The 72,089-nt window shown below is 39.8% G+C and overlaps 1 protein-coding gene across 1 annotated transcript; it reads left to right on the top strand.

Moving 5' to 3' along the window:
- The first annotated feature begins 20,797 nt into the window (after positions 1–20,797).
- Positions 20,798–60,795, top strand: LOC126266602 (39S ribosomal protein L9, mitochondrial). Its single transcript, XM_049970928.1, has 5 exons — positions 20,798–21,034; positions 33,510–33,669; positions 42,260–42,423; positions 43,214–43,414; positions 60,592–60,795. Exons 1-5 carry the CDS (start codon positions 20,960–20,962, stop codon positions 60,718–60,720), a joined length of 729 nt encoding a protein of 242 aa, XP_049826885.1. The 5' UTR covers positions 20,798–20,959; the 3' UTR covers positions 60,721–60,795.
- The last annotated feature ends 11,294 nt before the right edge of the window (positions 60,796–72,089 follow it).

The following is a 72,089-nucleotide window of genomic DNA, read 5'->3' as shown; positions in this document are numbered from 1 at the left end:
CAGAAGCCTGGGCAAATATAGCTCTCAAGGTGAATTCACGAAGCCACTTTGCGACTAATGTGCTCTACATTATCAGCCATTTTCCCCTCAAAGATAATGAAAACTTGCTTCTTCAATACCAGAGGCAATTTTGAGGGAGTGCAACATTTCATTGCACAGCAACGTCTGCATTTAATGGCGGGATATCGCGGATCATTAACGACCTTGAGGAGCTCCTTCTCCATGACATGAATGCACACTCTTAGAAACCCACCATTGTCGCCAATCCCTCCTGCCAGATACTTGATCCTTGTGAACGAGATTCACTCCTCAAAGGCGTCCGCAATCACTGAGTGTTATAACTGCAGTATGGTGTCACTGATCTGATGTCCCTCACTAAATTGATTGGAGTGGGAACTACCGCTAGCCACAGGTTCTTTGTCATTAATGCTGTAATGAATACTATGTCTAGTTCCTTCGACGACCTATTGTAAAGTAACACGCCTTTTTGGCGAGCTATCAACAGGTAGAGTCTGTGAACATGTGGTGTGATGACTAGGGGCAGTCCTAACGGGTGTCTTGGCGGGCCAAATGAAAATTTCTTCAGCACTATTTGGTTTCTGACCATAAACTAACAGATGGTCACCAAAAATAGAACATTGAACAATAGTGCCTCTCTTCCCAATAAATTTTCCTTATACCTGGCACTGAAAGATCTTCCAGCTTGTCCTATATAATAAACAAGGCATGTATCACAAATGATTTTATAAGATCTGAAGGTGTGTATAGAGACAACAGTGGACTTGAGATTGTGAATAACATTTTTCTGTAAGTTCTTGTTAGTAGAGAAGGCAACATTGCATTCACGTTTTTTTAACTAGAACACAACGAATTCTACGAGGGTCGGTCAAAAAGTAATGCCTCCCATTTTTATTCTACTTAAAAAAATTAAGTTAAGTGAAAAATTTGAATTTGGCGCCATTCCTCAAACCTTCTTCTGCAATCCACTGCAGTAGTAACTTTCTGTGTCAACAGGTGGCAGCACAGCAGAAGTTTGTAAGATGGCCGACATCGATGTTCGTTTGAGACAGCGTTGTGTGATTGAATTCTTGAATGCAGAAGGTGAAACGCCCATACGCATTCATGAAAGACTGAAGAAGGTGTATGGTGTTGTGACAGTGGATGTCAGCACTGTTAGACGATGGGTTCGTCGTTGTAAGGAAGCTGAAGGGCAAACACCGTTGACTGACGAAAAGCGGAGCGGCAGGCCGGTGAGTGCAGTGACTCCACACAACATTCAGCAAGTTGATGACATCATTCGTGGTGACCGTCGGGTGACTGCAGATGAAGTGTGTCGCATTATTTCTCTTAGTAAAGGCAGTGTGATCACGATTATTAAACAATTGGGGTACTCAAAAGTTTGTGCATGGTGGGTTCCAAGAATGTTAACCGATCAGAATAAAGAGGCAAGGAAAACAATAGCCTCCCAACACTTGCAGCGCTTCCGTTTGGAGGGAGATGAGTTTCTGAAAAAAATTGTGACCGGGGACGAAACATGGGTGCATTTTTTTGAACCCGAATCAAAGAGGCAGTCAATGGAGTGGCGTCACACAAGCTCGCCGAGGAAGAAAAAATTCAAAACTGTGCGATCGGCAGGGAAAGTTATGGCAACAGTTTTCTGGGATACAGAGGGTGTGATTCTGGTTGATTTTTTGGAGCAGGGATGCACAATAAATTCTGTTCAATACGTCACAACCCTAAAAAAACTTAAAGCACGTCTTCAGCGAGTTCGCTCAACAAAATCAATGGCAGATGTTCTTCTTTTGCATGACAATGCAAGACCACACACCAGTCGTCACACCTCTGACGAGATTGTCAAAATTGGATGGGAAGTTTTGCCTCATCCCCCATACAGCCCTGACCTGGCACCATCAGACTTCCATCTATTCGGGCCACTAAAAGAAGCTCATCGTGGGATTCATTTTGAAGATGAGGAGGCCGTCAAAACATCCGTGCGTCAATGGCTTAGGAAGCAGAGCTGTGATTTTTACCGTGCTGGGATACATGCCCTTGTTCAAAGATGGACCAAAACTGTAGAGATGGGCGGAGATTACATTGAAAAATGACAAAATGATCCTCAATGTTGTGGTTTTCAACCTATGTAATTGCATTTAAATTTCCTGACAATTAAACGTAGAAAGAAAATAGGAGGCATTACTTTTTGACTGACCCTCGTATAAGAAATATGGCCTAAAAGTGGAATGGAAAAACTTTTTTATACTCGTTACTGTTACAAACAGCACTGATGACCAAAACAGTCACTTTAGTGTCAGTTTTAACTTTGAAGATGTTTTCAACTAATGAGGGAATCGTTATTAACTGTAATAAATTCATGTCATCATTAATTTTTCTGGTCACAAAAGGACAGAAACTGTAAGATGATTAGCTGAATGCAAAAATGCTTCTCTATAGCTTTGAGGATCCACTGAACTAGCGGACGCAAACTGATCTGTGTTAGCAGCTTTCGAAAAATACCGAAGGAAAACCTGTCATTGTCTATGGCAATGCTAATGTCCAAGTAATGCAGCTGACGATCATTACTTTCTAATTCATAAGTAAAATTGTTTTTTTTTGTTGAAGACTATTAAAAATCCCAAACAAATTCTCAGTATCTTCCTGTGAATCACTGTATATGGTCAAAGTGTCGTCTATGTATCGAGAATATAACAAAATACCCAGATCAGTAGCTGAAAAATTATTGAATTTTCTTCCAGCGAATTAATGAAAATATGAGCCAAGATGCCTGCCAGTGGATTACCCATTGTCACACTGTCAGGTTGATCATATAGTGTTCAACTCAAAACAAAATATTTGTATTCTAATAATATTCTTAGCAAACAAATGAGGTAAGTGATTTGCTCATCAGAACTATCCTATTTTTAAAGTGAGTAGGTTTTTTCTTCGCTGTCAATAATTGTTTGAACAAGTACATTAGTATATAGATTTATTATATCTAGTGAAAACAATTTAATATGCCAATCAAACAGCAAATCTTTCTTTTATTCACTAGGTTTTGACTATTGACAACAGAATAGTTATTTTGAAAAAGATAGGAACTTATTATCAGGAAGAAACTATGCTAACTCATGATATACCCTGATCGTACTGTTCACAATCTGACATACTGAATGGTGAATTTTATCTGCCGTAAATTGAGAATGCGATTTTGGGGCCTGTGGATTTATATCAATAAGTTGTTTCTTATGATGCAGCTTTCAGCAAATGTGTAGCACTATTAATAGCGAGTCTAATTTCTTTTGTATTGCGAGGTTTGGATTCTCATCTTATGTCCAGACATTTCACTTTAAAAAAATTGTAACGTTTTAGCCACATACTTGTTTTCAGTAGCAACGATTACAGCACACACTTCATCTGATTTCCTTATAAGGGCATTGCTTCCTTTTACCTTGACATTAATATTTTAATCAATTTTTTAACACAATCTTGTTGATAGGATTTTTAACTACATAGCTCTCAAAAATATTACATACATCATGGGCTACACTCATTTGTAGAGATGTGTTAATTTTGACACTACCAAGGCCTATTTTTAGATCTACGATCTTACTTTCTACAACATTTTTGTCCGATAGGTTAGGCATTATATTGTATTTAAGCCCTTTTTCCAACATGTCTATTTCTTTTGTTAAATTATTGATGCTCAGATCTATGAAAATTACTAACAACAGGATTTTATACATGTAAAAAGCTCTTACGTTTAGCCAGTTTCTTCTCATGTCTTTTAGCGGTATAGTTCTTATAGCTGCCCATCTCCTCATTAATAAAATCCCAAAATTCACCAATTTGAAAATTAAAATGCATGTGAAAAAAAATTAGTAATCTTAAGATACTAAACATAGATTTCTTCATTTAATCTGTCCTTTATCTTGTATAAAGTACTAATTTCGTCGGAAATAGTTGTTTGAACTAGGCCAGAAACATGTTTGGATCCTTAATGCACTGTCTGATGTTGAGATTGGATTAAATTTAATTTGGCGAAAGTTTTTATTTTTCGCAACGATTATTAAAATTAATAGCCATGCCTATATTTAACGGTTTTCTTGCCATGTCTTTATATTTTGATACTGCTGAAGAGATTGGGGCCAGTAGAAATCTTATATTTTGAACATGTCTGTCTTTCAGCAACTGTATGTAAGTGTCAATGGAGAAATAACACAGCCAACCAGCTGCAAATAATTGTTTAGTTCACTGACATTGGTTTTGACACCTCTAGGGATGTCTTTAATTTTTAAAAATCATGTAAAATAATACACAGAAAAATAAGTTTGACAGAAACATTGACCAAGATGAAAAAGTCATAACACAGGAAGGTTACTTATGTAAAGTTACATTGCGAGAAGGCAATAATCATAGCTAGGAGCAGACATGCTCAAGTCAAAATCAAAAAGAATCCAGCCTTCAGTACATATATCTCGCAAGGAAAATCAGACTGATCAGCCTGGTGGATTACATTGTTGCTACAAAACATGACAGAAATTGCGCCACTTATCAGGAGCAGGCAGTGAAATTTGCCCATCTGAGACATTATAACAGAAATAATCGAAATGAACAACAGTTAACTATAAAAATCAAAATTCAAAAGATGAGTGCTTAATGAATTTTTGAAAATACGAAATAGTCAAACGAAGTACAATTGAGCGCCATATATTTGACTTTACAGAAATGTGCATTACATAAAGTTTAGAGTATTTTAAAATATTTACACTAACAGTTCAAGAGTAAAAAAAAACATCTGGAAGGAAACTTTAATAGTAAACATCTATATGAGACCTGAAGAAAAACATGTTCCGGACCTATAGGCAGGAAGAACCTAGTAAAAGTTAAAGGAACCGAAATTCCTTGAGTAGTAGATTAAAGCCACTGCAAAAAGTTACATAATTGCATAATTACTAATTGCATTGAGGATGAGGCCATTGTTCTTAGAAATATGCCTGAAAATCTCCAGCTCATCGAGTATACCGACCCTGTGATTTTTCTTTTCACTATATAATATGGAAATTTCTTCAGTACTTATAGGTTTGTGACTGGAAATTAAGAGGATATCAGAAAAAATGGTACTATGTGTATTAGTGCCTCTTTTTCCCAATAAACGTTCCTTATGCCTAACACTGAAAGATCTTCCAGTTCTCCTATAACGATAAAAAGGGCATGCACCACAAATCATTTTATAAGCTCCTGATCTGTGTGTAGGAGCAACTGTGGGCTTGAAATTGTGAATAAGATTTTTCTGCAAGTTCTTGTTAGTAGAGAAAGCAACTTTGCATCCATACTTTTTAACTAGAAGACGACGAATCCTCTTAGATTGTTCGCAGATGATGCTGTAATTTACCGTCTAGTAAGGTCATCCGAAGACCAGTATCAGTTGCAAAGCGATTTAGAAAAGATTGCTGTATGGTGTGTCAGGTGGCAGTTGACGCTAAATAACGAAAAGTGTGAGATGATCCACATGAGTTCCAAAAGAAATCCGTTGGAATTCGATTACTCGATAAATAGTACAATTCTCAAGACTCTCAATTCAACTAAGTACCTGGGTGTTAAAATTACAAACAACTTCAGTTGGAAGGACCACATAGATAATATTGTCGGGAAGGCGAGCCAAAGGTTGCGTTTCATTGGCAGGACACTTAGAAGATGCAACAAGTCCACTAAAGAGACAGCTTACACTACACTCGTTCGTCCTCTGTTAGAATATTGCTGCACAGTGTGGGATCCTTACCAGGTGGTATTGACGGAGGACATCAAAAGGGTGCAAAAAAGGGCAGCTCGTTTTGTATTATCACGTTATAGGGGAGAGAGTGTGGCAGATATGGTACATGAGTTGGGATGGAAGTCATTACAGCATAGACGTTTTTCGTCGCGGCGAGACCTTTTTACGAAATTTCAGTCACCAACTTTCTCTTCCGAATGCGAAAATATTTTGTTGAGCCCAACCTACATAGGTAGGAATGATCATCAAAATAAAATAAGAGAAATCAGAGCTCGAACAGAAAGGTTTAGGTGTTCGTTTTTCCCGCTCGCTGTTCGGGAGTGGAATAGTAGAGAGATAGTATGATTGTGTTTCGATGAACCCTCTGCCAAGCACTTAAATGTGAATTTCAGAGTAGTCATGTAGATTTAGATGTAGATGTAGATAAAAAATACTGCCTAAAATTTTTTTATATTCATTACCGTCAGAAACAGAGTTGATGCCCTTAGGCATCACAGGTGACTTGAACTGCAAACATGCTCATTCTATTCTGAGCCATCGAAGAAGTAACTTGTGCGTGAAGGAAAGCCTTATTTAGCTTATTCGAAGTTGTAAAGTGATAGAACTTGTGTGCAGGTGCCCACACAGTATCGTAGGAAAGAGGAAATTTTATTAAAAGTCAATGAACGCGCGGTTGGGCGATGGAATCTGGGGCAGCTGGCAGAGTGTTGAAACAGTCGACAGCTAGTAGGCCGGGGAATGCAAACAGGGCACTCACGAGCGCGGTGCTGCGATGGCACTGTTGCGCACACAAATCGCTTTGTGTAAAGCAACAATGAGGCAGCAAACTGCAGCGTTGCTTGAAGTTATTGCAATATGAGGCGAGGAACTAGGCCAGAGCTAAGTCGAGACTTGTAGATGGCTGACGTTTGGGAATTTATCTCTGCCATAGTTTCTGTCTCTCTCTGACACTACGCAGAGGAGAGGGGAAAAGCAGTTTAAATAGTGAGGTACTTTTACCTTGGGACAAGGTGTGCTAGGCCAGTCAAGTGGCGGGACAGACCTGTGCTGGTCCACACTTATAGGTAACAACCTGGCAGCAATGTTGTAAATATTCTATGGAAATCTTACTTTATTTCTATGTACTTGTTTGGGATATATTTCACCTCTGGGGACGCAACACCGAGGCGCAACAGAATGGCAGCCGGTTACTTGGAGATCACATGGTCAGCCTGAAAGAAGGCAGTGGAAGCAGTCTGCAGCATTCAGCAGGACAGCCACATTCACTTCCCACATGGTGTACCGGGGCCTGCGTGAGGCGTATGCTATGGGAGGTGTGGCAGGGCTGGAGCAGTGCCAGAGACAGCAGCGGGGGTTGCCGTCTGGCAAGCACCACTAGTGGCAAGCTGCAGCACAGGAGGGTGCAGATTCGAGTCCGGTCCTGTACTGGGAGCAGCAGGAGCCGAGGGCGACGGGTGATCAGTACATCCTCCTTCGTCCCATGGTCGGATAGAGCAGGCCAAACGGGGCGGAGGGCGGCGAGGACCAGGGACTGTAGCAGTACAGACAGCAGCGCGGCGCCAGCCTCTACGCCGCGGCAGGTAAGGATGAGCAGGCTAGCGCAGCTGAGTTCCAGCTGAGCAGCTTTGCAGATGGCAGCAGCGGTATCTGCATACCAGGAGTTGCTGAGCCAGTTGGACTTGCGACACAGTGCGTGGGCGGCCGCCAACACTATGCTGCACTCATCGAAGCACTGTAAATTATGAGAACAAAGTAATGCCATCAAATACCGCTGTATAACTCTGCACTGCCCCTTGATTCTCTTGATCTTGCTCAACCTCCTGACGAAAGACAGTTGTGGGTCCAGGCTTCAGCGCAGCCCTCTGGAGTCCCGAGTTCCACCATCCCGACACCCTGCAAATATATGATTAGTCTTCATTGTACTAAAATTGATTCATCAGAGAAAGAAAACAACAAATTTACGACGTGCTGAGACTTTAGTCAGTGGTGCGCTGAAAACACTGTTCAGATCAGGAATGCAAAAGATTGTGACTGTAAGTGCAGGTAACAGCTCTATTTTTAAACTTTACATCCATGTGTGCAAGATAGTAATGCTTTCTCATAAATTGACTATGTGAGTTTCATAGTCGTTACAATGTTGTGGCCAAAATAAAACAAATGAGTCTGTGAGATACATGAATGTGATGCTCTGTAACTTAAAAGGCACTAAAATAATATTGTTAACACTCGACAGTGAAATGACATGCTTGAAGTCTCTATTGTTCAATTTGGAGTGTGTCAAAAAAATGAAAGGTTTAAAGCAATCTGTAATAAATTTCACACTGTGTCTCTGATAAATGTCGGCGATCTAGGAAGAGACCTGCATATAACTCAAGGCATGCACATGAATAAAAGAAATCAAAAGATTGGAAGCAAATTTTTGAGAAATTTAAGAAAAATTTTCCACAAAATGGTATAAATAAATGCATTGCCATGGAATGGTCAACGTACACAAAGAAGATCAGCAACAGAAACAGCCACTGCTGATAAGCCAGGGTACCTTGAAAACTTGCGTGCCATCTTAGTACCCCTAAATACTCCTGTATGGTCGAACAGACGAAATTCAGACTTAAAATCATACAACAGCATTTATGTACATTGGTTGACAGACCAGATATATTAGTTTAACTGAACATTGATACACTGAAGAAGTGATTAGTATTGATGAACCACTCTCCATGAAAGTTTGCTCAACTGTTAGCAGAAAAGACTGATGGACGTGTAGCCATCTTCATGGAAAAGAACGTAATTTCAATATTTTAACGATGGCATTACTTCCTGCTTAGGAGTATCCCAATTTGCTCCAATAAATCTAAATGCAGAGAATTAAACAGCAATTTTTGTGCCTGTAGGCCTCCTGTGGCAAATATGGATATTGCATAACAAGAATGGTTGACCTTAACTTAAAAAAAAGACTGAGTAATCAAGTGGTGACCTAATCTCAATCTTCTTCTGCTGCTTATCCATTGATATATGTTAGTGGGAGAACAATGCAGCTTTATTCTATGACCTGCAGTATGTAATAGATGAGCTGCACTTTGTAATCTTGTCCACTGCTTTATTTTATTTAACTAAGATATTATTCTTCTACCTTTTCGTCATTGTCTCTCAGTCTTCCTCTGTAGTATCAACTGTAGAAGCATATATTTGTTGATCTGTAATATGTGTCTAAGGTGTACAGTTTTTCTTCTTTTAAACATTGTTAAGATTTCTCGCTGTCATACTTTAGTGTTAGTTGCTCTCGCTGTCCATGGGATTTTAAGTATTCTCCAGTAAATCCTAATTTCAAAGGCCCCTATCTTCATTACTGTTGTCATATTTAGTGCACATCCTTCAGAATAATATAGAAGTACAAACCAGGTGCAATATCTTATTTAAGAAGCTTCTTACATTTTATGACAGATTTATGGGCATTCTCTGTGGGACATTTTATTTCCATGTCTGTGCTGCAGTTTCACAGAGCCACCTTCAGAGGTATTTAAACATGTCTACTCTTTGTATTAAGGAGTCAGTGAATTGTATATTTGCATTTGTAAAGGAGTCGCACTGCCGTATGACAATCACAAAATTTGTCTTTTTGCTGATAACATTGAGACATAGATTACTACTGTTATTTCCTACTATGCTGACAAGTTGTTGAAGATAACCTAAAATATCAGCAGTATAGTGAATGCTGTGATGAAGACTTCATTAACCTCTATGCCTTTTGCTATACCACCAAGTACGTCCTGAAAAATACTCTCAAAGTAAAAATTGAATTAGAAGAGTGACAGAATGCATCCTTGCTGGACTCCTCTTCAGATGTTAAATGAGTCGGTGACCTTCTTATTAAAACTTAACCTGTGCTGTGTGATATGAATATAAATTCATTGAATGGCAGATGTCTTTTTGATCTACATCCATTCTTTTGAGAATATCCATAAGTTTATTAAATTGTACAGTATCAAAGGTCTTTTCACAATCAGTAAAACAAAGGCTTACATTTTTATTCGTATCATAAAATTTTTGCGCTACAATATGCTAGTACAACTATTGCTTCTCTTGTACCTAAACCCAAACTGTGTCTCACCAATGAATTTATCAAATTTTTCATATAGTCTTTGATGGATGACTTTTAGAAGTATTTTCAGGGAATGACTCATGAGACTATTTGAGTTTATGAACTTCACATATTCTTGCATTCTTCTTTTTTGCTAACGGAATGTAATTTGATGATAGCCAATGTGCAGGGTAAAGACCTGTATAGGAAATTTTGGTGAAGAGTTTGTGTAAGACTCTGGTACCTTCTTCACCAGAAAGCTTAATTATTTCCACTGGAATTTAGTCAGGTCACATTAATTTATTAGTTTTCATATCTTATATGGCTTTCTCGATTCCGAGATGAAAAGAATTAAACTAAATTTACTGTACAACTCAAAACAAATAAAGCTGTAGTCATATACTTGCCATGTACCTTCACTTCTGTTCAAAAAACATATCGAGAAAAATAGAGAAACGTCTCTGATATTAACTATAGCTCCCACAATTACTTAGTACCAATTCTGCTTCATAATATGTATCCATGGACCCAGAATTGTATTGATCTAGTTGAAATACATTGACATACTCAAGACACACAACTCATGTAATACTGTAAACAAACCAGCCCTGAACATATGTGCATCAGCCATCAGTTCAAATATCACAAGGGCTGCAGTTCTTGAACAGTCAGAATGAAGCTCTTTTATGGTGGGTGTGTACACATGCCACATAGTGGCTCACGTCAGAGAAATATTTATCTACTACATGAGAAATCGGAATTTGCCGAACATGGTTAATGTAATGAATGACTCGAATCATAAATAAATTTAACTTATTGTGTATAAATAGGAGGAAAGATCCATTATTGATGGATTACGCGATTGCATAACAATCACTAGGAACATCCACACTTGTAAGACATGTAGGAGTAGGCATATGGAGCAATTTTAAGTAGAACTACCACATGAAACTAATTGCGGGTAATAATGCAGTTGTTAGGCTGAGATTCATTGGAAGAATGCTCAGGAAATGTAGTCTACCCACAAAGGACGTATCTGAGAAAACCCTCATTCAACAGTACTTGAATATTGCTCATCAGCCCGGGATCCATATCAGACATGTTTGATAGATAAAATAGAGAACATCTAAATAAGACCAACAGGTTTTGTTAAAGCTTCATGTAGTAATTGTGGAAGCACCACTGAGGTGCTTCGCCATCTCCAGTGAAAGGCGTTCAAAAGTGGCAGTCTACATCACAAGATGCTATTCTGCTGAAGTTCCAAAAGGCTATGTTACTAGAAAAGTCAGCCAATGTATTGCTTCCACCTACATACATTTGACAAAAAGAGCGTGAAGGTAAAATCAGAGAGATTCGAGCTCACTCAGAGGGTTACCAGCAGTTGTTCTTCCTGTGCATCTTTTGTGCCTGCAATATTGAAAGATAATGACAATGGTACATAATATATCCTCTGCTACACATTGTAAGGTGGCTTGCATAAGATAAATTTAGATGAAGATGTATAAAACGAATGAGAGCATGTGTAAGTACTCCTTTGCAACTAATTAGAAAAACGGAGTGGAGGGATTTCAAGCAAACACTGCATTTACATGTTGGCACTGTCTCAGCGATGACATTGTCATAGAGTAACAAATTATAATATTACGATTGGAACAACGTATTATTTTAAAAAGGAAAGAGGTACTACATTACTTTTATAATCAAGAGGCTAATCTGATGTAGCAATCTTTTCAAAAACTACACTTGGGCTGCACATCAGCTCCTTGCAGGATTCTGAGATAAAATGGTGACGATGACATGAAGTCCTAGTATTTCACGAATATGCATTGAAAATTATGTCCCTGGATTCGTTGTACATTTGCTGAAGGTAACGATACAACTCTTGTACTGTTGCAGCTATCATTGTGGACTTGATGTCATGGCATTGCACATCCAGAGTGAGCTCAATTTGAATTATGTGGCAGTGATGTGTTTATGGAATAAATGTGTCTATAGAATGTCCTTCTCCATGGCACTCACGTAACAGTCTCAGTGAAATGATTGATTTGACACAGTTCAAGGCTAAATCTCATCAAAGCCCAGTCGTCGAAATGTTCAAATCTGATATTGCAAACATTCATAGTTTTACTATGACCTGTCGATTTGCGTCCATTTTTTTGTACAGTTGGAAAAATTCTTAGATCATCAGCAGATAAAAGCAGAGTGTACAAATCACAATTCACATAACATTAATCACCGTGTTTCTGCATTTCATATCGATATGGTGCACACATTAATTTAAATGATTTATTCATGTCTTTATGCATGAAAATCCGGTGCACCACTCACATTAAGCCAAAAATCAATATTCCTATCGTCACTGTCATATCAGTTGATTGTTCACTTTCGATATCTCTTTTGTGACAAATATTGCTTATATGATACAAATACAATGAAATATTTATCTTCAGATAGATATATTATTTGATTATATTGGCATTAACTACCAAATAGCCTGAATAAAACAAATAAATAAAGCAAGAAATATTTATATGAGCTCCCCAGAGCTGTATCTTTGCACTGCCTTTCAAATCAAAAATGAGTTGTTTGTATATGTAAAGAGCATATTTTGTGGGTTAAAGGGGTGTGTAAAAATTGGTATAGCAGAGGATATAAAATTATATTTATTAACAAACGATGGACTCTGGCGGAGCTAGGGGGAAGCAATAGGGTAAACTTAGTGTTTGTCCCTGGCCACTCAGGGATCTGAGGCAATGAACAAAAAAATGGTTCAAATGGTTCTGAGCACTATGGGTCTTAACTTTTGAGGTCATCAGTCCTCTAGAACTTAGAACTACTTAAACCTAACTAACCTAATGAGATCATACACATCCTTCCCGAGGCAGGATCCGACCCTGCGACTGTAGCGGTCGCGCGGTTCCAGACTATAGCGCCTAGAACCGCTCAGCCACCCTGGCCAATGGCAATGAACAAGCCGAGAGATTGGCCAGGGTGGGGACAACGACTCCATTTATTGGAGTGGAATCTGTCCTGACAATCACCAAGGCTATGATCAAACTAGAACTATGGAACTGGCTTAGGAAAAAGCACACAGAATATTAGACCGAGTTCCACAAACAAAAACGTGGTAAGGTAATAATGCCCAAGCCATGTTTAATCCTGGGATTGAACAGGAAAGAGATCAAACACATAACTGGACTGATGACTCGCCATGGGAATTTCAAAAAACACCTACACACAATGGATATAAGGGAAGAAGACCCTAAACGTAGGATTTGTAACCAGGGTGAAGAAACAGCATCACACCTAATCTTTGAATGCATGGCATTGGAGAGCAAAATAAACAGAATCTTCAGGGCAAGTAGACCTGAAGAAAGTGTGTCTAACAAAAAGACTGGCAAAGGGACTCCTTGTGCTATTTAAGGGCATTGGTTGGCTTTAATAGATATACAGGAAGCGATACCACACAGTAAACTAGGTTTCGGTGTGGGCAGTGGCAGGTTAGATCTGAGCTGTTTTAGCTTCCCTTTCAAGATCAAATCAAATCAGTTCAACCAATGATGCCAGCTTCAAAAGCTAAATCTTCTATTAATCGAATTCAGTATGACCTCACTCATTCATGAGCCAATTAGAGAAGATCTGTGTGCAGTGGCATACTAACCAACAGATGGCATGTAAGTGTTATATGCAGCCACGCCACTCTTCCAGAAGTTAAGAATCTTATTGTATTCTTTGACATAGGCAATTGAAATAACTAATTTTTATTTTGACAGCTGCCACATCACACTCAGGAGCTATTTCCTGCATATAATCTACAATTTATACAAAGTTTGGTCTCACGAATCACAAAGTTTATATGACTCACTTTTTTGGTTACTGGTACATTTATTAAGTTTAATTATTTATTGATGCATAAATCTTTTAAGATTGTGGGGTATGTCATTAGTTTTCGAACATTGCCCCTCTCTCTGGGCACTCCCCCTCCCCCCTCACTCTCCCAGACATAAGCACAGCTGCAGAAAATCAAATATAGGCTGCTAGTTCTGTAGTTCCAGAAGCCAGAAGCTGCAAAGTGTACCAGTTGACTGCTGTTTTCAGTTTCTTTATTAATAAAATGTGAACACACTGAAATCGAATGGAGTATACAAGCGATTACTCCACAGTAATTGTGACAGAATGCTTGTGTTTCGAAATACTGCCACCAGGGAGCAGTGGTGGAAGTAAAGTGGCCCAACAAAGTGCAACCAAGATGAACTTTTTGACAAAAGTTGCACCTCTTAAGTTGCGCTACCAAAAACTGGGAGTTCACACATGCAGCTGCACTGTAACTGCAAATTGCCGCTACCATATGTTAACCCAGATGTAGTCTGTGGTTGCAACCTTACACAGAAGACTACCATAAGCTTTGGCTGCCTGCTACCACAAAGTGCTATGAGCTGTAGACCAAGGCCAGCCCAGTGCACCCGGTTGGTACTGTGATGTAACAAAATAAAAGTGATGTTGTTATTCAGTGGAAAAGTTGGAATTTGAGATTTCGCTTACTGTTTTATCAATCACAATTGGCGCAAGAATCATGGATTGACCATTGTCATAAAATATTGCATTATGAAATGTGAACAGTATTTACTTGCAGTTTCGTGTGGCTTGAAGCAGTCACAGCTAGCATTCTATTGATTAAGAAATTGCATTATCGTCTTTCTAATTACTTCATGATCGTAGATACGATCATACCCGATTGTGAAGTTATTCTTATGACAAAACAATTTCCTAAGGGACCAGAAAGTCCTTAAGGGCGCAAAAACAACTGTAACATCACACAAAAGGGAAATACAATATTAAAGCTGATGCAAGAAGACGATAAAACAGTTTTCTTTTTGTCAATGTAAGACGTACGTTGGACTGCTGATCTTGGCGTCTGTAATCTTAGCAAAATGCATAATTAAAATGAAAATAATACTGAGGAGATGATAGGAATGAGCACTGCTAAATGATCCAATATTTCCAGAACAAATATTTATTATAACTAAAACATATATCGTACCTTATGCTTAGTACTACAATGACAGTAGATTTTTATGTCTGTTTCATGTCCATTGAGCGCTCTTTTATATAGCCATTGTCCTTTTGAGTCGTCCGTGCGTCGTCACAATAAATTATAACAGTTCTTCATTTTTTCACTTCACTCAAACTTAGACGGAACACGTTTTTATACATTTAGTGAAAAGTTAGATCAGACCGCCACAAACCTGCGTCCGTCTTACTTAAGAAAAACAGTACAAGTCTTTAGCGCTCAAGGCTTCATTTGTTCTCCAGCGAACAAAATAGTGAAGGATCGCATATCTATCCGTATTTTTCTGTTTATATTGCCGCTGCCTGCTTCATTTACTGCATTTTTATATTTTCTCCTTTCATCAGTTAAATTCAATATTTCTTCTGTTGCCCAAGGATTTCTACCAGCCCTCATCTTTTTACCAAATGAGGCGAATTGGAAAGCTGGAAAACTGACCTGTCTCATTGAGTGAAATTTCATCATTTATCTTAAATACATTTTCTGCATAAGTCTTGTTCAGAACAATTGTTTTCTTTATTTTTATCACAACATTGGCATCTTCACATCTAGGGCGTATATTATTTGTATGTAAGTAAATAAATAAGAAATCAATAGACTGAATGTGGATCATAATCATAGGGAACAAAAGTCTGAAAACATACATGCAGTGTAACCAAAGTACCAAACCGGCTGTTTCGTTGAATTTTACCTTTAGTTTATTGTCTTTAGCATTTGATTAGCAAGTGTATAGTAATGTTACATAAGCTGCCATCTATGTGTGTCGTCCACTTTCCTTGGTGCTGTTAAATGGTCTTGCACTGAAGAGTTCAAATAGATGCTAGGAGCAATGGCGTTATAAATCTAATTTCATTGCACAGTACCTTTAGAAATAGGTTAGCTTGAGAATTTTCGGACGCTTGGAAAACTATATTTTCCTTAAGTTATCGGCATGAAAGTTTTGGATACATAATTTATTTCGTACCGAATCAACGTTTTTGGTTCACAGTTAAGCCAAAGACTACATCACCCATGATTTTCATTGTATATGAACGCAAATAAACTCGTGTTTTTGAGAATTTTCGAAAGCTGTCATTGTCCTTTGCGTAATCTATGAGCTATTTGTAACAAATCGGCGTTTGTGATTTGGTTACTGCAGCAGATTTTCTAATTATCATATTGTGTTACATCAAGTTTTCCCTTAAAGAGGACTAGCCCTATATATTATCTGCATTTACTGTAAATTAGCTTTGTTTTTGGGTTAGCTAACAACCATAGTTTTAAGAAGCTAGCAGTTTTTACTACTGGTTTTTGTGCTGCCTTAATAGAAATCTCAGTTTATGTATCTACTTCAATTTTTATAGGGAATTAGCAACTTCTTACTCCAGCGGATTAAAAGATATCAGCAAGCTTAATTTAAAATTATTTGTTCACTGCCTTGTAATGCATTGCACCAATCAAAATGCAGCTACACTTTGAATACTGTTCTCAAACATGGGATGAGTCCGTTGACGTTTGTAAATAGCAGGAAATCGCCCTGACCGTTGTCAAACGATTGACAGCTGCTGCGAATTTGTGTGTTGGAGGAGCTCTCGAGAGTTGTGTAACTGTGGTACCTGTACCAGAGGTACCTAAAGTACTATTCTCTTCTGTGGACCCTGCCTCCTCTGTAGAAAGTACAGGATCTGTCACTGCCCACCTGCTTGACTGTGAATAACATGTCAGTGGTAGATCTAGGCGTCCTGTACAGCATGGATAGGGATTTGAGAGGACTCAGGTTGTTGTACCAATACGTCTAAACAACAAGTCTAAGGTGCTGTCTTTCACTGAATCTGAAACTGAGCCAGTGGGACTCACTTCACCTTTTTTGGGAAACCTCTTTTATCCGGTGATAGAAGGAGACATACGCAAAAGGATAGGGGTCTATTAATTGCCTGCAGTTCAAAGGTAAGGTGAATGATTATATCTCTTAGGAAAATGGCATCAAGGGGCAGGAAAGGGCACCAGATGCTCTCAGTGTATATGCTTGGGGCCTCATTCAACATGTTGAAGAAGCTATCCCAGCAGCCACTGAGGGAACAGGGTGCAACCAACTGAGATTTTGGTGCACATTAGAACAAATGATGCCTGTCGTCTGGGTCCGAGAAGACCAACCATCCACTTGAACTTTTAACGAAGCTCATAATATGCAGAATTCTCCCCAGAATCGATTGTGGCTCTTTAGTTCTGAATCGAGTGGAAGGACTGAACCAGAGACTTCGAAGGTTCCATGACAAGCTAGGCTGCGACTTCTTGTACTTGCGCCATAGGATTGAGAACTGTAGGGTCCCCCTAGATAGGACAATTAATTCGGAAAATTACAGTTCTGTTAGTGGTGGGTGTGATAAGGCATCCCGTGAAACATTACTAAATGCCTTCTCTGAAAACTATCTAGAATAGGTAGTTAGGAACCCCACTCATTATGGAAATGTATCGGATCTAATGGCAACAAACAGGTATCTGACTGTGGGTGGTGTGCATACAAGAGTTTTTGAAATTAGTCAGCTAATGATCAAATCCAGATAATGATAGTGGTAGGAAACCCAGACGTATCAATGTAAGATGGAAAGAAATGCCTCCCACAGGTGAGGGTCTTAAAATTCTAATGGTAAACCGCAAAGCATTCACAACAAAGAGGCTGAGTTGAAGAGCTCAAGAAAAGCACTGAAGCTCACATAATACTAGGTACAGAAAGCTGGTTGAAACCTGAAACGGATAGCAATGAGATTTTTGGGAAAAATTTAAGTGTATATCGAAAGGATAGGCAAATGGGAAATGGGGATGGTGTATTTGACACAGTAGACAAGAAACGCAAATTCACTGAGATGGAAATTGAAGCTGCATGTGAGATTGTTTGGGCAAGACTCAGTATCAGGGGTGGGCATAAAATGATAATTGGATCCTTCTATGACCCACCAGACTCATCTCCTGATGTAGCCAAAAACTTAAAAAAAAGGTCATAGTTCACTTGTATTTAAGTTACCCAATCATACTGTAATTATGGATGGAGACTTTAATGATCCAGCAATTAATTGTGAGATTTGTAGTTTTATTAGTGGTGGATGTGAGAAGACATCCTGTGAAACTTTACTAAAAGCCTTCTCTGAAAACTACCTAGAACAGATAGTCAGGAACCCCACTCATGGTGGAAATATATTGGATCTAAAGGCAACAAACAGACCTGACCTCTTTGAGGATGTCTACATCGAAACTGGTTTCAGTGAGCACAGCACGGTTGTGACAACAGTGATTACCTAAGTACAAAGGACAACTAAAACAAGCAGAAAGATATATATGTTCAGTACACCAGATACAAAATCAGTAGTGTCATATCTCAATAAGGAACTTGAAACTTTCAGCACAGGACAGGAGCATGTAGACGAACTGTGGCTCAAGTTTAAAAGAATGGTTGATCATACACTGAACAGTGATGTACCCAGTAGAACAGTTCATAATGGGAGGGAACCTCCGTGGTATACAGTCACTGTAAAGAAACTTCTAAGGAAACAGAGATTACTGCATAATAAGTGTAAAACAAAGCATAGGGCTATAGCTAGAGATGTTAAATGAAATGCATTTGGCTGTCAAGATAGCAGTGTGTCAGACCTTCAATGGCTACCATAGCAGAATATTGTCAAGTGATCTTTCACAAAAGCAAAAGAAATATTGTATGTAAAGATTGTTAGTGGAACGAAAGTTAGTGTCCAATTTCTAGCGAATGAGACACGAACTGAAACTGAGGGTAGCAAAGCAAACTCTCAAATACTTAATTACGTTTTGAAATGTTCCTTTAGAAAGGAAAAAACCAGGAGAATAGTCCCAATTTAATCCTCATACCATTGAAAAGGTGAATGAAATAAGTTTTAGTGTCAGTGGTGTTGAGAAACAGCTGAAATCGTTTAAACTGAACAATGCTCCAGGGCCTGATGGAATCCCTGTCAGATTCTACACTGAATTGCGGCTGTCTACAAGAAGGGTAGTTGAAGTTAACCACAAAACTATCGACCAATTTCCTTGACAGGAATTGGTTTTGGGATCTTAGAACATATTCTGAGCTCAAACATAACGAGGTATCTTGAACAGAATGATCTAATCAATGCCACACAACATGGATTTCGAAAACATCGATCAGATGAAACCCAACTTTCCCTTTTCTCATATGACATACTGAAAGCTTTTGGTCAAGGCAACCAAGTAGATGCAGTATTTCTTGATTTCCGAAAAGCATTTGACTCAGTACCACAACTACACTTCTTGCCAGAAGAACGATCATATGGGGTATCAAGTGAATTTTGTGACGGGATTGTGGACTTTTTGGTAGGGAGGACACAGCATGATATATTAGCTTAAGAATCATTGTCGCATGTAGTAGTAGCTTTAGATGTGGCACAGGGAAGTGTGTTATGACCCTTGCTGTCCATGTTGTATATTAATGACGTTGCAGACAATATTAATAGTAAAATCAGGTCTTTATCATATGATGCAGTTATTTGTAATGTTATACTATCTGAAAGAAGCTGGGTAAACATTGTCAGATGTTGATAAGATTCCAATGTGATGTGGAGACTGCCAACTTGCTCTAAAGGTTCAGAAACGCAAAATTTTGCACTTCACAAAACGAAAAAAATGTAGTGAGTCACTGTTGGAATCGGCCAAACCATATAAGTACCTGGGTGTAAAACTTTGTAGGGATATGAAATGGAATGATCACATATTTTCAGTTGTGGGTAGACTACAGTTTATTGGTAGACTACTGGGAAAGTGCAATCAGTCTACAGACGAGACTGCTCACAAATCATTCATGTGACTGGTTCTGGAATATTGATCAAGTGTGAGGAACCCACACCAGATAGAATTAACAGGGGGTGTTGAACATACACAGGAAAGGGCAGTATAAATGGTCACAGGTTTGTTTAATTAGTGGGATTGTGTCACAGAGATACTGAAGGAACTGAATTGGAAGACTCTTGCAGATAGACGTAAACTTTCCCTCGAAATTCTGTTAACAAAGTGTCAAGGACGGGCTTTAAATGCTTACTCTAGGAATGGTACAACCTCCTACATATCGCTCGTTTAGGGATCGTGAGGATAAGATTAGAACAATTATTGCATGCACCGAGGGATTCAAACAAATATTCTTCTTGCGCTTCATACGTGAATTGAACAGGAAGAAGCCCTAATAACTTGTACAATGAGATGTACCCTATGTCATACACCTCACGGTTGTTTGGAAATTGTAGGTTTAGAGGGAGGTAAATGCACTAAATATATACGTCAAAGTATTACCAGAGAACAAAAGCGTGCACTAGCCTACAAAAAAGAGGAAGATAAATCCAAAAAAGCTGGAAAAATCGTCGGAGGTGATGGTAAATAATTAATATGTGGCAAATGCACTGGTTTTCTTAAACTTCAAAGTCATCGGGTTGCTATCAAGTCGTTTTGCTATACTATCACAGCAAAAATTTACTGCTTCAGACTCTGCAAGACTTTGTTAAGTGCCGTGTGATACCTAAAAAATTGCTGTGGCTGACCCAAATCCCGAAAAATGAGTGCATCTGAGCTGTGACACTTTTCATAAATAATGTCTTCAAAGTTTGAGCTTTTTGGTTTCCTTCATTTCTCTTCAAAATGATTTGTTCCGGGTGTCAAATGCAACTTGTTATGATGCTTACGAAACATCTGTGCCAAATCTCTATGAGGAGAATCTGTCTGTACTAGTGATTTAATGACATTCTAAATGTTCAGTGTGCTTTACGAACAAACCTACGGCACAGTCGATAAGGCTTACTGCGTCCCGAGATAACGTGACCAGGCTGACAATGTATGTTGACAGCACAAATTGTGTACTGTGCATTTGAATACTCACTCCAGAGATCTTTCTTTCTCTGCCCTAGACACTAGTTGTTTACAGGGTAGGCAAAGATATGCAGAACAGCAGAAGCATCATATATTGTTTGTTTATGTCGTCGAACTGTTTTGAATAGTAAATGTTTTATTTGAAGTACCGAAAAGAATACAGACACTGGAAATGTTGAAGCATTTTTTGAGTACCTCAAGAATATGTGGGGCAGTTACTGGAGTGCTTACGTCCCAACCAAGCAGAGTATGTTTCCTCTACTGTGGTACATTATTTTGCATTAACAAAGCACCGCAATTGAGTAGGGTGTCTACAAATGCGCAGAAGCGTCTATGCTCATAGGCCTTTTTCAAAATTATTTGATCGAACGATTCTTTTTCCTATGAAGTCAAGAAATAAGTGACAACCACCCCGAAGAACAGATTAGGGCAGATAACAAAAAAGTTTTACCTTTTTTTAAAAATTAACTCAGATGCGTAATAACTGATTTGACATGAAATGGAAGTTTTGTCGTGTACTTTTATGCATTAATAATGTACCTTTTTCTCTACTATATTGAGATTTCTTACATATTTTTGAAGATTGTCGAGTTGAGCTGAATTCTTTGGTTTAGGTGTGTCACCAGTTATGTTGAATTTCATTTATAATGGGATCCGTCTGCCCATGCCTATTTTGTTAATGATTAAGCGTAAGTATTTGCTGTTCAACGTTCAGTCAGGCTCAAGTGCAGCAAGAATATTTCTTTCTGCACACAGAATGACAATGAGTTTCACATAGCCAATGTAAGGGTAATATAAGCGATGCAGTGAGAAATGAGCAAATGACAAACTGTTTTCAGTGCTGAAATTGAAAATTTTTACATGTTTTGGTGGCGTACCATTGCTCTCTGCCATTTCTTGGAATACGTAGTTGTGATTAGCTTTGGGCACAACAGGTTTACTTAAATTGCTGGAACCTGAATGACATTTTTGTACTGTAACTTCAGCATATTGATGGCCACAAGTTTTTGTAAAACATTGTGCATTGTAAGATTTATGATTAGATTAGGATATGAAAGGTTTGGTTACATTGTGACCACCTAGCATTTGGTTGTTTAGTTCTGAGTTACGTACAGTATGCATATGGCTGTAGTTTTGTTCAGGTTTATATGCAAGACATTAATTTTAGTTAATTGGTACAAAGTGTGCCACCTAACAGTTATCCATTCATTGGTTATAAAAGCAGCACACCCCATTGTATTCCCACCACACCACACTTTACTGTACACACTGACGCCATTGATGTGCACAACACATAACACCTTAGCATAATATGCTCAGTTGATCGTCCAATTCAGCAGGTTCATTCCATACACTGATCTGTCCGATGCATGAAATTGGTCAAGAAACTGCGAATTATCAACCACATCGTTTTGTGTGCTGTCTGAAAGGGGGTTAAGCATAATTGGAAATCAATGTTGAAGGTGACAGTATAACCATCTCAGTGTCTGATGCAAAGGCAGTTAGTATCAGAACTCCATCTTTAAGTGAATGTGTTGAAGTCTCCGTTAATTATGTTTATATTCTGCACATCCCTTTGTAGCTTATGACACCAGATTCTTTCCATAGTAGGCTACCATGTAGTGAAATATCTTTTAGATTGCTTTGTTGATGAAACAAGGGAAGAATGGCTAGTTATGTGTTTCTGAGGTAGCTGCTGTCAGTTACTTTTATCTTCTTGGCATTTGCTGGAGTAGTATGTAGAAGACTAAGATTATAGATCCTACCCTAAAACTATTCTGTGAGTTGAGTGTTAAGCTTTTTTTTGTGTGTGTTTGTTAATGCTAAAAGTGTCCACAAAGAGGGGGGTCGGCAAGAGGAGTGGGCGCCTGCTTCCTCCTCCACCCCCTTCTCCAGAATCTAGGTTACGGTAAAATGAAATGATGGTGTGGCGTTGTAGGCTGGGAAGTTCGGTCGCCAGGCGCAAGTCTTACTTCATGACACCACATTGGTGGTGATGAGATGATGAGGGGGACAACACAACACCCAGTCCTATGTGGCTGAGAATCGAACCGAGGCCCGCTGCATGGTAGGCAAGCATGTTACCACTCAACTAAGCAAGCAGACTGGAGTACAGTGTCTTTATACATCACAGAACTGTCATAAACTTTTAGAAGTAATTTCCCTTGATTCCGCTAAACCTCTTATTTAGTCAGTTGTTGCATTACATTAGGCTAAATTAGTTCTTCTGGCCTGACACATCTTGAAAATCAACAGCCAATTTATGAAAAATTTGAGTTTTGACTCCCCCCCCCCTCCTTTCCCAGATAATTTCAATGGACGTCCATGCTGAGTGGCCTATTTGTATACACTTAATGCCATTTTTGGTCCAGCTTGAGATAAATCCCATACACTTGAGTTGCTTTCTAATGTAAAACTGTTTAAGACACTTTCTCGAGCAATCTTGGTATAGGAGTTGCATAGTGCCCCATCCTCCCACCTTGCATATTTTGTTGTAACATTTAGTATATGTGATATGTAATATGCACAAAAATACTTGTCACAAATATGTCCGTAATATAATAATGTACTATAGCTTTTATGATATTATTTTTATGAAATTACTTTTCAGTTTCTATTTCTACAAAGAAAACAGTTAAATAAGACACAAATGTAGACATCTGGCTACACAACAGATCAGCCTGTTATTTCATATTCACATTTATTGGCTTTGTCCTCCCACAACTAATTTGTCACCTTGCAGTCTAATATAGAGTATAGGTTATGCTAGATATCTTTCATTGTAAGATTCAGGAGGGTGGGGCGCTGTCACACTGTAGCTAGAGTAGAGTCGGCAAAAGAAGATCCCATACAGCTTGCATTGCCAGTGTTAGCTTTCATATGAACTGCAAATGGTTGCAGGCAGAAACAGTAGTTGTCTATGGAGCTGGCAGCAGCATTCAGACATTTGTACGCTCTGCTGAGCAGTTATACAATGAGAGAACTTTCTGGATGCATTTTGTTACTGCACCTGAATTGTTATAAGTTTCAGGTTCACCTGTGAAGTGATTGAAGTGCTAGAGCCACTTTTAGAGAGACTGAAAAGGCGTGAAGAAATCTTCAAGGTTGGCATTCCACTGTTCCTGATGTGAAAGAGGTGGACTCTTGCTTCTAGGTATAGTGGTTCAACTTTTTGTGCTCTACACAAAAATGATGAAAACATAGTTCAGAAAGCAATGCATTTGGCATAATCTCAGTTCAAAGTGGGCAACAACTCATGTCACGAGAAATTTGTCCCATAGTTCAATGAGGCATAAGTAGTGGTGAAAGTATGCTATGGACCTGGTCTTTTGCCTGACTACTGTCTGTCTGGGTTTTAGTATAGGCCTATCACAAATTTTGGTCTGTCTTGTGTGTTTAATAACCATGCTACCATCCTGTAAATTTGCTAAAAAACACTAAAGTATCAAAATATACCTGTGTTCAAAGCAATGTATCTCATAATGGACGCCTACCACATTACATTCATTAACACCATTCAACAGAGCACATTTCATTCTATTTCTTTTCTCTACTTAGCACTTGACAATTTGTTTTTAGTGCCTGAAGCATATCAAGCTGTTGCTAGAATTGAAAAACAAGATCAAGTTTATGTATGCAGTCTTGGAAATACTTATTCACCATGTCATTTAACAACATACAGTTCCTTAAAACGTCTAAATGATGTGGAACTTTCTGTAGAACAAGGATTACTTACTAGACCGAGTGATTTACACTCTACTGAAAATGCTCTACTATGCTTCCACCGTGAAGCTTTACTCCTATAAAGACTTGAGTTTTTGCAAAGATCATGCTCCAACCCATTTATTAAGAAAAACCATATACACGAAATAGTTTGCGCTCAGTCAACATAGAAGACGCTGACCCACTAAAAAGGATAACCATGTCTGATATTAAACCAGACCAAAAAATGTGCCCTTCCTGTAGAAAAAATTTGATACTCTGAAATATTCACATATGGAAGTTACATCTCAGTCAGATGAAGATGATGAGACTAATGTTGCTCACAATTTGAGTACAAGCTTAGCAGCTGTTGGAATATCACCATTACAGTTTCAAGGAATTGGTGAAAGGGATACAAAAGGATATGCAAAGTGCAAAATACATCAACTAGACAATCCAATTATTAAGAAAATTACAGAAGTGGGAGGACTTGATCCCAGTGAACTGAAACAACCATTCACAAGCAAGCAATGCTCTGCCAGAAAGTTTCAAAAATAAAATTGTTAGCGAATTTTAGACATTCTTAAGAGAGGTATCATAATGTATGAGAAACCAAGACACAGTGCATGTCTGTAAGAGAGAAATAATTAATGTAAAATATCTTGTAATAGTTCATGTGAAAAAATAAAGTGTGATCCAGACAGCTCTTTCATTGGATAAATCAACAATGATCACTGACTTCTACCAAACAGTCTTCCTTTTATGGTTCAAAAAATAAATGAATAAATAAAAATTAAGTTTTTCTTGCTGTTAGTGACCTCCATACCTGAACTGAAGGAGAAGACTTTTGTATAAGAAGATTTGTTTTTAAAGTACACTTATGGAATTTGACTGCCAGTATCAGTTAATTTTTCAGTCTAAATTCTCAATAATGTTCCTAACAGTAACAATGGCTACAAGTAACTCTGTGTATGCTGTTTGGAATACTTGGACTTGCAGGCCTAAATTTGAATTCACATAATTCTTTCCAGGCACTTATTCTAGCAGTAAACACATTTTTATGAGAGTGCAAATACAAGACACACTTGTGGAGAAAGGCTTACTTGGTCCTTCAAGTAATATACAGGGTGGTCCATTGATTGTGACCGGGCCAAATATCACACGAAATAAGTGTCACATGAAAGAACTACAAAGGACGAAACTCGTCTAGCTTGAAGGGGGAAACCAGATGGCTCTATGGTTGGCCCATTAGATGGCGCTGCCATAGGTCAAACGGAAATCAACTGCATTTTTATTGTTTTTTAAAAAATGGGAACCCCCATTTTTTATTACGTATTCGTGTAGTACATAAAGAAGTATGAATGTTTTAGTTGGACCACTTTTTTCGCTTAGTGATAGATAGCGCTGTAATAGTCACAAACATACGGCTCACAATTTTAGACGAACAGTTGGTAACAGGTAGGTTTTTTAACTTAAAATACAGGACGTAGGTTTGTTTCAACATTTTATTTTGGTTGTTCCAATGTGGTACATGTACCTTTGTGAACTTTTCATTTCTGAGAATGCATGCTGTTACAGATTACCTGTAAATACCACATTAATGCAATGAATGCTCAAAATGATGTCCGTCAACTTCAATGCATTTGGCAATACGTGTATGACAATCCGCTGACGCATGTTGCCAGGCATTGTCGGTGGATCACAATAGCAAATATCCTTCAACTTTCCCCGCAGGAATAAATCCGGGTACGCCAGATCCAGTGAACGTGCGTGCCATGGTATGTTGCTTCGACGACCAATCCACCTGTCATGAAGTATGCTATTCAGTGCCGCTTCAACTGCACACGAACTATGTGCCGGACATCCATCAAGTTGGAAGTACATCGCCATTCTGTCGTGCAGTGAAACATCATGTAGTAACATTGATAGAACATTACGTAGGAAATCAGCGTACATTGTAACGTTTAGATTGCCATAGATAAAATGGGGGCCAATTATCCTGCCTCCCATAATGCCACTCCATACATTAACCCGCCAAGATCACTGATGTTCCATTTGTTGCAGATATCATGGATTTTCTGTTGCCCAATAGTGCATATTATGCCGGTTTATGTTACCGCTGTTGGAGAATGACGCTTCGTCGCTAAATAGAATGCGTGCAAAAAATCTGTCATTGTCCCGTAATTTCTCTTGTGCCCAGTGGCAGAACTGTACACGACGTTCAAAGTTGTTGCCATGCAATTCCTGGTGCATAGAAATATGGTACGGGTGCAATCGATGTTGACGTAGCATTCTCAACACCGACGATTTTGAGATTCTCGATTCTCACACAGTTTGTCTGCTACTGATGTGCGGATTAGCCGCGACAGCAGCTAAAACACTTACTTGGGCATCATCATTTGTTGCAGGTCGTGGCTGATGTTTCACATGTGGCTGACCACTTCCTGTTTCCTTAAATAACGTAACTATCTGGAGAACGGTCCAGACACTTGGATGATGTCGTCCAGGATACCGAGCAGCATACATAGCATACGCCCGTTGGGCATTTTGATCACAATAGCCATGCATCAACACAATAATCAGGCAATTACATTTTTATGTTTTGTTGTTGTTGTTGTTGTGGTCTTCAGTCCTGATACTGGTTTGATACAGCTCTCCATGCTACTCTATCCTGTGCAAGCCTCTTCATCTCCCAGTACCCACTGCAACCTACATCCTTCGGAATCTGCTTAGTGTATTCATATCTTGGTCTCCCTCTACAATTTTTACCCTCCACGCTACGCTGCCCTCCAATACTAAATTGGTGATCCCTTGATGCCTCAGAACATGTCCTACCAACCGATCCCTTCTTCTAGTCAAGTTGAGCCACAGACTTCTCTTCTCCCCAATCCTATTCAACACCTCCTCATTAGTTATGAGATCCTCTAATCGTCAGCATTCTTCTGTAGCACCACATTTCGAAAGCTTCTATTCTCTTCTTGTCTAAACTATTTATCGTCCATGTTTCACTTCCATACATGGCTACACTCCATACAAATACTTTCAGAAACGACTTCCTAACACTTAAATCAATACTCGATGTTAACAAATTTCTCTTCTTCAGAAACACATTCCTTCCCATTGCCAGTCTACATTTTATATCCTCTCTACTTCAACCATCATCAGTTATTTTGCTCCCCAAATAGCAAAACTCCTTTACTGCTTCAAGTGTCTCATTTCCTAATCTTATTCCCTCAGCATCACCCGACTTAATTCGACTACATTCCATTATCCTCATTTTGCTTTTGTTGATGTTCATCTTGTATCCTCCTTTCAAGACACTATCCATTCCGTTCAACTGCTCTTCCAAGTCCTTTGCTGTCTCTGACCGAATTATGATGTTATCGGCGAACCTCAAAGTTTTTATTTCTTCTCCATGGATTTTAATACCTACTCTGAACTTTTCTTTTGTTTCCTTTATTGCTTACTCAATATACACATTGAATAACATCGGGGACAGGCTACAACCCTGTCTCACTCCCTTCCCAACTGCTGCTTCCCTTTCGTGTCCCTCAACTCTTATAACTGCCACCTGGTTTCTGTACAAATTGTAAATAGCCTTTCGCTCCCTGTATTTTACCCCTGCCACCTTCAGAATTTAAAAGAGAGTATTCCAGTCAACATTGTCAAAAGCTTTCTCTAAGTCTACAAATGCTAGAAATGTAGGTTTGCCCTTCCTTAATCTAGCTTCTAAGATAAGTCGTAGGGTCAGTATTGCCTCACGTGTTCCAACATTTCTACGGAATCCAAACTGATCTTCCCCGAGGTCGGCTTCTACTAGTTTTTCCATTCGTCTGTAAAGAATTCGCGTTAGCATTTTGCAGCTGTGACTTATTAAACTGATAGTTTGGTAATTTTCATATCTGTCAACACCTGCTTTCTTTGGGATTGGAATTATTATATTCTTCTTGAAGTCTGAGGGTATTTTGCCTGTCTCATACTTCTTGCTCACCAGATGGTAGAGTTTTGTCAGGACTGGCTCTCCCAAGGCGGTCAGTAGTTCCAATGGAATGTTGTCTACTCCGGGGGGCCTTGTTTCGACTCAGGTCTTTCAGTGCTCTGTCAAACTCTTCACGCAGTATCGTATCTCCCATTTCATCTTCATCTACATCCTCTTCCATTTCCATAATATTGTCCTAAAGTACATCGCCCTTGTATAGACCCTCTATATACTCCTTCCACCTTTCTGCTTTCCCTTCTTCGCTTAGAACTGGGTTTCCATCTGAGCTCTTGACGTTCATACAAGTGGTTCTCTTATCTCCAAAGCTCTCTTTAATTTTCCTGTAGGCAATATCTATCTTACCCCTAGTGAGATAAGCCTCTACATCCTTACATTTGTCCTATAGCCATCCCTGCTTAGCCATTTTCGTCTGTATTCCTTTTTGCCTGCTTCATTTACTGCATTTTTATATTTTCTCCTTTCATCAATTAAATTCAATATTTCTTCTGTTACCCAAGGATTTCTACTAGCCCTCGTCCTTTTACCTACTTGATCCTCTGCTGCCTTCACAACTTCATCCCTCAAAGCTACCCATTCTTCTTCTACCGCATTTCTTGCCCCCATTCATGTCAATTGCTCCCTTATGCTCTCCCTGAAACTCTGTACAACCTCAGGTTCTTTTAGTTTATCCATGTCCCATCTCCTTAAATTCCCACCTTTTTGCAGTTTCTTCAGTTTTAATCTACAGGTCATAACCAATAGATTGTGGTCAGAGTCCACATCTGCCCCTGGAAATGTCTTACAATTTAAAACCTGTTTCCTAAATTACCATTATATAATCTATCTGAAACCTGCCAGTATCTCCAGGCTTCTTCCATGTATACAGCCTTTTATGATTCTTGAACCAAGTGTTACCTATGATTAAGTTGTGCTCTGTGCAAAATTATACCAGGGGGCTTCCTCTTTCATTTCTTTGCCCCAGTCCATATTCACCTATTATGTTTCCTTCTCTCCCTTTTCCTACTACCGAATTCCAGTCACCGATGACTATTAAATTTTCATCTCCCATCACTATCTGAATAATTTCTTTTATTTCATCATACATTTGTTCAATTTCTTCATCATCTGCAGAGCTAGTTGGTGTATAAACTTGTACTACTGTAGTAGGTGTGGGCTTCGTATCTACCTTGGCCACAATAATGCATTCACTATTCTGTTTATAGTAGCTTACCCGCATTCCTATTGTCCTATTCATTATTAAACCTACTCCTGCATTACCCCCATTTGATTTTGTGTTTATAACCCTGTAGTCACCTGACCAGAAGTCTTGTTCCTCCTGCCACCGAACTTCACTAATTCCCACTATATCTAACTTTAACCTATCCATTTCCCTTTTTAAATTTTCTAACCTACCTGCCTGATTAAGGGATCTGACATTCCTCACTCCGATCCGTAGAACGCCAGTTTTGTTTCTCCTGATAACGACATCCTCTTGAGTAGTCCCCACCCGGACATCCGAATGGGGGACTATTTTACCTCCGGAATATTTTACCCAAGAGGACGCCATCATCATTTAATCGTACAGTAAAGCTGCATGCCCTCGGGAAAAATTATGGCCGTAGTTTCCCCTTGCTTTCAGCCGTTCGCAGTACCAGCACGGCAAGGCCGTTTTGGTTATTGTTACAAGGCCAGATCAGTCAATCATCCAGACTGTTGCCCCTGCAACTACTGAGAAGGCTGCTGCCCCCTTTTCAGGAACCACACGTTTGTCTGGCCTCTCAACAGATACCCCTCCGTTGTGGTTGAACCTACGGTACGGCTATCTGTATCGCTGAGGCACTCAAGTCTTCCCACCAACGGCAAGGTCCATGGTTCATGGGGGGGTTTTATGTTTTATTTTTTATGTTTTATTTATCTTTAATTTTTGAAGTAGCTTCAAGTCTGGCCCAACAGTTTTCGTCTGGGATTATCAAGTTGTTCTGTCATGTCCTAACGACAATGTAATCCTTTTACCATGATGAGTATTATGGGATGATGGGTGGCACTACGATGAGATCGTGGAGCGCTTCGAGGACCGGGGGCTGAATTTTGGGACTTTTGTGTCAGTCTTATTTACTATGGTACGTTGATGACACTTTCCTGATATGGCTTCACAGTGAAAATGTACAGAACCATTCTTCTCTCACATGAACAGTCTCCATTTAAATATTAAATTTACTGTCAAGTTGGAATAAGTAAGCTACTAGCCATTTTTTGTTAAACAGCAGACAAGAGACTGGCTTGGTCATTCAGTGCATTGGAAACCAGTGCACACTGATTAGTACTTAAACATCAGTAGTGTTCATAGAGCAAAAATTATTGCTGATGACGACCACATACAGTCTGAAATAGTGTATGAGATGTGTATCCAGGGAGTATGGTTGCAACAAGGGAGACATTGCAAATACTTTCAGGTGTCACCAAGCAAGGATCCTTATGAAACGGCTTATGAAGCCAAGCCAGCTGCATTCCTGCCATATTGTGGGACAATGAGCAGAAATTTAGGACATATGCTGCAAAGACATGGATTGAAACCAGTGTTCTGGCTCTGCTCCCAAGATCCCAGGCATGTTACACCCTGTCAAAGATAATGTAGCTCTTTAAGTGCCCAGTGTGTATGGTGTCCCTTGCGAAACTGGCAGCAACTATGTAGGTCAAACAGTTTTCACATTTGCAGATTCTTGTACTGAGCAGAAGTGGCATTTTAAGTGAAGGGAACTTGAGAAGTCACCTATAGCTGAGCATTGCCTGTAAAATGGGCATAAAATTCAATTTGGAAAGACAAGAGTCTTGGCTCAGGTGTATTGTATTGGGGTTCCATTATAAAGTAGATGGCTGAAATGAGAATAAACAACAACAGTTCTAACAGAGACCAGTGGTGGGGGCAGGGCTTTGGATATTTATTGAAAGCAAAGATGGATGCTTGACACTTGTAGGAAGCAGGCACGGCAGTTGCAAATGTGGTGCCTCTTTTTCACGCCACGTGGTGTCATTGGTCCCACACCAGCCTTGAGGTTTTGTGAAGCATCTTGCCTTCTGCTCAAGCATCACTTCTGTCCCCTCTGATTGGGTCCAGATTCTGCAAATGTGGCCATATGAGTGGAACACCATGCTAGTCATGGTGGTTTTTAACTTCTGGCAACAATGGCAGAGATGGCCATCAAAAGCTCAAGTGTTTTACTCAAAATGGTGTGGCTTATAAACCAAGAAGAGTTTATTCAGAGAATTCATTCACAATATTGGCACACTGTGTCTGCTCTTAAACTCCAATATGTATGTTATGTCATACTGGCTAGGTTCAGTGGAGTGTCCAGAGACTATTGGTCTCCTACTTAACATTAGTTTGTATTTTAGCAGGGGCTGCGTGTGTCATCACTACATGTGGCTTGTTGACCGAGGATGCAGAGTCACTTTCTTCCAAATGATTCTTTGATTTTGAAGAAAGACTTCCTAGTTTCAAAATTAATCATTTCTGTCACCTTTTTCTGTAACAGTTCTTACCAATGAGTTTTGTGCATATGGTGTGGAGTTGTATGTAGTGTGAAGCTATGCAGTGATTTTAGTGCATTGTCAGGTGTTTACTTGAGTTGTATCATCCAGATTGTCCAGTATTTTGGCAAGCTGATGTCTGGTCATCTTCAGGCAGTTCTGATGACTGATTTGTCTTTGGCTGGGCATGTTTTTATATACCCCCTCCCTTTCGATAACAAGCTCAGGTCTGCAGTACTTGGGGGCAGCTCCACTGACATACATATATCCACGGACTTCCCAGCTGTCATGCCCCTTCACGACAAGAAGGCATCCTCATAACACTGTTGCACAGGGCTCCTGAATCATCCGACCATCCGAGTTCATCAATGGAATTACAGCTCCTGCAGACAGTCTTCTAGAAGAATTGTTATAATGACCATATGATCAAGGTGCCATAAAACTGAAGGAGTCTAGGTCGCAGCTTCTAAAGGAAGAAGAGAAACCTCTTGGGATAACATTTACCCCTTTTGTTGGTAATGCAGCTGCAAACAAAAGGGAGAATACCCTGGGAAAGTTTCATCAAGTGTGTATTTCGCCTGCTGCCATGGCAAGAGACATGTTGGTATCATTTAAGGATGACCTAAGACCCTGAAAGCCAGAAGTCTACAGCATCCCATGCCAGTGTGGGAAAGTTTATGTAGGTCAGTTCATCCGTATGATAAAGGAAAGCTGCATGGAGCATAAGTGTCATACAGATAAGGAACAACCAACAAAGTCAGCTGTGGTGGGGTGTTGTCTCCCCATGGACATAGCTTGGATTAGGCCAGCACCAAATTGTTAAAACAGGTCTACATGTTCTGTGATTACATTTTAAAAGAATCTCGAGATCCGGATACATGATGCACTGATATGTAAAGACAACAGTAAGCCTTGGGACCCGGCCTTAAGTATGTTCAAAGCACAGTGGCAGTCTGTGGGTAGGTCCTTGCGCGCCACGCCAACTAAAGAGCTTAAATCACACTACATAGAAGTGCCTCCTCTGCATCAGAAGTACCTCGACCCCCACATTGGTGTCATACATACTAAGGTCCACAACTCCTGGCTGCACACTTCCTGCCTCCACAATGCCAAATTCAAACTTATTGGACCAACGGGGTATAAGATGGCGCCCAGTAGAAGACAAATCAGGACTGCCTGAAGAAATTCAGCTTGCTGAAATACTGCACCATTTGCTCACACTTATACACTGATTGATGACTTCTCTTGTATTCCAGTCATTTTAAAACTTTGAAAATGGCTTGATATATATTCAGAACAAGCACCAATGTCAAAAATATTCATATATAACACTTAACTGTATCTGGTACCCTCCAGGTAATAGAATATTTGTTACCTTTTTGTAATGAGGTATGTGATGTGCTGGGTATGGATTAAACTGCATTGTGCTGCACAAGTTTGTATCGAGTTCATGGAAAATAATGTTAACTATCAAATTTACTGAACTAAATGTTTTTGCATTATTTAATTCTAGACAACAGTGATTCTTAGAAGGAAGTGGCCTCCAGGTCTTTATAAAAAGTCACAGCAACCAAAAAAGTTACGTGGACGACATCACGTTTATGAGTTTGTGGAAAACACAGAGTTCAAGAAACAGCCTGAAATAGAAGTTATTTTGACTGGCTATGTCAAAGGTAAGTCTCATTATTGTTTCCCTTAGGTGGCATTTGCAACAAATCTCTTTGTTGTAGTATACCTCTTTAGTGTATGATGAGCAATTGCTAAGTTATATAATATGCCAAAACTCAGTTATTTTTGTAACAGCAACTGGTCATTTTATTCATGTAGCACATTGTTGTCCATGGTAAGTAATTGAAGTAGCTTTAATTTAGTCATTATTACTTGACGGTAACATTATGGAGGAGTAGCATTTGAAGATGTGCATCAAACCCAAGTTTACATTGAGAAGTGGGATAAAACAGCATAACTAAATTTATTAAGCTTAATGATGTGGTTGAGTGACTGTGATGTATGTATTTTTGTGTATGATGTACCTATATTATACACTTCTGGTCATTAAAATTGCAACATTATTTTACTTTTGTGGATAAATATGGTAGGAAGAACACATGATTAAAATTGTGATTTGAGGGTGTACAGGGTGCAAAATTTTGTAAACGGACCTACCAACCTCTGGCAGCAACAATGGTTTCATCATTCTGTGCTGCTTGATTTCTGTGCCAGAGTTCATCAGTGGTTGTGTCTGGCAAGTTATGGCATGCCAGTCTCTTGGCAGTTGATGACCAGATGTTTTCAGTGAGTGAGGGATTAGGAGAACGTGCTACCCAGGGCAACAGATGAAGACCCTCTGTGTTGAGGTATATCAGAACAATGTGAGCAATATGCTATCTTGTGTTATCTTTTTGAAAGAAAACATCAGAGTGACCTTGAAGATATGGCACAGCCATTGTCTTTAACTTGTCAGAAATGTAATGGCTGCTGTGCAAATTATTGGTTGTGGGAATGAGAGATGATCATGTTATGTTCTTAGAGGCACCACATACCAACATGCCAGGTGCTGAACACTTATGAGAATGATGAGTACAGACTAGCTATAAATTTGTTGTCAGGTATGTTTTGCCATGAGAAAACACATTTTTTTCTTAATTTTACCTAGACGTGTTTTGTGGAAGCTCCAGCAGCATCATCATCTGGTTTTTATTCTCTTTCTATTAAACGACAATTGCTCTTTACTACCTTTACATATAGAAATCTCAATTTTTTTTTTTTTTATGAAAAGTAGTCACAGATTTGATAACAAATATTTTTATGTACGAGGTCTGTTCAAAAAGTTCTGGAACTTTGCCAAAAAAATTTTCTGTGCTTACCTTTTACTTCTCGCGCATGGTCTTCGAAATACTCTCCTCCACAATTGATACACCACTCCTAATGCTGTTTCCACATCTGGAAGCAAGCAGTCTTGGTACGCCTTTTGCCGGATTGCGTGCAAATGTTATTTTATCTTGTCTTTTGTTGCAAATCTTCATCCTTTCTGTGTGGTTTTCAACTTTGGAAATTAAGAAAGAGCCCGCAGGGCCCACATCTGGAGAGTACAGAGAATGAGGCAGCACAGTGATTTTATTTTTTGTGCAACATCACGCACCAGCATGGTGTGTTATCATGATGCAAGAGCCATGAATTCTCACACCACATTTCAGATCGTTGCCTTCTCTTATTATCTCTCTATCATCACAGTATGTCCCAATAGTACCATCGATTAACAGTTTGTCCCTGTGGCATGAATTCATGATGAACTAATCCTTCAAAGTCAAAGAAAACTATCAACATTGCTTTGACATTTGACCTGCCTTAACAACCAACCCATTGTGAGACTGAACCCTGGTCTCTACATCCTAACCGTAAACCCACATCTCATTACCAATTACGATTCTCTTAAGGAACATCTCATTGTCATTTGCATGATCCAATAGCTCTTCACAGATTGCATGGCGAAGGTGTTTCTGGCCTTGACTCATGAGCTGTGGGACGAACTTGGTGGCAACACGATGCATTCCCAGACACTGTTTTAGGATTTCATGAAATGATCCAACTGAAATGTTACATTCTTCTGCAATCTTTCAGAAAGTCACTCTTTGATTGGCACGCATCGCTTCATTGATGTTCCTGACATGAGCATCATTGGCAGACATCGTAGGCATCATTGGTAGACATCGTAGGGTATCATCTGTAACTTCCATCTGACCATTTTTAAACTGTGTGAATCATTTGTAACACTGAATATGGCTTAAACAATCATCAATGTAGGATTCCTGCATCATTTGATGTGTCTCTGTAAAGATTTTCTTGAAATTAACACAAAATTTAATGCAGACAAATTGCTTCTCTAACTCCACCACTTTGAAATGTGCAAACTGTGCAACATGACATTCTACTCAATACAGCACTGAACAATAACTGACAGACAGACAACAAAGAAATGTTACGGAATTTTTTGATAGCAAATGCTGTATTTTTTGTGGTTTTCGGTTGTACCTGGTTTTCTTTCACAGTTTCTAATGTGCAACCATAAAGAACTTAAGGTAAAAAATTATCAAGTTGGTGAATACTGTTCTTAAAAAACTGAAATTGTTATGCATTCAGAGAGTAATGAGCAATTTTCCTGTTATTTAACAGAAAGAAAACAATGCTGTATCTTCAGCTAAACATGTATGAGTAAAACCAAGAAAAAATTGTGTTGACTCAAGATGGATCATATCCAAAAACAAATTTGTTTCAAGCAAAAATGACAGAAAAGCGAGCTTCAACCTCAAGGTAAACAACCTGGCTATGTTCATTCTCCCCAGATACTCAAAACACAATACAGTCATCACGATGCTGTATGCGGGAGACGTGGAGCTATGTTGGCGTACTGCCCTTGTGGACCCTTGGCTTCTGCAAATAAGCCCTTTTCCTCACTCTGGGTAGCCATATGATTTTACATGGCCAAGTGAAGAACATGTCTGTCCTCTTGGCTGCTAGTTGTGTGGGGCCATTAAGAATCTGCATAGCGTTGAGTATGACCTACCCCACTCCATCAGTTCCATATTTGTATAACATTCATGGGATACTGAAAAACATGGGCAGTATTATTGCATAACAATAAACTGCAGTCTCAATGGACCATTATCATTTTGCTGTCAAATTCCAAGACATGCTATTAGATATTTCTCCTTTGTACATGAGGCATAACATCATCTCCCAAACAACGTTCAGATGCAATTTCCATGTGAGAAACATTGTGTGTCATCTTTCCTTTTATACAGAATTTAGATGACTTTACTTTCAAGTTGCTTAGTGCAGTTTTGCTGAAATGTTACTTGCATAGATCCACCTTCATTCCTACCTCACAACCTATTTTTCTTACAAGGGACTGCACTTCCATTTCATAACAGATTTCATTCAAATTTGTGACAAGCAGGGTTTGGCCAGAAAATAAAGTCATGGATGAGGGAGCTCCAGATGGCCAAGTGTTTAGGGAAAATCAGCACTTTTTGCGTGGGTCAGGCTAGGCATGAGCCAGTTAGCATAGTTTCCTGACAGCGTTGGCTCAGTGGGAAGAGTGCAGAATTGTAATCTGAGGATTGTGGAGTAGAGTCCATCTCTTTCTTTTTATCTTCAGTCTTTTGTATCACTTACACTGCAAGTAAACTGAAATAATGCTCAGTATATTATATTTATTATAATTTTCCTAAAGGGCATGAAAAAGAAAGGCAGTGGAAAATTTGAAATTGCAAATAAATTTCCAGGATGGAATTGTAAGGTGTACATGAGAACTTCATGTATAATGTTAGCTACTTCTGTTATTTTGCAGTTGCTGATTTATGCATGCTGGGCTGACATTCATTGTAGAAACAGAGGAAGAGGTAATTACCTGGGTATTTTGCAAGCATTATAAATAATGTATTTTTACACTCACATGGTTTTTTAAAGTTTATGTAGAAAAAAAGACTTCTTTTAAATTCATAGAGATTCTCTGTAGTTGCACAATTTGGCTAAAAATCAACCGCAATGCATTATTTCACCAAATGTTGACAAGAATAGCTGGTGAAGTACAATGGAATGTATTCTGATGCAGTAGCATGACTTATTTTTCTCTCTAGATAATAATTTGCATATTCAAGAATGTTGTAGGTCTGCACTTTATGAGAAATTGATGTTTTTTGCTGTATTCATGATGTTTCAATTTTAATGCCTAGTGGTGTATAAAATGTGGAATATTTAGAAAGGTAGAGCTAAGCCAGTGGAACTGGAAGGGGAGAAGACCACAAATTAAAGTAAGGTTATACATTTTTCTGCAAAGCAACAAGGAAGTTTTGAAATACAAACTAAAAAAAAAAAATTATATTACCCATGCAGGGAAAGAACATGCTAATGTGTCTTGCTACAGGGAATAAATATGCGTTTCCAATGTTTTTTATTAGGTTTTAGATTCCTTGTAGGTTGCCAATGTCGAAGCAAGAAACAGAGAATTTTCCTTTATTGTCCCTTTATTTTGAGACTTTCTGTTTAGTAATGCAGGTTCATTTCCATTTTAAGAGTTTATTATTTATATTGAATGATGAGTATTGCATCTGAGGATGAAAGACAGAGACTTCAGATTCTAATATGTTAGGAAAAGGCAATTATAAGGGTGAATGAGCACAGTCATGAAGAAATTAAAGGTTCACTCACATGATGTAGGAGAAGACTGCAACTATAAGTTAAAGTGTTTTGAGGTGCTAAGTGCTAGCTGGCCAGGGTGGCCATGCGGTTCTAGGTGCTTCAGTCTGGAACCACGTGACGGCTACAGTTGCAGGTTCGAATCCTGCCTCAGGCATGGATGTGTGTGATGTCCTTAGGTTAGTTAGGTTTAAGTAGTTCTAAGTTCTAGGGGCCTGATGACCACAGATGTTAAGTCCCATAGTGCTCAGAGCCATTTTTTGCTAAGTGCTGAAGAAAGATAAAATATTATACAAAAAATTATTGATATGGTAGACTGAAATGAACAACCATTGTATCTGAAAGGCCTCATTACAATACTTCCACATCTCAGAAGGTGACTGAGGAAGAATGAAGATGAAGCACAGTTTCAAGAGTGTAATTTCAGTAACAGATTAAGAGTACAAGGTGATGACATTGTATTACATGAAATTCTTATACAAAGAAAAGCCTTTATGGCAGTACATGAAGTAACAAGGTGATGATTAATGACAGCCCAGAAGTTTCTGAAGCTGGGGTAGTCTCCTCGTGCTGGAGAGGGTAAGCATGAAAGTAGGCCATGGGTAATTAAGGAAGAAGTCGAAATGTCATTTTATGATTACATTCATTTGTTTAGGGGTAGATCAAGTCATTACCACAAAGTCAGGACAAGAATTTAAAAGAGGAACTTTTGGTTGAAAAATTACAGTGACTGATCGGGGAAAATACCCGAATTTTGACATTCCATATGAAAAGCATAGAACAGTATTCAACACCAAATTCAATATAGCTTTGGGTATCCTAGGAATGATATGTACTCAACCTGCAATAGTTACATTGCTTAGATGAAAATGCTGAATGCAATGTAATCTGAAAATTTAGATGATGTCACGAAGGAACAAGTCTTGAAAGAAATTAATAAGATCACCATCAGCCAGAAAATACCCAAACACAAAGCTGAAACATTTTATTCCAAAAAGAGAAATACTTGTTTTAAAAAGCAAGAAGTCTGATGAAACGGAAGCACTCTGGACTTCTAAAAAACTGTACACTTACTAAATTGTAAGTACTAATTACATGTATTACAAAACATGTATTACAAATGTGTGTTTGCTCTTCAGTATTCTGCACTTATTACTGAAGATGTTGGAAGAAAAGGGGCAAAGAAGTTGTAACCTTTTCAGATCACTTTGTGACAGAATAACTACACAAGAAAGTCAAACATCTTGAAGCTTTTGTGATTCGTGCTCGGGCTACAACAAGAATTACACTCTATCAAGGTATCTTAATTATCTTGTGAGTTAACAGAAACCTTTGGAACTTTATCAGAAGACACACTTTTTATGCAGTTTGATAAGAATATGGAACTGATGAACACATAGGCAGTAGGAAAAGTTCCAATGGATTGGTTGTGGATCATGGTTGATGTTCAGTGGAACCTAAGCCTCTTGATGTTGTGGTGATCAATCAGGATATGGTACAAAATTGGGGTCATTTCTGAAGAATGGATGTTTGAGGAAATGTCATTTCCTAACATTGTCCATCAGAAAGGCAGTCATAAAAAGACCGAGAGCGAGGTGGCGCAGTGGTTAGCGCACTGGACTCGCATTCGGGAGGACGATGGTTCACTCCCGTCTCCGGCCATCCCGATTTAGGTTTTCCGTGATTTCCTTAAATCGTTTCAAGCAAATGCCAGGATGGTTACTTTGAAAGGGCACGGCCGATTTCCTTCCCAATCCTTCCCTAACTCGAGCTTGCGCTCCGTCTCTAATGACCTCATTGTCGATGGAACGTTAAACACTAACCACCACCACCGCAGTCATAAAAAACAACAACAACAACAACAACAACAACTTGGGACTATCTGTCTCCTGCACACAGAGGTAAAATATAAACATATAATAATATATTTTTAGAATAATGTTATATAGCGATAATAATAATAATTTGTCTTTATGGGTCCTCTGGCAACATCAAAAGCAAAGTATCAGTATCTTCAGATTTTGAAGGAATATTGCAGATAAGGTTTGTTTGATCCATGGGCGAGCGTCAAAGAGATGATGAAGAAACAGAAATGGGGGAATACTGAAGAGAGGCATAATTATACACACATATCGTTGTTTTAGTCTAGAAAAGTATTACTTCATACGGTGTAATTCACCATGCACCTTTTATGTCACTATGCAGAGTGATACCACCCCAGGATCTTACATAAATATTTTACACTAGGCTGACAAGTGGATTTGAGACAAAGTTGCCACTTTGTCACATGAAATTAAAATAGCAAAGAGAACCTCCTTACTATGAAGTATCTTTATTGTTTCAAACATTCGTTTTCATTACAGAATAATCTGATACACTGTATTGAACAAAAATACAATTTTTCTAACAAGATCTTGAGTGCTGCTTTATTCAAGCGGCACTTTTATCTCTCTTTTAACACATGGCATTCCTTTAAATATTATGCAAATAAAGCCACAATTTAAAATTTTTAGCACTTGGTTTATATTAAATTATACATGGACACAAGCAGACATGTCTGCTTGTGTCTGTATATGTGCGGATGGATATGCGTGTGTGTGTGCGAGTGTATACCTGTCCTTTTGCCTTCTTCATTCTAGCATGTCAAGAACTGAAGTGCACTGCCCATTTGTTGTTTTTTGTGTTGTTCAGTTAGAATTTTGATTACCCAAGGTGAGCAAAGTTTTTGTAATTTCAGATTTTCAGTAACAGTTTCCTTGAATTAGTGATCGTGAGATTTGCGAAACTTCCATAGCAAGGGCACTAAGTGTAAACTTTACAGTTGTGCTTAATCTTCTCTTCAGTTGTGTGAACCAGTTCATCAGTAACCACAGACAGGCGTCTACTTCATTTTCATTGTGCACTTGATCATGCCCGTCATTGAACAGTCTGACCCATCTTCTAATCATTGAATCACTCATAGAATTTTGTCCTTAAACCTCACAGATTTGCTGATGAATTTCACTTGGTTTAACTTTCTTTGCATTTAGAAAATTAATCACAGATCTGATTTCACACGCGGCAGCCTTTTCAATTGTGGCTGACATTATAAAGAAGCACTACAGAGCGCATGTTGGCATCAGTGATCCTAAAATGGCGTACGTGTCTTCCCCTTGAGTCAGAGTAATTGCCGCACATGCTCAGAACTGCAATCATAGTGCTGCCGCAGATAGAAATAGAAACGGAACTTACTTTGTGGACGACCCTCGTAGTATTTCCGTGGAAATAGTTAAAGCTGAAGAAAATTACATAACTTTAGTAATAATCTGTCAGGTCTCTTGAAATGGTTTTTTGGAATGTGGAAAGCAATTAAAAATGTAAATCTTACGTAAATACAATACAATAAATTGACTTAGCCATATGAAAGATTACTGTATTACAGTGTTGGTTGTAAAGTAAGCTGTTACAGATTGAAATAGCAAAATTATGTTAAAACTTCTTTTGAGAAAGACAATTCCCCGAAACTATAACAATACTATGAATGTATTACTTCACAAGAAAAGAGACAAAAAAACTACATACCTCACACACTCCTCTGCATAGTGCACAATATAAACTCTAAAATTATCACCACTCGCATGGCAAAAACTTGGGACTTTAATCAGGACAGGCAACAAGTTTGCTTTGGATTTGGATACAGTTCAATGGACCATTTGCAAGTTATGAACAAAGTTTAGAAATGAAGGATGAGTGTGAATTACTGCTGTGTTTGGGATTCATAGATATTAAGATAGCTTGTCACTCATTTACTAACAAGCTCTTCAAAGAAGGGCCAGTATTCAATATGTCAAAGATGAGACCTGTGCTCTGAAAAGAAAAGCACAGGGCGCATATAGAAAAGAAATACATGTACAATTCCTTTGAATTTATTTCTTCTATTTGGTATCTGTCACATTATTTACTGGTTTTTGTTGCAAGAATGGATTTTTTGTTTTGTTTTATTACATCTTGTCGATAAACGTTTTGTTAATATGTACTGGTTGTAGGAACGTAATTCCAAGAGTAAACAGTAAATTTACCTTGCAGGTCTTGGAGACCGAGGTGACAGGGTGTTTGTGAAGCCAAACTATGCCTACAACGAGCTTCTACTCCCAGGTCTTGCAGTTTATGTTACACCAAACAACATTGAAAGATATTGTACAGATGAAAATAATAGACAACGAACATATAGCTCACCATTTGTTCAGCGAGTAAGTTTAGTACATTTTCTTGAAAGCTATCTTGCACCTAAACATTTGTTGATTTTCTGTATCCTTAAGCCCTCATACATTCTCAGCAGTCCGTTATTTTGCCACATCAATGAAGAGTGTTTAAAGGTTGCCAGAGAATGAGATTATTACTATAATTATGTCATGCACGGTACTGCTCTAAATTTGTACTACATACAGCTTCTGCATATATACAATTGACTTTTGTGAAGTATGTTACTTTTCTCCCAGATGTTTGATAATTGACAGATGATAGAACCTGCTAATTATCTTTGACTGTCATTGAGCATACTTCCTGTTGTATGAATTTATAATCTGAAACTACAAAGGCAGTGTAATTATCCAGTCTCTTACTTGGTACTCTGAGAAATATGAGGATATAATTTTTTAATTTTTTTTCTTTTTTTGAACTGAGGTCTCAAGTTTGTTACCAAAATATTGCAAGGTTTCATACGTTGCTTAATTTTCAGATGAGAAAATGATGTTTTCCAAAACCAGTTAATGTGGAGAATTATTGTGGTAATAACTGAGCAATGTCTTCCTAATCCACCTTAAATGGTTAATTTCACTGATCAATCTTGTCATATATAGTGCTGCCAAAAGTCACCTGTGTAGCACATTGCAAATGGGAAATTTTGAATGGGACTACTTTGACAGAATGTGATGACATTCAAACCAGTGCAACTGAAAACATTTTGGACTAATGATGAGACATTGTTCGTTGTAGTAATAAAAGAAAATATGTGTACTTTCTTTCGCATTTTTTTTTCAGACACTGGGATTCTTGTCAAACATGAATCTACCAATAATTATGAATAAGGAAGTTCCATGGACAGTGGAGCCATGGCATGTACGAGCATCGTTACGCAAACGTGGAGTGTATGTACCTGAAGCAGCTATCAAAATACCTGATAAACCAATAACTGGCCCAGACTTGGACAAGGAGGGAAAAATATTTTATGTTACTGTAACGGTAGGTGCTTGCTTTAGAGTGTAGTCTGAAAACAACAGTTTGAAAGATACTAAGTGTGGCTATTTTTGTAACAGTGCATCATGTAACATAACTTTTTGTGTTTTTATTGCAAGAGCAAAGAATTCGTAATATAATGAAAAATATTGTATGGAATGAGAATAATTAAAAGAACTTACCACTAGATATTTTAAACATTGATTGATGGATCAGTTGAACAGTGGTAAATCGAGGGTGGAATAACAACAATATTATTATGAGGACAGATTGCTGCTCACCATCTAGAGGATATGTTGAGTCGCAGACAGGAACATGTGAGCTTTTCAACAGGCCTTCTTCTAATGCAGAAAACACACACACACACACACACACACACACACACACACACACATATTCATACTAGCACAACTGTCGCACACGAGACCACTGTCTCTGACCATTGAGTTCAGACTGTGAGCAACTGAGCTTGATGGGAGAAGAATGGAGGCTGGGGCTAGGATGGGGAGGAATAGCAGGGTAGGGGTAGGGCAGGTGTATTACTGCTTGTGGGAGCATGCAGGGACATGATCGGGACAGGGTAGAACTGCTGGGTTTGAGGGGGGGGGGGGGGGGTGAAGAGGAAAAGGAGAGAAGTAGAGGAGGAAAAAAAGACTAGAGGGTGTGCTGGTGAAATAGTTAGTGCTGCAGTGGGAACAGGGAGAGGGATAGATGGTTAGGAACTAGTGAAGATTGAGGCCAGGGGCCTTTTGGGAACATAGGATATAATGTGTAATGGAGGGAGAGTTCCCACCTGTGCAGTTCAGAAAAGCTTGTGTTGGTATAGAGGATCCAAATGGCACAGGCTCTGAAGCAGTCATTGATGTGAAACATGCTGTGTTGGTCAGCATGCTCAGGGACTGCGTGGTCCATCTGTCTCTTGGCCATAGTTTGTCGATGGCCATTCATGTGGACAGACAGCTTGTTGGTAGTCATGCCCAGGTAGAAAACAGCACTGTGGTTGCAGCTTATTTTGTAGATTACTTGGCTGCTTTCACAGGGAGCCCTAATCCCACATTAGTATCATTTCTTTCCAAAGGCCTTACGTTAGCACACTGGACACACATTCAGGAGACAACAATTTAAACCCACATGCAGCCATCATTATTTCGGTTTTTGTGGTTTCTCTAAATTGTTTAAGGCAAAAGCTGGGATGGTTCCTTTGGAAGGGCATGGCCACTTTCCTTCTCCATCCTTCCCTAGTCTGAGCTTGTGCTCCATCCCTCAAGACCTCACTGTTGACAGGATATTAAAATCTAATATCTTCCTCTTCCAAAGGTCTTATGTTTTTCCCCACTCCCATATTAAATCATGCTGTACTTGTTAAAGACCTTCCCTCTGTCTCCAGGTTCCTGCAGTGGAAACACTTGTTCTCCACATATTGTACAAATCAAACTCGACCCAAAGCCAATGTTGAATCCTGTGTGACTCAGTGCACTTTTCCATCCAACCATGATTCAGCCTCACTGTCTCCAAATCAACCTATGTTAACATTCCAGAATTTTTCAGAATTTCAAACTTTGCCTCACAATTGTTCCCTAAATCCTCAACAAGGAAGCTAACCTTATGTCTGCACAGAAAACTGCAGTCCACCACCTATAAACTGGTCCTGACCTTGTAGTCCTATGTGCCAACAAAGGTTTCACCACTGTCATTTTGAATCACATGGATTACATGGCGGAAGGATTCCACCAGCTTTTATATTCGCCCACCCATAAACCCTGCCACAGTGAACCCATTCCACAAATATAACAGGATTTTCAGTTTCCTCTCAACTCCTTGCGCCATCCCAGAAGCTGTCCTCTGAGTCTGCTGTCTCCTCACCATACCAATACCCGATCTTGTACCCTGTATATGCTTCCTACAATCCATAAACCCTACCATCCAGGATACCCCACTGAGCCAGTTACTGCGCCTCCTGAGAGAATTTCTGCTCTCTTGGACCAACACCTTCAGCCTATTACCGGTAACCTACCCTCTTATGTCAAAGACACCAACTATTTCCTCCACTTAAGTCTCCACAGTTCCTGTTCCTTTACCACATGACACCGTGCTCTTCACTAATGATGCCATTTCCCTCAACACTAACATTCATAATGCCCCAGTTTAGGTCTGTGAATGCCTCAGTGTGACCCTTGGTATATTTGTAGAACAACTGCTCATCACTACAGATGTAATGGCCACAGGTGAGATGATCCACATGAGTTCCAAAAGAAATCCGTTGGAATTCGATTACTCGATAAATAGTACAATTCTCAAGGCTGTCAATTCAACTAAGTACCTGGGTGTTAAAATTACAAACAACTTCAGTTGGAAGGACCACATAGATAATATTGTCGGGAAGGCGAGCCAAAGGTTGCGTTTCATTGGCAGGACACTTAGAAGATGCAACAAGTCCACTAAAGAGACAGCTTACACTACACTCGTTCGTCCTCTGTTAGAATATTGCTGCGCGGTGTGGGATCCTTACCAGGTGGGATTGACGGAGGACATCGAGAGGGTGCAAAGAAGGGCAGCTCGTTTTGTATTATCGCGTTATAGGGGAGAGAGTGTGGCAGATATGATACACGAGTTGGGATGGAAGTCATTACAGCATAGACGTTTTTCGTCGCGGCGAGACCTTTTTACGAAATTTCAGTCACCAACTTTCTCTTCCGAATGCGAAAATATTTTGTTGAGCCCAACCTACATAGGTAGGAATGATCATCAAAATAAAATAAGAGAAATCAGAGCTCGAACAGAAAGGTTTAGGTGTTCGTTTTTCCCGCTCGCTGTTCGGGAGTGGAATAGTAGAGAGATAGTATGATTGTGGTTCGATGAACCCTCTGCCAAGCACTTAAATGTGAATTGCAGAGTAGTCATGTAGATGTAGATGTAGGTTGTTAGGCTGTATGGAAGAGACTTATTGGTATGGAATGGGTGGCAGCTGTCAAAGTGGAGGTATTGGTGGTTAGTAGGTTTGATACGGACAGAGGTACTGACGTAGCAATCTTTGAGCAATCTTTCCCAATGCCTGTCTGATTCCAAACCTACAACCTCCTTCCTGGTCACCACAACCAACTGAATCCTCACCCATAATTAAAAGCCATCACCTACCAATAAATCCATGGTAACAGCAATGGGCACCCACATAGCGCCGTCCTATTGATGGGCCATTTGGAGGGTTCCTAACCACTCAGAATCTAAGACCCCAAATGGTTCAAGTTCATTATGATATCTTAGTGATCTGAAAGGACACTCTCTCCACATTCCTCCAGAATCTCAACACTTTCTCCCTCATTTGCTTCATCTGGTCCTCCTCAACACAAGAGGCCACCTTCCTCAGTATTGTCCTCCGCTCCAAGATTGCTAAGTCAGTACCTCTGTCCGTAACAATCCTACTAACCTCCAGCAATACCTCCACTTCGACAGCTGCCACCCATTCCATACCAAGAATTCTCTCCCATACAGCCTAGCAACCTGTGGCCATCACATCTGTAGTGGTGAGCAGTTCTCCAAATATACCAAGGGTCACACTGAGGCCCTCACAGACCTAACTCTCCCAACCGTGTACAGAAACAGATCTCCCATGCCTTGTGTCTCCAGTTATCTACCACCTCCCACAATCCCACTGTCTGGCCACAAAGTAGCACTCCTCTTGTAACTCAGTGCAACCCTGGACTTCAGCAACTGGATCACACTCTCTGCCAGGGTTTTGATTACCCCTTGTCGTGTCCTGAACCAAGGAATGTCCTACCCCTATCCTTCCCACCCCTCCCACAGTGTGGTATTCTGTTGCCCACTACCTACACAATATCCTTGTTAACCCCTTTTCCACCAGTGCTCCCAACCCCTTGCATCACGGCTCTTATCTGTTTAATAGACCTAGATGCAAGACTGTTGGACCACCCAGCTGCAGAACCTGCTGCCCAACACAGTATGCTTCACTTCAATGACTACTTCACAGCCTCTGCCATCTGGATCTTCCCTACCAACATCAGCTTTTCTGAAATGCCCAGATAGGTATACTACCTGCAATATGTTCTATATTCCTGCAACCTCCCTGGTCTCAACCATCACCAGCCCCTGCCCTTCACCCAGCTGTCTCCTGCCCAGCTCCCACTCAAGCACTACACAACCTTCTATTTCACCAATGCACTCACTAGTCTTCTTCCCTTCCTCTACTTCTCTCCTTTTTCACCCCCCCCCCCTCCCCCCCTCAAACCTCCTGACCACACCTAACAGTACTATCCTGTCCCCATCACATCCCTGCATGTTTCCACAAGCAGCACTACACCCTCCCCCAACCACAGCCCTACTAACCCCCTCCATGCCCCAACCTCCTCCATAGCCCCCTCTCTCCCCCAATCAAGATTGCATCTCCCATCAGGCACAGTTGGTCACAGTGGCCCGAGACAGTGGTCATGTGTGTGTAAGTTGTGCTTGCTTGAATATTAGTGAGTTTTCTATGTTAGAAGAAGGCCTTTTGGCCGAAAGCTCATATATGCAGCAGTCTTCTCGTTGTCTGCATCTGAATATCTCCTCTGTATGGTGAGTAGCAATCTATCCTTTACATAATATTAATTGACGGCTGCCAGACAGGCAAATAAAAAGCTTGTTATTGCTGTTAAGCTACTGAAGTTTTGTTCACCCTTGGTGCATAGTCCAATATCTCTCTCACCCCCACTCTCTCCCCTTCCTCTCTCTTTCCTACTCCCTCTCTCCCTTTCTCCCTCTTTCCCTCCCCCCTCTCTTTCTCCCTCTTTCCACCCCCCCCCTCTCTGCTCTTTCTGGTGTGAGAGAAATGAGTGAAGCAGGGGGTTAAGAATTTATGTATGACTCCCAGAGGCTAGTAGATGAAATTACAGGAAAGGGGAAGGATTGAGATGCTAAAGAGAAAACTACCTTAAAATGAGTTAAATAAGGGCAAGAAAAAATACAAAATGACGAAGTAGCATAAGGGGCACAAGAGGCAGAAAATTGTAAAAATGTCTTCAGCACAGTTATTGGGTGAGGGGGAGGGCCAACTCCATATAACAGCAGTCACAAGGCAGCTGTTGACAGTAACTTTATATGGTGTTGATTATGCTCTTTAACTGACTTCTGATTGTAATATTGACTAATATTTGATGGTGACTGTCAGTACTAGTGTATTTTCATGTAGATTTTGCTTTCTTGTCTTAGGATGCACAGGTACTCCTGTGAAAATTGTTTCAACGGGCAGCCATCTAACATACAGCAATCATTGGTGCTCCATACCCATTTAAAAGAAAATTTAAATCTTACATCATTAACAACTCCTCTCGCAAAGAGTCTTGTTATTTATGTTCAGGGATTAAATATTAATGTTAGCTAATGGACAGGTAGCATTGTTCTTTGTAGAGCTGCATGACAAGTGGTATTGTGTTGTAAGCAGTCCTCTGTAACGACGAGGCCATATGTGAAGACCCAGTGCCGAAATCCAGACACTTGCCAACACCTGCTGACTCAGCACTTAAACAATGCCACTGGCTCTTGCGGATACAACCTGGTCATTGAGACAATAATTGACATTTTGAGATGATTCAGTGGTACTTAACAGTCTGTGTACATGACACACCAGCTGTGGCAGAAAAATTACCTTGTCGTGTATAAAAGCTGCCTGTCTGGCCAGCTTGGAAGTGTTGGAGGAGTAAGAATTAGGTAGAGATTCCAGATATAAATATTCAATGTGGGGACAGTCTTTTGACTTAGCCGCACAGCACAGTAGGGAGGAAATTGAAAGATTATTCAAAAAATACCCAAAGTTGTTTAATTCTCTCTGTGTCTGAAAGTAAGTTCCTTTATTGTTTTTGAAAGAGAAAATGGTATACTAGGTGACACAAATGAATGCCACATGAATCGACACCCATTGCTAGTTCAACAATGGAAGGGGTGTCAGTGGAGGAGGAATGATTAGCTGGAGAAGAGAAGAGAGAGTAGCAGCTGAGCAGTGTGCCTGGAGTTATTTGAGTGCGCATCACAATGACAGATGAATGTGTACTGAAAATGTGGTCATGAATGTAAGTGCCTGCTTTATCTGGTATGAATGGGCACTTGATACTAGTGTGTCCATAATCAATGAATGCCTACAGAGCATTATGGGGAAGAGGTCATGTCGTGTCAAATGATTGGGCATTGGTATCTGTTGCATGCTCAGACGAGGACTTTCTTCTGTTTCCTGCATTGAAAGCTGCACTCTCAGGATGTCACTTCCAAACCAATGCTGAGGTGGAGTGTGTGTGTGTGTGTGTGTGTGTGTGTGTGTGTGTGTGTGTGTGTGTGTGTGTGTGTGTGTGTGTGTGTGTGTGTTGATTGTATCCCAGGGCACAGAGTTATACGAAAGTGGTTTCTTCAAACAGATTCCATGCTGCAGCAAGTGCCTCACTGTTGGCGGTGACTATGTTGAAAAATAGTGCAAGTTGTATTGTTCATGATGCCATGGTGTATTTCTTTTTTACAATGAAGTTTCCTTGTGGTTGAGCCCCCTTGATGGAAAATGAAGAATTAGGTAAGGAATGTCCCTCATAATTATACCAAAAAAGGCCCCAGACAGTAGTAACGATTATATACAGGCTGCGTCAAAAAAATGTATAAACACTGAAGCGTCATAGAAAATTTATTTCCTGTTCTACAATGTTAAATTTCTGGAAATGGAAAGCTTAAAGTCCTATTGGAAAAATAAATGTACTTTGCAAATGTGATTAATGTTCAAACTGGTGGCCTTAAGCATCAATACATTTCTGAGTACGTGTCACCCCTGATCCCATACATCGTACCAAAGTGTCCAATGAGATTTCTGCGCACACTGCCTGAATCTCATTCCAAAGTGTGTCCAGGTTATGTGGTTTACGTTTGTACACCACATCTTTTACTGTGCCCCATATGAAGAAATCCAGTGGCGTGAGGTCTGGAGTGTGTCCAGGAAACTTGATTGGTCCCCTGTGTCCCATCCACTGGCAGGGTGCCATCTTGTTGGAAATAAAACTCACCATTACCGTATAATGCACGAATGGCGGGGAATATGGAGTCAGTAAGCATTGTTAGGTAAGTTTCTCCAGTAACAGTACCTTCAAAGCGGAGAGGCCCAATGAGTCCCCTTGCAGACAAACCACACCACACATGTATACCAGGCAAATTCACAGCCTTTTCGACTGTAATGTGAGGATTATCTTCAGTCCAGTACACACAATTGTGCCTGTTGACAGTTCCATTGAGTTTGAATTGGGCTTCATCTGACCAAATTATGCTACCCATAAATCCGGTTCACGTCTCACCATCTCCTGAACCCATTCACAAAATTCCAACCTTCGATCTGGATCGTCGTCACTTAGCTGTTGCACCAGCCTTGGAATGTACACATGAGACTTAGCTTTCTTCAGAATGCGTAGCACACTACTAGTACTTACATTACTCTCACGTGCCGCTTGCGTTGAAGATTTTTGAGGCAAACGCTGAAACAGTCCCAAGACCGCAGTTGTGGAATCATCACTTGTAGCTGTACAAGGTAGCCCTGATCGACAAATATGTACATCACACACTGTTCCATGAATTTTGAATTTGTCTCGTAGACATGTAATTGTTATTAACCTGGAAGGTGGTTTGTACCATATTCACTTCTCCAGTGTCTTTGAAGCGCAGCTACATTCTCAAGCTTCTACTATCACTTCATTATCCGCTTCCGTGCTTCAAAGCTCAAACGCACATCCATATTGCAGTTACTTCCTTGCCACTGCTGCCACCTGTTGAAGAAACATAACATTACTTTCTTACAGATATTTAACCTTGTAGAATGGGAAATAAATTGTCTATGACAGTTCAGAGTGTGTATACATGTTTTTGGCGCACCCTGTATTTGTTATGATAGCAGGTATTTAAATCGGAAGACAGGTACAGACATGCACCCAAGAACAATTTATATTATCATGTGACACAAGCAGTCATGCCGTGGAGGTCGTTGTGAGTCAGGAAATTGAAAGAGAAGAGCGTCCAGTACCTTATGCTCCTAGGCAGCTAAATTAGGTAGTGAAAAACTACTCATCTACTGAAAAAGAGATGCTCAGTTTGATCTATGGAATCACATATTTTGGTTGATTCTTGTTTGGTCAATGTCTTAAAGCTGTAACACATCATGCACCACTGAAATGGCCTGTTGGTGTTAAGGATCTGTCTATCCACTTGGCTCTGTAGGCTTTATGGTTAAGTGAGTTCGATTTAGAAGCCAACATAGTCTTGAGAAGGCTCATAGTAATGCAGACACATTGACAAGATATGCACCATGGTATGTATTGCTGTATCTGCAGAGGAGTGGTGAAAAGCTGCTGACCAGGATTTTCAGCATTTCGCAAAGTGATCTCAGTTCTTTGCTGATGACATAGTGTTATATGAACAAACAAGGTATGGTTAGCACATAGTTGAGCCAGCAAGTTTACACCTATCTCTCTATGGCTCTGTCGTGGCAGGGCATGGAGGCTGATGACCTTCAGAATGACGCATTGCGAAAAATATTGGTGGCGAACGCAGTAGAAACATGTGGTACAGCACGTCAAAAACTGTGTACCATACTTGCAAAGGACTGAGCTAAGTCATCAACAGATTACATGCAGAGGTTACACGAGGCTAGCAGACTATTCCAAATGATCACTAGGGATATTCTTGGTTCCTGTAAACAGAATTTTGCTAAGAGATTGAATGGTGTACAGTGTCCCAGAACAGAAGGTGTGCAGAAGGGAAAAGCCAAGTACTCAAGTACCCTCTCAACAAGTGGATTATGTTGACTGATCTGTACATCTCAGAAAGGAAAACGGATAAGTTTGTTGTACAGTATGAAGGGTTTTAACAAGTAATTGAAATAACGTGCCTGGTTAATGAAGAGTTAACAACTCTCAACTCCTGCCAGTGGTACGTGTAGGGTGAGTCCGTCCAATTAAGAAAACCCCCGAGGCACTGCCTCAGTTGCCAGCAGCTCCTTCAAAAGAGGGCAGGGAAGTGGCAAGGGAAAAGGTAAGGCAGGCAAATAGAACAAGTTACTCATGTGGTTACTGCAATGTTTCTGTACACCCAAGGCCATGATGTGGTCTTGTGAGCTAATTATTGATTGCCTTGTCTTCTAGGATGCAAAAATATTTGTTTGTTATTGGTATGTTTACAGTGGAAACATAGTGTAATTAATTTAGTTTGTTGGGGATACATCAGTGTTAAGCAGTGCATTATGTTGCTTATTTTATGAACTGTGTGTTTTGTGTAGCAGTAGCTTCCTGTCCAATGCAGACTCGCAATAGGAAGTAGCTTGTCATTGATTGCAAATGTGTACATGCATGTAAGTTAGTCTTGGGTATTTAGCTTCAAATTTAAAGATTCTTTCCTGAATTGTATTGTTTTCTGAGTTGATTTATTCATTAAAGATGACGGGGGAGTGAGGAAATTCTTGCGACAGAGTAATGGGAGGCAGGAACTTCTGTGCAATGTTCTCCACCTTGGAGCTGCTGCAGTGCCAGGCAGGAAGCCCCTTGCACTGTTCTCCATCTTGGACTGCTGCAATTCCAGGCTGAGTGTGTTACCGTCTGCCCCACAAAACTAATACATACCACGATCATGTGAGCTCAACTTGTTCTGTGTTGAGGCATTTACATTTGAGTGGCCAAGTGAGGTAATTGTAGGTAAAAATGAGTTGTGCCAAAAAGATGGTCATTTGCAGTAGCATACTGTAGTCATCAGTTGTACCTACTACAACCAAGGATACCTTGGTAGTGCATGATGTTGAGAACTACAAGGGCAAGATTTGCTGATCAATAGCACCAGCTGCAATATTTATGAACCCATCTACCAGTTACTCACCACCATCTCTGGAATCACAACTCTGACACCACCTACTTGTTACTGTTCTTACAGAACCTTCCCTTTGAAATTTTACGTAAAGAAAACCTAACTTATTTGAATCTTACTTTAGACCTGACCCTTATGGCAGTTATTATGTTTATTGCTACTTCAAGCATAGAATTGACCAAATCACACCCTTATTGTCTTTTGATGCTAATAGTGTTGGCTCAAGTGAGGAAATGATGAAGGCTTGGAGAATTGAAATGATGTAGTGCAGAAATCATTAATCAGAGAAGTGTGTCTGAGCCCATAAAAGTGAAATAGCTAACTGTAAAATACAGATGGCAGCTAAACTAGAATTTGTATTTGTGTTTTGGTTGGGAATTTAAAAAGAGTGAAGCGTACGGTAACAGTGTCTTGGTTTCACCCAGGCTTTAGCCAATCATGAGTTCTCTGTGTTGAATTATTTCAAGAGGGGAGGAGTGTAGCGGTACAGGGAGATGCCAGGCCCGATGTTGAGATCCAGGCGCTTGTTGGCACTTGCTAGCTCAGCAGTTAAATCATGCCATTGGCGCTGCAACTGTGACGCAGGTGCTGGGGCAATAGACAGTGTTTCGAGACTATTTGGTGGTACTTGGCAAGCCACGTACTTGACCTCAGCTGTGGCAAGGCCTATCTTATTATGTATAAAAACTGACCATTTGACCATGCTGGGCACACTGCCATAGCTGAGCTTGGAATCGGCATCAATTGTGAGTTGGGACCTGCCGTGAGGCTGCCAGTGTTCTTCCACATTTCAACTGGACAGTCAGCTGGTGGTCCAGCCTCAGTTTGGATGGACTGGGTGTCAAGCTAGTGTCCTCTCAACTACGAGCCACTGGGGGTCACCAGTGCCAATCAACACCCTCCAGCCATTGGTCTGAGACTTGACCCCAGGCAATGCAACTGCCAACTGCTGTGCTGAGTATTGGCTCAGTCAGGCCACTGTTTGAGGACAGAGGTGGTGCCTCCTGACATGTTAGCAGACCTGAATAATGCACATCTAGTAAGCTCGCCACTGAGCCAGATCGATGAAAACACTGGCGTCTACATCGACACATCATTGCTTGCCCACTTCAGCCTTGGTTCACCAATAGCCACCGTCGCCCATCCCTATGGGCCGTATACCTAAGCCTGTACAACTTACAAGTCAATAAATTATTTGTCGCAGCACCCTGCCTCCATTTTCTACATCTTCTCTCCTTCTCCATCAGAGAACTAGTTGTCCACACCCAGCCCACAACCTTTACATCTCTGTTGTTGAAACGTCCCCTTTGAACAATTATACATGACTGTGCTTAAACTGACACACAATATTTTTAGCGCAATGCAATCTGACTTTCAAAAATCCCTACAAAAGAATGGCCCTGACTAACATTAACCAATACGTTTCACAAATCACTTACCTCACAAAAATCTTCATTACTCGAACTACTGCAATACAGCGAGCGCCACTATTGCCAGTTAAATAAAAGATCCAAACTACTGAAGGCACTAACTACTGATAGGCACAGTTAACAAAATAAAGATTTTGATAGAGATAAAACAGTGTATTTACCTTAATATTGTTCAAAAGTCATATTATATATATCAGTTCATGACATCCAGTCTTACAAATGTACTGTCTCTGATGGACACATGTCCAGATCACCCACTCTCAAAAATCCGCCATCTCACTCCCCACATCAACCACTGCTGGCGGCTCACCTCCAACTGTGCAACGCTACGCGCTGTTAACAGCCAACTGCCCAACACTACAATGGTAGACAACAATGCAAACTAGTCACAGACTGCACACAGCACAGCCAGTGATTTTCATACAGAGCGCTATGTGGCGTTACCAATAAGAAAACCTAAACAGCTTACTTACATTGTTACATGTGTAGGTAACTACTTGATTTGAAAATTATTAATGTGTTCATGCAAATAAGTTACCAGTAGGTGATAAACAGCAGCTGGGTAATACCATTGAGACATCAGCAGCTATTTTCAATGTAGTGGCTTGCCTTCTAAATCGCATATGTGTATTTAGGTGGAGTAAACATAAATAAACAGTGTAGTCATAGCTTATTGTTAGTATTGGATACAAATTTAGTTTCTAAGAGTTGCTTCTGTTTAGTTAATGTATATATTGAATCATTTCCCATTCCTGAAGGTTCTTTTCCTTGATAAAATTTATGGAATCTGATGTGCAAATGAATTCTCAAAGCAGTTTTTGAGTTATTTGAGTGATAACCAAATCCTGTGTCTACAGTGATTAATTGGTGAGCTTGCTAAGTTGTACTTTTCTCTGTCTGTACATTAAAGCTTGTTATGTGGTATCTTTAGCTTTAGCGTTGTTTCTGTGTATGTGGTGTGTGGATAATCCATTATTTATCTTTGAACATTCGGATCAGACTCTCCATTAAATCCAAATAATTGAAATGCAGCAGTCTGTACCAACTTTCAGTCATTGTATTACACTCTCTCTCACTTGAACATTTGTACTCAAAATTTCTTGTTTGCTTTCCACAATCAATATCCAGTAAACACACGAAAACATAGAACCATTTGACCTAACTTATGCAGATGTCTAGTTAAGCAATGAAAAATCCAAGATGGAATAACGACAATATTATGGGAAGGATAGTTGCTACTCATCATATTATGGAGATGCTGAGTCGCAGATAGGCACAACAAAAACGAACGAACGCACGCACGTGCGCACACACACACACACACACACACACACACACACACACACACACACACACACAACAGTTCTGACTGCCTAGGTCAATATTATGAAAAGGATATATTGCTACGCACCGTAGAGTGGAGATGTTCAAGTCGCAGACAGACGCTATAAAAAGACTGCTATATCTGAGCTTTTAGCCAATAGGCCATCTTCTAAAGTAGAAAACAACACACATTGATACAAGCACAACTCACTCACACATGACCATTGTCGCTGACCTCAGTGGCTTGTGTGAATGAGTGTGTGCTATCTACATCTACATCTACATTTGAAGGTCTTTTGTCCAGAGACTAAAATTTGTAGCACTCTTTTTGTTATGTCTGTCTGTCACTGAGCATCTCTTCCATATGGTCAGTAGCTATCTATCCTTTTCTATTGTCAAATGTATAGTTAAATCAAAGGAATATCAACAGAGTAGGAAAAGACACGATTGCTACTTACCGTAAAGAAGACACATCACCTTGCAGATAGGCCCAATTAAAAGACACTGACATATAGCTTTTGGCAAGAGCCTTCACCAGTAAAACAAACGCGCGCGCACGCGCTCACACACACACGCACACACACACACACGCACACGCACACACACACACACACACACACACACACACACACACACACACACACAAAAGCAAGCACATCTTGTAATGCTTCGAGAATTTTGGGGTAAATTATAGAGACACTCATATTTCACCGTCTCAAACACATGATATTTGAAGGATGAGTGTGTGAGGATGGAAATGTGTCTACTGCATCACAGTTTATGTGTGTGCTGGATGGGAATGTGTTACGAGAAGACTAAAGTTGTGGGCGGTCTATCGGTGTTGACAAGTGGTGGCTGCGCACGCCTTGGAAGCCGTATGTCCAGTACAAGGAGTAATCGAGGGCTACTCTTTGGCAGTGAAATAGTAGTGACTGTTGGGAACAAATGAAATATGTTTTATCTATGGACTCATGTACTCTGTTGTTTAACTTGCTAGGTTATTAAAACCAAAAGAGACCGTAAGGATGTATGATAAGTACTAAGGTTTTCCAGACTGGGTTGATTCGCGAGACTTGAAAGCGCATGTGAAACTTGTGTAGTTGTTTTATTGTGAAGAAGAAAATATAGCAGAGTTGACATGAAAGTATTCTGAGAGTAAAAAATCATTTCAAAAGTTGAGAAGTAGTTTAGATCATTTCCCTAACCAGCACGAAATCTTCGGAGAAGAAACAGTGTGAAGATCGACGCAGCCATCTGTCCTGAGATGAAGGTCGGCTGCGCACAGTATGTAAATCACCCACGAGAGACGTGTGAGTCTTGCACCCCAGTACCACACACTCTTCAGTCATCAGGAAAACATTAGAACCTCACGCACACACAACTGCTACCTCCAGCATCTCAGACCGGAATGCAACATCATGTGGGATGCAAGCAGTGATCTGGAGGGAGCAGGGAAGGGGTATGTGTAGTAGTGTATGAGTTTGGAGAGAGACAAATGCTGTCTGGTGGAGTGTGCAGGGACTAGAATGCCAATAGGTGCAGTGTCTAGGAGGTTGTGGGGCAGGGAGTTGGGGGAAGAGGAGGAGCAAAAAAGGAAAGCAGCGGGGAAAGATAAGCAGATGCTTTAGCAGAGGACTGCAAATAAACAGGGTTGGAGAGCAGAAGGTGAAGCCCTTGATGAGGCCCTCAGCGTAGTGAGCAAGGAATCTTTTGTCAGTGCAGATATGCTATCCTCTGGTGGCCAGGGATTTCTTTTGGTGTGAATGGGACGGCAGCTGTCAAAATGCAGGTACTGTTGTTAGTTTTAATGTGCACAGAGGCGTTGATGAGTCCATCAGAGAGGAGGTGGTCAGCATCTAGGAGGGAGGTATGCTGGGTTGAGGAGGGAAGCGGATGGGAGAGAAGGTGTTGAGGTTGTCAAGGAACGAAGATAGGATATCTTGGCCCTGAGTCCAGAGCATGAAGATTTCACCAGTGAACCTGAACCAGTCTAGGGGTTTGGTGTTTTGAGAGGCTAGGAATGTCTCCTCTAGGTGGTCTATAAGAAGATTGGCATAGGAGGGTGACATGCAGGTGCCCATGGCTGAGCTGTAGATTTGTTTACATACCTTCCCGTCAAATGAGAAGAAGTTATGGATTAGGATAAAGTTAGTAAGGTGTAGGTAAAGGTGTAGGTGACGTTGCATTCTGGCCTGTGATGTTGGGGTTGGCAGTTATGTGTGCGTGAGGTGTGCTTGCTTATGCATGTGTGAATGGTGTGTGTATCTCAATTTTATTGGTGAAGACTGCAGCTGAAAGCTGTATGTGAGTGTCTTAATTGTGCCTGTCTGCAACATGACACATTTTCTTTTCGGTAAGCAGCAATCTGTCTCTTCGTGCATTGCAAATGTACAGCTATAAATTTATGACGTTGGCGAATCATCCTTTGGCACATCTAGTTGAGAGCCAAAATTTGCATAGTTGGTATTGCTTAAATTTGTGCTAAGAAAAGCTAAGAAAAGCATTAGATGTTTCAGTTAGTGACTTTCATAAGATTCACAGCTTTTTCTCAAAGGTAAGCAACAGCTTAGACACAGAGGGTGTGGCACTTCTCATTCCCACTGTTAGATATTTAACTGTAAATAGATTAACAGTTTCTTAAAGCCACGTTATTTAAAAGCCATCCTTTATCTTTGTGACTGTGTGAAGATTCCAGATGAGACCTAGAAATTGTTATAGCTTTCTCTGCTAATATGCAATTTAGTGTAATGCTGTTATTGGTTATTGTGTAGAATGGTCACCATTGCCAGTGGGCCCTCACTGAGGGCAGTATGATCCCGAAGGTTAGTGGCCCATATATCAGCTGTTTGCCCTCTTGTGACCACCTGTGCCATGGACAGGCACTCAAGCTGGAGCAGCCTACTCTAGAATATTCAGTGAAATGAAAACTTTCTTTAGTTTTTCCCTGCTTAGTTGTGTGGCAACTGATCATAATGTGTAACATTTCACAACTATTTTCCATTATCAGACAGTAAAATCTGATAATTCACACGGACAGAGTTTAGGTATTAAATCTACTTATTATCTTGAACTATAAACAGCAATAGTAGTCTTTAAGAGGTTATGATAAGGAATTGTTATGAAGAGACTGTTAAATTTACATTTGGGGCTTATGTCTAGAATGAAGAGTAATTAGATTCCAAAAAAGATAGGAGCATTTATTAAAAACTATGAAGGGTGTTCAATAAGTAATGTAACATATTTTTTCTCCCCCAGTTTCAGTTCAAAAACATGGAATTTGTTGTGGGTCTTCGTGGAATATTTCTACTTCAGTCCCTATAGTTTCATGAAGTTCTGGTAGGTAGTGGCACTATACGCACCCTTACAAAATGGCATTTGTAATGGTGTTGTGTTCCAAGCAAAGAGCTGTCATTGAGTTTCTTTTGGCAGAACACCAGAGCCTCACAGATACAAATAGACAATTGCAGAATGTTTACAGAGATCTGGGAGTGAACAAAAGCATTCTCAGTTGTTGGGCAAGGCCTTTTTCATCATCACAACAAGATCGTGCAAAGCTGTCTGATATCTTGAGTCCCTACTGGCTGCACCCACCTGTGACTCCTGCAGTGTTGGAACTTGCAGACACTCATTCGAGGTGATTGACAGGTCACAATCAGACACATTGCAGCACAACTGGATGTTTCTGTTGGCAGTGCTGACACACTTGTCCACCAGTTGCGGTACCCAAAAGTGTGTGTCGAATGGGTTCTTTACCACCTAACAGAAGACCATAAAAAGCAATGAAAGACTATCTGTGCAGACTTGCTTGCTTTCAAACATCATCACAGGCAATGAAATAGGGGTACATCATTTCAAACTGGAAACAAAACAGCAACCAAGGAATGGTACCACATCACCTCTCTCTGAAGAAAAAGCTGAAAGCCATACCCTCAGCCAATAAAGTTGTGGCAACAATTTTCTGGAACTCTTGATGGGGCTATTCTGTTTGATGTCCTCCCTCATGGTGCAATGATCAACTCTGAAATGTATTGTGCTACCGTCATGGAATTGAGGAAATGACTTCAGCATGTTTGTCGCTACAAAAAATGCAAACTAACTTTTCCTTCTACATGACAATGCAAGGCTTCACACAAATCTGCAGACCTGAGAGGAGCCCACGAAACTTCATTGGACTGTTCTTCCTCATCCACTCTACAGCCTGGATCTTGCACCTTCTGACTGTTTGGCCTAGTGGAGGATGCAATCCATGGGAAGTAGTACTTGGATGGTGGGGAGCTTATTTATGCAGCACAATTTTGGCTCCAGTGTCAACTAGTAGAGTGGTACCATGTTTACATAGAGGTCCTCCCAGTAAGGTGACATAAGGCCATTGCATTGAATGGATATTATGTTGAAAAATATGGTTTTGTAGCCGGAAGAGTGGGGAATAAAGTGGTGTATTGGAATCTTGAATAAAACCAACATACTGTCTGAAAAGGGTTGCATTACTTATTGAACACTCCTTGTACTGGGACAAATAACTACTTTTGTATTCATTGAGAAATTTCACTTTGTATACTTTCTTTCCAGATAAATGGCCGGGAGAAGGTTGATGTTAAATGCCGGATCCATCACTGGAGCACCAAACTTAGTGACCGATTGCCATATGTTCCTGAGTATTGGAACTTACCTGATGTCCCAGTTTTGGAGCAGTCTTGAGTACTTTTATAGCACCGAATAACTGAACATTGTATCTGTTGCGATAATTGCAAAATAAAACAAAATTTTAATTTTCATGATTTTGTGCACTAGGAAGAAAATGTTTCAAGCTTTCTCCCTCTGTGTCCCAAGTTTCATTGTGATTAGTTATATTTGGATAAATATCTTTCAAATGTTCACTTGAAGTTTGATTTCTCTTAGTGTGAGTAAAGAACTGTTCTATCACAGGAATAAATCATCACATCAATAAACTCAGAACAGTTATATATGATGCTCAGTATGTGTTTTTAGGAATGTTTCTCCAGTGCCTGCTTTGAAATCAAATGCGTAAACAAGGAAATTGTTGTGCAGGACATGGTTAATCCAGATTGAGTTTAGAAGTAGTTTCTTAAGTGGAATACAATGGTTTTTACTAAAGAGGTTAACCAAAGTTTTTGTATAGGTTGATTGAAGCTGTTCTTAAAATAAACCAAGGTTTTCTTGTATTCTTGTTCAGATACTAACTAGACCACCATAATGTAATAAACAATACTTTAAATATAATTGAGGGAAACATTCCACGTGGGAAAAATATACCTAAAAGCAAAGATGATGTAAATTACCAAGCGAAAGCATTGGCATGTTGATAGACACACAAACAAACACACACACACACACACACACACACACACACACACATACACACACACACACACACACACACACACACACACACACAAAATTCAAGCTTTCGCAACCAACGGTTGCTTCGTCAGGAAAGAGGGAAGGAGAGGGAAAGACGAAAGGATGTGGGTTTTAAGGGAGAGGGTAAGGAGTCATTCCTATCCCGGAAACGGAATATACAGACGTGCGAATGGATATGTGTGTGTGTGCGAGTGTATACCTGTCCTTTTCCCCCCTAAGGTAAGTCTTTCTGCTCCCGGGATTGGAGTGACTCCTTACCCTCTCCCTTGAAACCCACATCCTTTTGTCTTTCCCTCCCCTTCTCGCTTTCCGGATGAAGCAACTGTTGGTTGCGAAAGCTTGAATTTTGTGTGTGTGTTTGTGTTTGCTTGTATGTCTATCAACATGCCAATGCTTTCACTTGGTAAGTTAATCATCTTTGTTTTTAGATATATAAACAATACTTTAATATTGACAGGTGTCATATTGCACTCTTAGTTTGAAAATTAACAGGGATATGATGACACACTTTCTTTATAAGCTCTCCTTTATGAATTTTACGTATATTGCTGTTGATTTAGTGGAAGAAATAAACTGTCAGTATATTGTTCGAGACATGTCTGTAATTAATGACCAGTGATTTGGTAATTATACATTATCAGGATGTTCTATAAATATGAAATGATGTATATGAACATAGTTTGTTGGTTCACAATAATGAATATTCCTACTATGCCTTCCACACTAACACTTTTGCTATCCACACAGATAATTTGTCATTCCAGAAGTTACCATTTAATTGCTCTCTATTATTTCATCATTACTAGTTTCAGCTTTTACTGTAGTCTCCAATAGATGGTTAATTCATGTGAATTCTGATCACTAACTTAAGATCTACTTACACCAGAAAAGCTAAAGCTCAAGCCTCTTACTTAACTTGTGTGCATGATTACTAATTAATAACTGCTCATCTTGGTGAAACAGTTCTTCTTCTGAACACCATCTTTTGCTTTTACGGTAACAACTGCACCATCTTTATGATCCGAACAGCACTTTAAGTTCCAGACACATATCTACTCGCATGCTTGCTTGTTACATTCTGAAACGACGGCTGTACATGTCAACAATGCTGTCACTAATGAGATTTTCACTCTGTAGCGGAGTGTGCGCTGATATGAAACTTCCTGGCAGATTAAAACTGTGTGCTGGACCGAGACTCGTACTTCTGTAAAGTTTGGAAGGTAGGAGACGAGGTACTGGCAGAAGTAAAGCTGTGAGGACAGAGTGTGAGTTGTGCTTGGGTAGCTCAGTTTGGTAGAGCTCTTGCCCGCGAAAGGCAAAGGTCCTGAGTTTGAGTCTCGGTGCGCCACACAGTTTTAATCTGCCAGGAAGTTTCAATGCTCTCACTGCTGAAAAAGGCATGTAACATACCGAAGGTTCTAGAAATCAAACTTACCAGCTAGCATTACTAACCAAAGAGTATGAGTGTAGCAGTATACTCTTACATTTCTGTCCTAAATTCTTCTCAAAATTTGGGAAGTTAGTGGTTAAAATTAAAAAAAAGACCCCGCCCCCTCCCAACTGAGAAAGAAACATTTGTTTCTCCAAGGACAACAAAAGCCATGACTCCTCCCATTTCACATTCAGGTTACACAAATGACTGTTAATTAATCACTCATACCTTCTTGCATGCATCGATCCCAACGCTTGACAATACATCAATTTACTATACTATTATTTTGTTTTTTAACAAATACATTAATGTGCTTGAAAAGAACTGCATCATTGCTACACACACATATTGCAATACGCTAATGAAAAGAAAAGCAAGGCGGTGAAGCTCACTTAAAGAAAGCAAAATATTTCTAAATAACCACACTGAACAATAGAGTTATTGCATTATCTCAGTCACCAAAAGCCCTGGCAGTACAAGTCATTTATCTTAACTCAGCACAATTTCCAATCAAGAAATGCAGATGAGATCAACATTTATAATTTTATCACTACTATTAAACAGCAGCAATCCATTTGTCTTTTACATTTGCCTAGTTCAAAGTAGATATTAAAAAGACGAAGTTTTATTAAAAATGACATTTATTTCCAAAAATCTATGTTAGTCTTCTGCAAGAAAACACTATGCACCACCTTACTCTTTGCTTGTCTTCACCATACTCACTCACATTTGAAGATGTTGTAGTTTGAGATATGTTGTCATCTTGAACACTGGAGGCAGCATCCCTCATTGTTGAAATCTGTTACACTCTTTATCAGAACCATTCATCTCTTCTAACCCATTTACTACAATATGGTTCACTCTTGTACTGATGTTTGTGGCTTCTCTCCATAAAAGTTTGTGTACAATTGTACCCAAGTAATCATTGTTACTAATCATATTGTCAGCAATTTTATTCTCTTATGTTGCCAAATCCATCTTAACCTTTGCAATTTTCTTCTCACTATTTTCTTGAACTCAATTACTTTTTTCTGTGATAGATTTCCGCACACTTCATTAAGAGATTTGTGTGTCAGGCTGGCTACAACTGTTGGCACAACTCATCACAGCTGATTCAACTTCCATGATTATTAATTTGTGCTTATGACTTGTTTAGTTGCACCATTGTTCCACATTCTTCATGTTTTTCATTGCTCATTCCATTTAATGAGGAATCCTGCTTGATGAGACTTTACTTCTCTCATTTTAGGTTTGGTTTCCTATATCTTTTCCCTTTAATCCTTTCATTTCAGCTGCATTTTCTTTTCATTCTTCCTCTATCTTTTGATCCATCTCTTTCAAGCTTGAGGCTGTCAGATCCATTAGTACATTCACAGTAGATAAGAACATCTGCACATCTGAATTCCTTTCGCCTCTATAACTCATGTCACTTTGTTCCTGTTTTCTCTTCTTCCTCTCACACTGGGTTTTCTTTCCATGTTTGCGAGACTGGTGTACTCCTATTTTTCAATTTCAGTGCATCATCTATTGAATAAGACAGTGAATGTTCCTACTACGCCTGGCACATCCACACTTTTGTAATCCACACTGATAAAATGTCACTCCAGGGCAGTAATCATGTAATCAATCTTTGTATACTAGTTTTAAATTTTGCTACAGCCAATGACAACATGGTAAGACGGAGATCTCCAAACCAGATTTTAAATTGTAAGACATTTCCAGAGGCAAGTGGGCTCTGATCATAATTTTTTGGTTGTGAAATGTAGACTAAAACTGTAGAAATTACAACAAGGGAGGAAATTACGGAGATGGGGCTTGGATAAGTTAGAAGAACCAGAAGTGCAGAGGGAGCATTATACAACAACTGGTTGGAACAGGAGAAAGGGATACAGTAGAAAACAAATCAAATAACTAAAAAGACAAGGCCTTTCAGAAATCCTTTTGTGACACAGGAGACACTGAACTTAACTGATAAAAGGAGAAAAAACAATAATGAAGCAGGCAAAAGTGAATACAAATATCTAAAAAATGAGATTGGCAGGAAGTATAAAAAGATTAAGCAGGAATGGATACACGGCAAATTTAAGTATAGAAGTGTATATAACAAAACAAAGATAAATACTGCCTATAGAAAATGTAAAGAAGTCTTTGGAGAAAAGAAAAGCAGCTGTATTAATATCAAGATATGAGATGGAAATTCATTTCTAAGCAGAGAAGGGAAAGGTGAAAGGAGGATAAAGAGCGTCTGCACAAGGGAGAGGAATGCGAAGACAATGTTATAGAAATGGAAGAGGACTTATATGAACATGAGATGGGAGGAACGGCACTGTGAGAAGAACTTGCAGAATGCTGAGAGACCTAAATTTAAACAAGACCCTGGGAGTAGATGACATTCCATCAGAACTGCTGATAGCCTTAGGAGAGCCAGCCATGACAAAATTCTTCCATCTGGTGAGCAAGATGTTTGAGAAAGGCAAACAAAATACCTTCAGACTCCAAGAAGAATATAGTAATTCCAATTCCAAAGAAATCATGTGTTGACAGGTGTGAATATTACCAAATTTTAAGTTTAAGTCATGGTTGCAAAGTACTAACACGAATTCTTAACTGAAGAATGGAAAACCTGGTAGAAGACGACTCTGGGGAAGATCAGTTTGGATTCCGGACAAATATAGGATCACATGAGCTATTATTGACTAGACAAATTACCTTATACAATAGATTAAGGAAAGGCAAACACAAGTTTATAGCAATTGTAGACTTAGAGAAAGTTTTTGACAGTGATGGCTGGAACACTCTCTTTGAAATCCTGAAGGTAGCAGGGGTAAAATACAGGTAGTGAAAGGCTATTTACAGAAGCCAGACAACAGTTATACAAGGTGGGGCAGAATGGACTCCCTAGTTTCAATCACTGAAGATCATGCAGGTGCAGTAGAGGAGTGGGAGTAGTGATGTTAGATGGGTGGGGGAAAGATAATATTTTCAGTAGTCACCCTACTGTGGTCTGGTGAGCATTGAGGCCTTGTTGTGAAAATGTTCTTTAAAATGATGATTTGTGGTGGTGACAAAGGGGCGTTTTTGTAGGGGGTTTGGTTTGAATCATTATGACAGGGTTCCTGATTCTAAAACCACTAGGAAATAGATTATTAGTGTTGGGGGGACCGCATGTTGCACTTCCTAGAAAACCAGATGGCCGACGTAAAAGTGTGAGGACACCTGAAAACTTCGTGGAACAGTCTCCACCGCGCTCTGCACAGAAACATGCTGCTGCTCTTGGAATATTGTCCAGAATGGTAAGGTGAATTTTACACTCTGACCTTCATTTACACCCCTACAAGTTAATGGTTGTTCAAGAACTTAGTCCAGAAAACTGGGTGACACGTACAGATGCTTGCAATGCAGTCTTAGCCTCTGTGCAACCCGATGTTATTCTGTGGCCTATTCTGTGGAAATGAAGTACGTTTTCACCTATCCAGCTCAGTAAATAAGGAAAATTTTCATTACTGGGCAACTGAAAATCCTGTTAAACTTCACCAAAGTACTCTGCACAGCCACAGAGTGACAGTTTGCTGTGCTGTGTCTTCCACAGGCATTATTGGGCCTTCCTTTTTTGAATCTAGAGGTGCAACTGTTACTGTGAACTCTGTGTGTTACGGTGAGATGCTGGAGAAATTTTTGCTCCCCAGATTGGAAGAATATGGTGAGGAATATGACACAGAAGCCTTTTGGTTTCAACAGGATTGTACCACAGCTCATACTCCCACTCGTTCATGCCAAATTTAGCAAGAACAGTTGGCATGAAAGAGAAATAGTGTTTGACAAGGGGCTGAGACAAGACAAGGTTGCAGGCTACCCCAACCATATTCAATCTGTACATTGAGCAAGCAGTAAAATAAACCAAAGAAAAATCTGGAATATGAATTAAAGTTCAAGGAGAGAAAAAAAGGCTTGGGGTTTGCTGATGACATTGTACTTCCGTCAGAGACAGCAAAGGAGTGTGAGGACCAGTAGAATGGAATGGACAGTGCTTTACAATGTGGCTATAAGATGAACATCAACAAAAGCAAAACAGGCATAATGAAATGTAGGTGAATTAAAGCAAATGATGCTGAGGGAACTAGATTTGGGAATGAGTCACTTAAAGCTGTAGATGAGTTTTGCTATTTGGACAGCAAAATAACTGATGATGGCTACAGGAGAAAAGGTATAAAATGTAGACTGGCAATGGCAAGGAAAGCACTTCTGAAGAAGAGAAATTTGTCAACACTGGATATTGATTTCACTGTTAGGAAGTCTTTCCTGAAAGTATTTGTGTGGAGTGTATAGAAGTGAAACATGGTCAAAGTTTTTGAAAAGTGGTGCTTATATAAGAATGCTGAAGATTAGATGGGCGGATCATGTAACTAATGAGGAGACACTGAATAGAATTGAGAAGAAAAGAAATTTATGGTGTAGCCTGACTAGAAGAAGGGATAGGTTGATAGGACACATTCTGAGACATCAGTGAATTGCCAGTTTAGTATTGGAGGGAAGAGTGTGTGTGTGTGTGTGTGTGTGTGTGTGTGTGTGTGTGTGTGTGTGTGTGTGCGCGCGCGCACGCGCGCATGCATGTGGCCCTTGTGGGGGAGGGAGGGGGGGAGGTAAAAGTCAGAGAGAGACCAAGAGATGAATACAGTAAGCATACGGAAAGAGATGTAAGTTGCAGTATTTATTTGGAGACGAAGAGGCTTGCACAGGATAGAGTAGTGAGGAGAGCTGCATCAAACCAGTCATCGGACGGAAGACCATAACAACAACAAGATGACAAGAGTGAACATGCCTGTACTGTAGTTGGTTGATGAGAGCGAGTAAGGGCTAAAAATCTAGTCTAAATTCTGTTTTGTGTTTCTATGCACCAAACGTCAGTCAGTTAAAGGTGAGTGGTTGTCTTTTCTTTATTTTATGTTTTGCTGCAGTCTCTTATAAATGGTTAATTCACACAAATTCTAATTACTATAATCATTTCTAATCACACAAGAAAAGATAATATTTATATACAAGATTACTAATTAATAACAGCTTAAATTTTTAATACAACTCTTCCTCTTGGAATTACTCAACTCATACCTGAATGTAACAATTTGTAAGGATAGGCTCACTCATGGGTAAAGCAGGTGCCAGACTGTGGTTCATTGACAGGTTTACAAAGGAGGCTGCTTATGGATCATTTGTTCATACAACTTAGAATACTGCTTGAGTAAGCGAGACCTGTTCCAAATAGGATTAACTGGGGATATTGAATGCATACATAGAACGACAGCACAAGTAGCCACAGTTTTGACCCTTGGAAGAGAGTTACAGAAATTCTGAATATTGTGGGATGGCAGATGAGTGAAGATGGTCATGCATTATCCCACAAAAGACTGCTTGCAATGTTGTGAGACCCAGTATTGTGAAGGATTTAGAGAGATTCTTCAGCTCTCTACTCATCATCCCCAAAGGGACCATGAAGGCTAATTACAGTGTGCACAGAGGCATTTTAGCTGCTGTTCTTCCTGTGATCCACACGCAATTGGGCCCTAGAATGTGGATAACTGCTAAGTATCTACTGCCATGCACTTCACAATGGTTTGCAGAGTATGCATGTAAATGTAGAACCAAGGAACCCAATCAGAGACCCTATCCCAAATTCAGTTATAATACCACCATCCAAATACTGCTCTGCTCCAGAGACATCAACTCAAACAAGGCACTTGAGTTTCAGTCCCACATTCAAATTTAATAGGCATTTCTAACTAATGGAACCTTTTTGGTAATTCCATTATCAGGTGAAGAACACAGCTGTGAACATAAATGTAAAGAATGAATAAGAGATGGTAAAAGAATGGACAAATAATTGAATCGCTTATAAAGAGGGATTCAAGATTAATTAATTTGCAGAATAATCAGTGGACACATTGACAGCTATTTGTGTCCAGAGGGTACAGTATTTCAGTGATTGGTTCTGTTGACATCGTCAGACATGTGATGTGCTGACCATTTGGTGGTTCGGGGGCCGCTTTTATCCTCACCACTCACCAAGTCAGAGAGAATACCTGACCCGTGTTCTACAGTTTTTAGTACATCAGTTCACTGGCTGAGTGCTCATCTGCAAACTACCCCCAAAGACATGCTGTCATGTTGACTGCAGTGGCCTTCAATATTCTGTCTGCATTTCACTTCCATGGCATTGTGGCAGCAGCGGCTTCCCCAGTTCTAGGTGTCAGTTCCCTTCATTTGCTGAAAGTTTTGTTCTTTGTCCTTATTAAGCTGGATGTTGTGGAATCCAAGCTTTGTTGAGGTAGCCAGTGTCAGGGTTGGTGATTTGGTCACTGGTTCATATGTCAACAGATTACTTGACATTGCAGTCCCAGTAATGTGATACTGGAGCTAGAATTATGCTGTATTTGTACTTCACACCATGTTTTTCTGATAGATAGTGTTGTGTGACTGCTTAGTTGTTGACTGCATTAAATGAGTATGTTGATGTTTCAGCAGCCAGTCTTCAATGGTGCGTATTGTCTATGTGATGTAAATTAGCTGTAGTTGCAGATGTGTGATGCACCTGGCCTTGTGTAGTGCAAGATCATCCTTAAGTCTCTGCAGTAATGTTTGTGTCTTTGTAGTTGGTAAGAATGCAGGCTGTGTGTTGTGTTTCCACAGGCTTTGTTCTGTTTTCCCCAATATAGCCCAGTGTATGGCCCAAATGCAGTGGCAATATTTCATTCCTCTTCGTGTACTGTTTCAGAGGAGAGTGTAGTATGTTTCATTTGTGGTGCCTTTTGAATGTGCCCCTCAGTGTGGCCATTTTTCTTGAAAACTATCAACAGAGATTGTATTTCACGACTGCAAACTTCCAGGTGAGAGAGCATACTTCGCCAACGCACTTGGGTTTTTAGCACACTGGTAGCTCTGAATGTGCAGTTACATGTCTGTGTGAGTCTTATTGGAGTACATGCTGTGATGCAATTCTCCATCATCAGCCTTCATCCTTGTGAGGTGCCCAGGAAAGGGGACTCACTACAATCTCCCTTCATCAGTTTCATATCCAGGTGAACGGAGCTACAATGTGTAAGAAACCTTTTCAGCTCATCTCATACATATCGACATATTATGAACGTGTTGTCAACATACAAGAAGCAGTCTGTAGGTTTCTAGGAAACAGGTTCCAGTGCTTCATCTTCAGTGTGCTCCATATACAAGTTGGCCACAACTGGTGAGAGTGCGCTACCCACTGTGATACCTTTGTCTGCTTACTTATGCTCCATCGAAGAGAAAATATGTTAAGATCAAGACAGACCAGAAAAGAATGGCGTCCTACAGTTCAAACTTTGGGCCAGTAAGTTCCAAAAGCTCCTTAGAAGGGGGAACATAGTAAAGTGATAGATGACTTCAGAGCTTACAAGGATGCTGAACTTGTTCATTCTGAAAGTGTCTGGCTGCAGTGCAATGTCTTCAGACTTGAGTATGTGATGTTGGTCTTTGCCTAACACATTTCAACTCTATTTACCCGAATATAAAACTGATGATGGTTAACGAAGTGGACAGTGCATGTAGAGACATTGTATCTAGTGGGAATGTTAAAAATGGTTCAAATGGCTCTGAGCACTATGAGACTTAACTTCTGAGGTCATTAGTCCCCTAGAACTTAAAACTACTTAAACCTAACTAACCTAAGGACATCACGCACATCCATGCCCGAGGCAGGATTCGAACCTGCGACCGTAGCAGTCGCGCGGTTCCAGACTGTAGCCCTAGAACCGCTCGGCCACCCTGGCTGGCTGGGAATGTTAAGGAGGCTTTCTTTTCTGCACCTGCCACTTCATTACAACAAATTTTCGGATCACAATGTTAATGGCAATGTTTGTCGGAAAGCTTTAAGTAAATCTACAAAATCAAAATATGTAAAGAATTTCACAGCTTGAAAAAATGTCCTTCGCTCCATTGGCTTTACAATAGGATGTATCTCACCAACCGTGATCTTGTCTGATATCAGATGTTTTGGGACACTTTCTGTACAATGCATTAAGTAGCCAGGGTCGTCCACCTGCTTCGACCCGTCAGCGTAAATTCCAAGACTATTCCAACACCATGATTATACCTTAATATATTCACTATATGACGTTTCTCCCTACTCTCTTGTGAGCTCTCCCTCCGTCCCACGGCCGACAACGGAGAGCTAATTGCGGCCGTCTTTAGTTTGTCGAATCGGTTGATGTAGGACGATTGTAATTCGTCACATCTACTATTATAACAATTTGATTCTGAATCTGCCAACCCGAGTTGTTTGAAGTACCTACTTCACCATGTTCGTTCCTATTATTGCTATTGTTCGGGTATCTTTCTATGTTATTCTGACTATCCTGTCTCGGATACCATGGCATTGCAATTCTATTCTTCCCCTGGGTCCCTGCGCCTCGCATTGACTGTTGATTGTCACCTCGTGGGCCAAACCTGTCCTCATACCTTCATTTCCGTCTATAATGAGGTGAACTGTTTCCCCAAGCTTGTCTATTATTATTACCTTTGTCATTCGGATGACCGTTAAACGACTGGTTTCCGTTCACAGATTTACCATTGTGATTTCGTCCATTAGAACAATTCCCACAATTATTAAAACCATTTTGTCTATTATTGTTCTTTTCCTTATAATCGTAACTATTTCCATTGCTACTTTGCAGCTTTAAGTCTCCCTGAATTAAATCTATTGAATCCAAGACAGACAAGAAGTTATCCAAATCATTGCCTGGAACATGGATTAGTTTCTAATACTTGGCGGAAATGCGGCCTTTAATAGCCTGATCACATCACGATTTGAAATCGGTTCGTACCGATTTCGCGTTTTGTTGATGTACTTTTCGAAATACTTTCTTAGGCTTCCTTGTTTAGGACTAGATACTTACTGAACACAAGACGCCCACTATTTATTTAGAAAAGCCTTCTCAAATTGTTTACTGGTGTAGCTGGTTTCAGTTCAGCTACTATGAGCGAAACAAAAAAACTGTATCTTTTGTTTCTCTGTCCATCCTCTTGGTCAGTATGTTTCGAAAACTCATTATAAATACAACCGGGTGAATATTTTTCATGTCGGTGGAGATGGTTTGGAACTGGCGGTGTTTAATTAAACCCTCTTCCATCATTATTACAGATACAGTGGGCACAGCCCCCGCACCATTCAACTGTTCACTGTTAGTACTACACGCTCCTGCCTGTAGCCCACAAAATCTATTATAGC

The sequence above is a fragment of the Schistocerca gregaria genome, chromosome 1 (genome assembly GCF_023897955.1).
Source record: "Schistocerca gregaria isolate iqSchGreg1 chromosome 1, iqSchGreg1.2, whole genome shotgun sequence".
Taxonomy (NCBI): domain Eukaryota; kingdom Metazoa; phylum Arthropoda; class Insecta; order Orthoptera; family Acrididae; genus Schistocerca; species Schistocerca gregaria.
The sequence above is the reverse complement of the archived record's forward strand: the minus strand, read 5'-3'. Positions and strand labels throughout refer to the sequence as shown.

What these genes read in the sequence shown, in the direction of transcription:
- LOC126266602 (XM_049970928.1), top strand. Translation starts at nt 20,960, where the DNA reads ATGTTGAAGCATTTTTTGAGTACCTCAAGAATATGTGGGGCAGTTACT. An exon ending in TTACGTCCCAACCAAGCAGA is followed by an intron (nt 21,035 to 33,509) that starts GTATGTTTCCTC and finishes ATTTAATTCTAG; the next exon opens with ACAACAGTGATTCTTAGAAG. An exon ending in TTTGACTGGCTATGTCAAAG is followed by an intron (nt 33,670 to 42,259) that starts GTAAGTCTCATT and finishes TTTACCTTGCAG; the next exon opens with GTCTTGGAGACCGAGGTGAC.